This window comes from Haemaphysalis longicornis, unplaced genomic scaffold, assembly GCF_048455015.1.
Source record: "Haemaphysalis longicornis isolate Haplotype H1 unplaced genomic scaffold, Haemaphysalis longicornis Haplotype H1 scaffold_3, whole genome shotgun sequence".
Taxonomy (NCBI): Eukaryota; Metazoa; Arthropoda; class Arachnida; order Ixodida; family Ixodidae; genus Haemaphysalis; species Haemaphysalis longicornis.
In genome coordinates this window covers 155,531,704-155,603,792 of record NW_027526335.1, presented here as the reverse complement: position 1 = coordinate 155,603,792, position 72,089 = coordinate 155,531,704, and the positions used below count along the sequence as shown (strand labels likewise).

At 45.8% G+C, this 72,089-nt stretch overlaps 2 protein-coding genes across 4 annotated transcripts; one reads left to right on the top strand and one right to left on the bottom strand.

Moving 5' to 3' along the window:
• Positions 1–12,832: 12,832 nt before the first annotated feature.
• On the bottom strand, positions 12,833–69,019 carry LOC144175162 (uncharacterized). 3 transcript variants are annotated; one of them, XM_077704260.1, is made up of 10 exons: positions 68,666–69,019; positions 38,198–38,347; positions 37,265–37,466; positions 30,613–30,716; positions 29,131–29,333; positions 26,163–26,331; positions 21,280–21,564; positions 19,488–19,632; positions 16,765–17,034; positions 12,833–12,973 (listed from the first exon to the last, which is right to left on the bottom strand). In XM_077704260.1, the coding sequence occupies exons 2-10, from the start codon at positions 38,318–38,320 to the stop codon at positions 12,852–12,854; spliced, it is 1,623 nt and encodes a 540-aa protein (XP_077560386.1). In that variant the 5' UTR covers positions 38,321–38,347; positions 68,666–69,019; the 3' UTR covers positions 12,833–12,851. The 3 variants fall into 3 exon arrangements, with proteins under 3 accessions (XP_077560386.1, XP_077560387.1, XP_077560385.1); XM_077704261.1 differs by lacking the exon at positions 68,666–69,019 and adding an exon at positions 44,072–44,225; XM_077704259.1 differs by lacking the exon at positions 68,666–69,019 and adding an exon at positions 44,086–44,225.
• On the top strand, positions 51,768–52,703 carry LOC144175489 (uncharacterized). Its single transcript, XM_077704568.1, has 2 exons — positions 51,768–51,944; positions 52,428–52,703. Exons 1-2 carry the CDS (start codon positions 51,768–51,770, stop codon positions 52,701–52,703), a joined length of 453 nt encoding a protein of 150 aa, XP_077560694.1.
• Positions 69,020–72,089: the final 3,070 nt, after the last annotated feature.

Here is a 72,089-nt window from a genome sequence, read left to right as displayed (position 1 = left end):
TTGTGCATTGTTTTTCAAACGAAGCTTGATATAACTGACTTCAACATGCGATTTGTGTATGCTGAACGCTAACAGTAAAGCCCATCTTAAGAAGCTAGTATGATGATGATGATGATCATGGTGGTAATGGTACCTGAATTCCCGTTCGCCGGTCTATAGGTAGGCCACGGCTTATTCGTTCGTCCGTAGGGCTGGCGGTTATGTGGGTACGCGCTAGTGAGCGTAACCGTGAGTGTGCTCGTAAGCGGAGCGCAGTCCCCGAAGTTCGCCAGGCGTAAGCGGAGGCCAACACTGGGTGTTTACTATCAAGCAGAGTGTAGTATTGGGCGAGTTGGTGATTCATCTTAAATTTACAGCGCAACACAAACAAACACTAAAGCTGCGGCACACAGGACGAGCGCTCGTCCTGTCTGCCACAGCTTAAGTCTTTGTTTCTGTTGCGCTGTATTGTTAAGTTTACTATCAAGATTCGCGCGTTTTAGATTTTCCTTTAGGAAAGATACTAAGTTTTCTTATCAGCTATGAAGTACAGTCGAGCCCAATTTGAAGGCTATTGCGCCAGCATCGAGCGGCCAAGCGTGCCAGCGGCATACATTTCGTTTCGGAACCATGAAAATCAAGATTTCGCACTCTTCTCTCCCTTGTTGGCTGTTCGATGCTACAACAATGGCCCGCACGACTGACTTGCACCCGATTGTTTTGAACCTTTACATTCGTTGTTAGGAAGCACAAACTTGGTTTCTTTTTATCTAGGCCGACGATAACGAAACTGGCATGGAAGATTTGCTAAAGCTGGTGTTGTGTCTCCTTCATTTGAAAGAGTAGCTTCCCCGCGACAACCTTCCAATCCCACCGGACTGTACGTGCGGCACATTCGTATATTATGGGGGAGGGAGCTAGCAAACGTGCGTCTTCGACCTGAAGTATTCGGCTTTTTGTTATTTTTTGTGCTAGTAACGTGAACAGTAAACTTAAGCTTAGCGGAACACCTTATTGCGCTGCTGTTGAATGTTGAGCTTCTTGCCCTTTTGTAAATCTCATTCTATTTCGAGCCGTTAAATCAAACAGACATGGTTTCAGTAAAACTCCGGTTAAGAAAATATAGAATGCTGTTTTAAACCAAGAGGGAGGTCGAGGAAACAATGGAATAGTGCAAAAAAGACAAAGCTCCGCAATAAAGAGAATTGTACAGTTTTCTTTTATGTGGAGGAAATACAAGATGGGCAGAGCAGTGCTTTGCATACAGCAGAAATTATGGAACTGCAATAGTCAATGAAATGCGATGTCGGTAGAAAAATAAACATATCAAGGATTGATAGTTGACTGAAGAAATACAGTGACATGCTCTGTCATGTTATTACACTTCGTACCATTGTAAAAACAAAGAATGACATGTGGTCTGGACTTTAGTTCAGACCACATGTATGCCCATTAGAGGTATTTCCCGCTGTTTCGCCATTTCCTGGCCGCGCTGTTCCGCCAGCGAAACAGCGGGACTGCCTCGATCGTCTCGCGGCAGGTTCCCGGCGCAGCTCGGTGTATCCGGCGCGAAATGCAGCAGGAGCTACCTATTTGGAGGCGGGCACGTCCCCCGGTTGTATATGCTGACATGTACCACATCGCGAGCGGGTACAGGGATCAGACGTTGATGGAGCCCTTGTTTTCAGCTTTATATGAACAAGAATGTCCTTAAAACTGCATGTTCCGCGCCTGCAGGCGACTTCAGGCGGCTCTTCAGGCTAGTTGAACCGCACCCCAGTCTAGCACGAAACATTTCGGGAGGGGGGGGGGGGGGCATGGGCCTGATGTGCCCCCCCGCCCCCCTCTGGCTACGCCCCTGGGTACGACGTAGGTACTTGTCCTTGTACCACGCAAAACTTCCAGCCAGTAAAAACGAGTACATTGATCATGCTACTCGCTGATTAACGCGTGTGCGACATTGTAAATACATTAGGGAATGCTCGTGCTGAATTGATGCTTTTAGACATTTATTCTACTCACGTACAATCCACTAATGCAAAAGACTACCTGTCGAAATTGTCGAGCGTTATAATGTGCAACCTTTTATGTTCGCAATCAAGAACCGCATGCAGCCGTACATACCCCGTGTATCTGTTTAGTGTTTTGTTGCGCCTCTTTCAGGGCTTTCTTTCTTTGTCTAGTGGCTTGCAGTTCTTTCTAAATTACCTTTGCGTCTTTCACTTCATGCTTCCAGGAGTACTCTGCGTGTTGGTTTGATGACACATCGATTGAAAAAATGTTAACTTTGAAGCTCCTGTTTTCTGCATTCTTTCTTGGTGTTTTTTTTTTTATTTTGCTGTGAGGACAAGATTCCTTCGTTTGCTTGTTGCTTCTGCGTCACGTTCCATATCGTCTAGAACTACTGCTGTTATCTTTTTTTGTATGGGCCTTCGTACTGCACTGGACAGGAGTAGGCTGAGGCAGGTATTTAGGTATGAATGTACGCTTGTCCGCTCCTGTCTACTCCTTCCTAAGTGAAGCTGATAGTGCTATGTAAATGAATAGCTAACTAAATAAGAATAAATACATAAACCAATAAATAAATGAAAATAAAAATTTGTCTCCTTCCACTCTCTGAAGAAGGATGGCCGGCAAACATGGGAACAGTCCACGGAGTACACGAAACAAAACACGACTATCGTAATTTTTGATGGAGCATTTGACTAGCCAATTACCTGTATGAACCTCTGACAGATCCAAGCTTTGTTCTTCCAGACAAACATGGAACTGCCATTGTCCCTCACGCGTCGTAAGCAACTTACTGTTTTTGTAAGGCCGCGTTCACACTGTTGCCGCAACTGTGGTAAGAACTTTAAAGAATGACGTCATTTCACGTCTCAGCCAACCGAACTGCGTGACATGGCATTTTTTACGTCCATAGATCACGATACGGGTTTTGCGTCAATAACCTGAACATACCCTAACACACAAACCCAATCGGCTCTACCACTAAGAACACCGGACAGGTCCCATTGGGCCGTTTAACGTCCGTGTTTAAACCTCGAACCAACACAATGGACATGCCATGCATCAGTACTGGCATGAAACCTAAAGCAGCGCGTGCACGCCTCCTCTCCCCCGTCCCACTATTCTCCACTACAACCTCGCACGCATGAACCGGCAACCTGTCATGTGCGGGTGCTTAGAAGTTGCAGACGTCGTCGAAAATATCCCCTGAAAGCCCTCTGAATAAGTGATATTGGCTAACGCCGGCGTTCGAAGCGGGTAATTTGCGGTTTATCCGGGAGGAATTCGCCACTACTTGACGAGCTGTACTTGAGGTGGTAGAGGCGGTGCTAGTAGCTTTCTGTTGTTTTTGCACCTATTCGCGCTTGAGTTCGGGCCAACGCTTCAATTCTTGTTCTTCTTCCTCCAAGCGAACGGCATGCATCCGTCCCATAACGATTTAAAACCTGGAAGCCCTTGAGCTCTATTATCGATACTAAACATGTGGCTGTCCTTTTTCCCCCTCGTAAGTATCTTACTGTTCGCGTAAGATGTCTGTGTAACAGATCAACCCACACCCGAACCACTCGATTAAGGGGGACAGCCGACCAAGCACATTGAGCCATGTAATGTCGCCATCTAAATACTCCACCAGCACAACCGGAATTGCATCGGTAGCGGCACAAAGCCTAGCTGTGCGTGCTCGCCCCCACTTTTAAATGCGAATGCATTTCTTAGTCGGGGGTTGTCGTGCGTTGGCCGGCGTGCGCCTAGCAACAGCTGTGGTGCGCCTAGCAACCGAGCTCGTCGTAGCTCGGGCGGGAGTAGCGGAAGGCAAGGGGAGAGGAGGAGCGCGCTCGGCGTGTGAGGGCGCTCGCATCGCGGAGCTCGGGCGGAGTAGCGGAGAGTGAGTGGAGAGGAGGAGCGCGCTCGGGCGTGTGAGGGCGCTCGCATCGCGGTGCTCGGCGGAGAGAGCTCGCGCGCGGGGCGGGCGTGTTGCGCGGGTCTCTCAAATGCGAATGCATTTCTTAGTCGGGGGTTGTCGTGCGTTGGCCGGCGTGCGCCTAGCAACAGCTGTGGCGCGCCTAGCAACTGGAGCAGGTGGTAGCTCGGGCGGGAGTAGCGGAGGGCAAGGGGAGAGGCGGAGCGCGCTCGGCGTGTGAGGGCGATCGCATCGCGGAGCTCGGGCGGAGTAGCGGAGAGTGAGTGGAGAGGAGGAGCGCGCTCGGGCGTGTGAGGGCGCTCGCATCGCGGAGCTCGGCGGAGAGAGTTCGCGCGCGGGGCGGGCGTGTTGCGCGGGTCTCTCTCTCCTCTCCGCGCACCCTCTCTGCGCTCGCTGCGCTCGGAAAAATATATATAAATGCAGTGGAGCGCGCGCCTCTCTCCGTGACTGCTTGCCGCAGCGCACTCATCGGTGCACCCAATGCATTCGCATTTCCGCACGAACCCCTTCGGGGAGGTGGCGGGAGTTTTTTCGACCTGCAAACCGTGCACGCATAAACCGGCAACCGGTGATGGCGCAAAGGTAGCCTTGAAACACACCTGTTAAAATGTCGCTCGGGAGGCCTTTCAAGCTGGAAAAAAAAATATGGGCTCAATCCGGCGTTCCAACTAAGCACGTTTCTCTTCTATCGGCGGGGATTCACAGCTACTTTGCGAAGTGAATTTGAGTGGAAACGGCGGCGGCGGGTTTCGGCCGTTTCAAGGGCAGCCCTTTGGCAGCCATTACCTGGGCTTCGCAGGAGCGGCGTCTGTGTATATCCGCGTCACCTAGTGAGCGAACGCGGCAGCAAATCAAAAAAGAAAACGGAGAGGAGCGTCTGGCGAAGGGTGAAGTAGAGTACAAAACGTGCGGCTACGCCGTCATCCCTCAAGTGTCAACACCAAGGAGATCCCTCCTTTCGACCCCTTTCCCCAGACGCTGCTCCGTTCTCCGCTAATTCAAACCACGTGACGTTTGCGCGGTAGGTTCAAATACAATATGCAACATGCTGGCTGCTCCCTTCTGCGGGGCTAATCTGAACAACGTGACATTTGCGCAGGGGGTTCAAAGACGATTTTCAACTTGCTGGATGGCGGCTGCGCCGCACGGCGAGGTAACAGCAGAGTAGCGCACGCCGCCGTACGTTCTCTGATCAATCCCACACTTCCTGACACGCAGCAGAAATGTGCCGTGACCGAGAAGACTGCAGCTCGCGCTGTGCACAAATATATTGTTACGTGGCGGCAGGACACAGATGAGACGAACAATGGGATGGGGTGAAGCGATCTATTTACAGAATGGGCATAGCGGCGATGACACAGAACTCGCGAAAGATGCGCGCCAGGAACGTCGTCGTCGTCGTAATCGTTCTTCGGTCAAGGGGCTGTGAGGCATTGCCCACCTTAGTCCCGTAACATCACCCCCGGGTTGAGGGCGGCCGTCCCGGTCGATGCCTAGGCCACGTCAGGATTGCGATGAAGTGAGAGATGCGATGAAAACATACAATGGAGATTTGCCTGCCGCCACAGATGAAGATGACGTCCCTGTTCATGCCTGGCCCCAGAGAAGCGGTGTCTTCAAGCAGGAACCAACCATCTGCGGAAGTCGAACCACGTCGGACGAAAGGGCTGGGGACACGGCATCTTCTTTGGTATGTTCTCGGTTTGCATCGGCTGGTCTTCAGTGGCGGCACACGGGCTGGGTATACGGGGCGGGGGACGTGGTCGAATGCAGGTCGCAGTGGGCTGGGGCTGCCCGACATTGCCGACGGTCCCTCGACGATTTCGCCCAAGGCCGAGACGATGCGATGCGGAGGCCAGGATGGGGATGATTCCGCCCACTCCACCAAAATGTTACGTGGCGGCAGGACACAGATGAGACGAACAATGGGATGGGGTGAAGCGATCTATTTACAGAATGGGCATAGCGGCCATGACACAGAACTCGCGCAAGATGCGGGCCAGGAACGTCGTCGTCGTGGTAATCGTTCTTCGGTCAAGGGGCTGTGAGGCATTGCCCACCTTAGTCCCGTAACAATATTAAAGGAGCACTGACACAAAAATTTTATGTTACATTTTTATTGCTTTTATCGATGCTTAATGGTCTGGCGAACCTGAAACAGCACTTCAGATACTTCAGCGCGCGATGGTTAATTACATTGAACGGCCTGAAAATCGTTTGTTTCAAATTCCCGCGGTTTCATCCCGAACGGCGCATATGACAGAATCCCGGCCTGACCTCACCGCTTCGTGCGGATGTCACCGGCGCCCGCTGAGAGGGTGTTGCGCCTGCTCGCCGCTCATGGGGCCGCGCGCGTGAAGTGACGTCACGAAGTTTTGACGAGCGCTTCGCGCCACTTCTTTTTCCTCTCCTGGAGTGATGTCACGCTGATGTCCATTTGCTGAGCGCCGCTCCGCGCGCTGCTCCGTCGGCGCGATAAGTGAGATCCAATTGAACTATGTTCTTCGCGTCGCAGGCCGCTCATATTTTAGCCAGGGTATTCTGTTGAGTGAAGGAAGCGAACTGTGCAATAATATTAACGCCGAAAACTGGTGTCAGTGCTCCTTTAAGGAGTGTAACAATGGTCAGCTCATTTTTTACACCCATCCTCGCTTCTGTTTATTTATTGCAATATTGTGATAACCGCACTACCGCCGTTAGCTGCTGACAGCGAAACTTGCCAAAGGGGCATGGGTGGAGGCGAGGGGGAAGATAGTTGTGAAGGGAGTGTCGGCGAAGGTGCGGAGGAGCCCCGGAGTGGCGCCGAGTAAATCAATGACACCGGAATGAAAACTGGAGGGGTTAGACATATACTGCTTTGCAGTAAAAATCTACACCCTCCATGTTTGGCTTCCAACTTAACATGTCCAAACGAGAAGTTATGATCCAACAGCAACATCATATCACTGACCTTGCGTTTGCTCCCTTGCATACAATCAAGGCCATCCGAGGCTTGGACGTTACTCGAGAATTTGAGACCATCTCCCATTCGGCGATTCTCACGGACATGACAGATTACATTTGGTAGACAGTACTTGCAACTACATCTGTTCGTTTTGGGTGTGTGCGTGCGTGCGTGCGTGTTTGTGTGTGTGTGTGTGTGTGTGCGTGCGTGCGTGCGTGTGCGTGTGTGTGTGTGTGTGTGCTTGTGTGTGCGTGTGTGTGCGTGTGTGTGCGTGTGTGTGTGTGTGTGTGTGTGAGAGAGAGAGAGAGAGAAACACTTACTCTGTACTTGGGCCCTATTAAAACGCCTCCAGTTAGTTTGGCAGCATCCGCACTCACAGGGCTCGGTGATATCGCTCTTCCTTTTCTATATTGCCATAAATGACCTTCCTCTTGTTCTGTCAACTCTACGAAAACGCCACTATAACCTTTATGAAGATGTCGCCATCCTTTGGATCTCGAAAGATGCCGACGGACACGTTCAGGGCCCACTCAAAACAGCTACCCGAATACTTGCAGCACCTTTTCCACCCCAGATCTCCTGCCTCCCCTGACCCAAAGTCCGTATTTTTGCTTTCGGCCTAACACAAACGACTCACAAAACATTTTGATGCCCACCCAATCCGGCAGCATCCTATTGGCATTGACACCATTATAGTATTTGGTATGCGCTTACATATCCAGCCAGGGGCACAAGCAGGGCACTATCAAAGAACTCTAACATTGTTGATGCCAAACAACCAATCTAGTTTCCCGAATAGCTTAAAAGCATGGAGTGTCAAGGAGGCCAACCTCATTCGACTCATACAAGCCTTTGTTTTGTCCCGAATAGCATACTCGACCACCTTCCTGATCATAAAATTAAGCGAATTAATCAAAACTGACTAAATGGTACAGAAAGTTTTCAGAACAGAAATTCGTAATTCCTTGCAAAATATTAGCAACCACCTCTGTGCACTCAAAATGTTTTGCCGAAATAGTGCAGGCCAAACGCCCCATTCAATTAGAAATAATCACTAGGTACCCCATGTTGGCACCTGCTTACATCCATAGGCATTTGACCAACGAACGTGAAAAATCTGCAATTGGAAGATATCCCCCGCCATAGAGCCCCCCCCCCCCCTAATCTATATCTATACACAGATACCGCAACTTTCCCTACCTGAACGACTGTGGTAACCATGGTTGTGGACTCGCATTATCCCTGCTCGCATCCGTCTCCTAATTACTACATCCCCCATGATGGCAGAAAAAATAGCCGTTATCAAAACCTGGCCATCGGATTTGCTGCGACCCACAGTCTCCACCATAAAAGTACTACTATCAGTAACTAAAAATTAGCAATTGTAAACTTTCTCTACGGAAGAGTTTCCTTGGCAACATTATCTGTCACTTCGAAGGCGCAGGACATCAGCTCCCGCTCTTTCACTCTCTTGTGGGCTCCCGCTAATTCCGCACTACTTAGAAGGTCGGTGGGCCATAAACATCCTCCAGCTAACCGTTTGAGCGTACCGTTTGACCACTAACTCACACATCTATAACCCGAACTTTAGGGGTCATTATCACCAGCGTCCTCTTCGTTCGTTCCCCAGACCTGCCATCATGTCTACTATCTTTTCTGAGATCTGCATAGATACATTTACGCATTGTTCTATCCTCACTAGCATCGCTGTCCTATAAGATATAGTCCTGTGATAGAATGTCACTACACAGGCTCCGATCCCGTCCCGTCTTCTTAAAGTCTACCATCGTCATAGAGGAGCGCTAAAATGTCACCTGCGTGACCCGGAGCACAAAATACAATAACACCTAGGCCGTTTCGCCAGCGGCCCGGAACCCCGACAAAAAACAGCCACATGTCGCCCGACGAACGATAGATTTTTGGTTAGAAGTCCTATAAAATATGGCTTTATTTTTTATTAACGTAATTGGTATCTGCTTGTCTTGATAACAGAATACAGGAGAAATGTGTGCCCACAAATTTCCATATTTTAACAAATTTTGGGAGACAAATTAACTCACAGTACGGCGGGAAGGCTTGCAATGTGTTCAGTGTGTTACCTTACTCAATCATTTAAGCATTCTGTCTCAAGCACAACGCAGGGCTATATTCGGGAGCAAGTAGCAGTATGATCACGTTAATGCTTTCGTGCGGTTTTCGACTCGGACATCAGTGGTCGTCCGGTAGATGGACGAGCAACCCCGGTACTGAGAGCGCGATGTATGAAAGTATGCTTATATAGCGTTTAGCTCTGAGTATATAGGTTAATAGATCCTGAGTATATAGGTTAATAGATCCTTCGGAAGGAAGGACACCTAACCTAATAGCTCGTTTCTGTTCTCGTTCAAAAAAGCAGGAATTTCTAAGTAAAGCGTGCAAAGCTCGGCTTAACACAAAGGACCTCAACTTCTCTGGAACCCAATGCCCTGTCTTCGCTAATGACCATTTGACGCCAGAAAACAAGCGGCTGTTTGCCAAAGCCCTTGCCCTCAAAAAAGAAACCGAGTGGAAATTCCTGTGGACGGACAACGGTAGAATTAAGGCCAGGCAGTGTGACGATAGTCGTGTCTTTCGCATCGAGACCGAAGCAGACTTTGCAGTGTTCCGTTAGATCTGCGCAGATTTATGATAGCTTGTCTTCAATATGGCATCATACTTTTCCACCCTTGAAGCTCAAAAATTTCTTGACAATAGTGGTTTATCAGCCATACACTTCAACGCACGTAGCCTCAGAAAAAATTATAACGATATTCTTGCTCAGTTATCCTCTTTGAATCACTATTTTTCGTTTATTTGCGTATCAGAGACCTGGCTATCACCCGATGATGCCAATCTTTTTTGCTTTCCCGATTATACACCAGAATACAACAATCGCTCAACAAGCAATCACGGTGGCGCTGCAATCTTTGTTGCCTCTAACATAAACTATAAACGCAGAACTGATCTTCATCTTTCCGTTGAAAAATGTGAGTCAGTTTGGATAGAATTAGATGAACCATCGCTACCTACTGAGTTTTGTAAAACTGTTATCGGCTCCATATACCGTTCACCCTCATCACCAGTGTCGACATTTTGTTCAGAATTAACCAAACTCCTCAGCTCACTAGCAACAGAAAAGAAAAGTGTAGTCATTTTAGGCGATATCAATATTAATCTGTCAGATGAGCGTAACCCTGCGTGTGTTGATTACACTAGTTGCTTCCTTGGCTTTGGCTATGAATCACTGGTTAGCATTCCAACTAGATGTGTCCTGAGTACAAATGGCACGATTATTGACCATATTTTATCAAATTTCATACCTCAAGAAGACTGTGGAATTCTTGAATTTAGCCCTACGGACCACTATCCCATATTTTTTCGTCTCGACTTCCACGCGAAAAAACAAAATAGGGCATTCTATAAAACTGTGCTTAATAAGGAAGAGTTTACTAACCAGGTGCTTCAGGCGGATTGGTCAGATGTTTATACGTTAACAGACGCTGAATCGGCCTATAATAAGATGGTATGCATTGTTAAAGAGTGTCCGGATAAGGCTTCGGCGGTTGTTAAGTGTAATAGAAAGTTTTCAGCTCCTCACAGCCCTTGGCTAACTAATGGACTACTGAGGTCTATGCGAAAAAGAGAAAACATGTATAAGAAAACAAAAAAGCGGCCTTTTAACACGAAGTTAAAGGATCGGTATAAAAAGTACTGCAATACCCTTAATAGACTGCTGAAGACAGCCAAAAGATTTTACGAAAATAAGATTGATGAGGCAGGAAACGACGTAAAACAGAAATGGAACATAATTAACAATTTCCTCAACAATAACGCGAAGCACTGTCCTGTATCGAAATTAATATCCTCCGACATCACGTACAGTGACCCATTCGACATTGCAAATATATTTAATGAACAATTCTGTGGGAGCCAACTCAACACGCCACGAACTGAACCTCAACCATTACAACGACTTCCCCAGCCCTTTTTCCTTTTCCCGACTACCCCGGATGAAATCACTGCCATAATAAAAGACATCAAAGTAACTAGTGCGGGCCTTGACCATATTTATCCCAGTACTATTAAATTAATACCGTATGACATAGGAACCCCCTTGAGCCATGTAATTAACTTGATGTTTTCAACCGGAGTATTTCCCCAACAGCTTAAAAAGCAAGAGTAATTCCAGTCTTTAAAAAAGGAAACAGAGAATGTGCTGCCAATTACCGTCCGATCGCCATCTTGCCATTCTTCAGCAAAGTTGTTGAAAAGTGTTTTGTAAATCGCTTGATGAAATATCTATCCAAATTTAACATCCTCTCACCTCATCAGTATGGCTTTCGGGCTGGTTTGTCGACTGACTGCGCCGTGCTTTCTTTCACAGATAAAATTAAAACTGCAATAGACTCGGGATGCTATGCTGGTGCGTTATTTGTAGACCTTAGCAAAGCATTTGATTCCATTAATCACAGTATCTTGTTAGCTAAACTCGAAGCCATAGGTGTAGTTGGTCCAGGTCTAACTTTTATTAGTAGTTATTTGTCAAATAGGAAGCAGGTCGTATTTATATCTAACGTAACATCAAGTTTCAAAACCACAAATAAAGGCGTCCCACAAGGATCAATCCTCGGCCCCATCTTATTTTTAATCTACATCAATGATCTTCCCGCCTGTCTTACTAGCTGTGAACCATTTCTTTATGCAGATGACACGACCATATTATCATCTAGTACATCAGTTGCGTCCGTTACGTCTAGCCTCAGCAATGATTTAAAAAATATTTTGCTTTGGTGTCGTAATAATTGTCTACACATTAATGCAACTAAGACAACATTTATGGTTTTCCATTCACACCAAAAGCCACTCACCTGCAATCCAGTTATCTTGTCGAACAATTATTCAATACCTATGGTTAACCAATGTTCATTCCTGGGTGTTGTTCTCGATACTAATTTGAAGTACACTGACCATATTGCCCAGGTAAAACGGAAGGCCGCCTTCGGCATTCGCATCCTGTTGAAGGCCCGCTCATTCTTTAAAACTCCCACACTAATCTCACTTTACTTTGCTTTTGTTCACAGTCATCTCTTGTACTGCGCCACATCTTGGGGCAATACATACCCGACCCACTTACTTCCTTTACAACACCTGCAGAACCAAGCTATTCGGATCATCACTTTCAGTCCATACCGAACCAACGCCTCTTTGTTACTTACAGAATATCGTATACTCACGGTCTCAAATCTCGTGAAATTCAGCCTCCTTGTTTACCTGTTCAAATCTGTGCATGATCTGTGTTCATTTAGCATATTCAACCGCGATTCACTAAAAAATTTGAATTCCACTAGGTTCGCTTCGACTGGCAACCTACTCCTACCTAAAATCCGCACCAATTATGGCAAGCTGAATACTACTTTTGTGGCTGTAAATAACTGGAATTCTCTCCCGACAGAAACAAAACAATCGCTATCTTTAACAAGCTTTAAGAAAAATCTCCGTGCATATTTACTCAACCTCAATGTATAATTTGCTTAACTGGTCGGACCCTATGTTTTTAGCTATATTTTCATTGCACTCCTGACCTGTTTATTACTTTACTATTTTTGCGACATTGTTTTCAACGATCTTTGTTAAATTTCGCACAGTGCACATTTAACATCCATAAAAAGCTCTTTGAGTTGTATTTCGCACTTACGCATTATATCTTCTTTTCACTGCTGACGTTGCTACAGAATTGAAGTTTTTATTTTCTATCTGTAATAGGAGGTCCCCCTCCAGCCTCGTGCTCTGGGACCTCCTTCTGTATATTTTGTTATGTAAATATGTTTACGGCAAATAAATTTCTTCTTCTTCTTCTTCTTCTTCTTCGTATCGTCTTATCGAATGTGGTGCGCATTATCTGCGCCGGCAATGATGTTTCGTTGCACTTTGAAGTAGCATGTTAAAAATATTGAAAAATTAGTTTATTTTGTTGTATTTTTATTGGGCCTTTACTAGTTTCCGAGCCAACGCTGGTCGGTTGACCTTTGAAGTTTCAGTTGTGGGAAAGGACTCCACGAAGAACACACCTCCATAGAGATGCTTGTGCACGGCCAGGTTGCCTAAAAAAAAAAAAAGTGGCAACAATAACATCAGGGAAGATCTTTCTTCTTTGCGACGAACAGAAACGCCTAGACAGTACTGGCACCTATCGCGCAGGGTGTTTTATCCAGAATTTATGTGATAACACTATCCGGGAAAACGTGTCGTCACTGCCAAATGTGGCCGGGTTTACACACGTGCGCTCATATTTGAGTGAGGCTCGGTATTCATTGTTCGACCATCGTAGGATATTCCCACGCTGCACGCCGTGCATTACTACCCACGCGTGTCGGTACCGAATTGCAGTGGACAGTGAAGCTTTTCTGGGCGATGCTCAGTGCTGAATCTGCCTTTTTCATTACACCAATCTTCATCTTTCTGAATGGAAAATAACACAAACCACACAACACATTTTTCATCGCAGTACGGACAGATGTGATGAGAGGTTCATCTCTGGGGCTCTAAAGTAAAAGTTAACAGAAACACGTGGCTACGCTAACGATATAGTTGAACAACAGAAGATACAGACTAAGGTGCGACCAATTACGTAAATTTTTCCAGCTGGGTTCGGTTTTTGGCATGTAAATCTTGTGGCACCCGAAATTTAAAAAACAAAGTCTACATGGCAACAAATATCAAAACGCAAAAATCTGGCGCCGTTTAATGAAGGCCACTACTGAGACAATTTCCAGGTGTGCCTTGGGAAAGATATACGCAAACGGTGCTCTGCCCTCCTGCTCTGCCCAGGGACTTTGAACCCTCGGTTACTGAGAAACCTACCTCCAAGTGCGGGACCTGTTCCAATGCATATTTGCTCATATATGTACATATACAGCTCTGCACTACCTTTACGAGCACTCGGAAGAGGTCCCAAGCATATAAGCTAATGTACCATTAGTCGACGAGACAGAACTTATTCCATGTCAGTGCAGTATTATCCCATTCTTAAACGGTCATAATTTAAAGCGAAGCTTTAGTGTTCTAACTGATGACGTCTGTAACACTAAACGGGTGGAGTGAAAGAAACAAACACTTCCCGCGGTGGGAATCGAACCTCGGTCCATCGCGTTGTGAAGCCGACGTCTATTCGATTGCTCTATTTTGACACAGTATAAGCGGTTTGGATTTGGAGAAGGGGGCATGGGCGTGCAAAATTAGACAGAAAAATCCTCCACCTCATCGTGTATGGACGACGACGATCCATCACGACAAAGCTTCGCGCTCAACCATCGCCGCCGTTGAGCGGAGGGGTGCATGATTTATAGGTACTGTGCCAGAATGCTCACATTTCAGTAAAACTAGTGGATTTACAGTTACACAGACATGCTTTGTCATCATCATCATAATAATGAGGTATTGAGTTTCAGGGTGGTCTTGAGCAATGTTATAAGCCGCGTCATTCCCGCAATGGAAAAAAAATTGTGAGCTGTCCCATTATCGAAAATCAGGCGAATACAAACAAACAATACATCTATGCACTCCGTACAGACAAGTTATCTGGCGAAGCTGTACCGTTGCCCCACTGTTTGCCCGCCTGTGTCGCTGCCTACGATGTGCCCTTTCCTCTTACCAGTGTCTGTAGAATGGAGAGTGTAGCTACGCCATCTATAAACCCAGCTAATATATTTCACCTCACTCGAGGCGGTTTTTTTTCGAATTCGCACGGGGTTGCGCCGGAGTAATTTTGTGCGTACACAAGACTTCCGGATTCTCTTCACCCTAGCCATACAAACATTCGGTCTAAAATCTACAAGGTCACGTGAACACTTTTTGCGATTTCCGAACAATCTCCCACTGTCTTTCACCATCATTTTGCCGTTTTGCCCGCCGCATTTATGCACTCACTTATCCTACACTCACTTTTCTCACTTCTTGCAATCACGTTGATTAGCTGCGTTAATCTTTCCCGAATTCGCACTAAGTGCGGGTCATCTGGTCCGACAGCGCGCGTCGTTACTTTTGTCTGTGTTTTTGCGAAGCGTGGAGCAGCCCGAGCGGACATGTTTTTTGTTTGCTTATATGTTGCCTCTGTTGTAACCATTTTTGAATATTTGTTTTTTTCACTCGCCATAGTAAAAACAGCCAACGTGTTCTTAACAGAAATGAAGTTTGTCTAAATAGGTATGCACAAGTTTTTCCCTCGAAATATGCCGGAAAACTTTTGGCACTGCACCCACAAATGTTGGCATGCGTAAACGAAGCCAGCATTGTTTGTAATTTGGTGTATCCTTTGGGAAATATACTCTTTGCTCAAGCTGTATTTAACCTTTTTTGTTTATTTTTAAGACCCGTGAGCGCTTCTGTGTGCCAGAAATCCCCAATTTTAGCGGCCATTTGCGAGCCAGAGACGCGAAGTTTAAAATCGTAGCTGTTGTACAATCCGTAAGTTCGGTGGTGCAGGAAAAAATACGAAGAAATAGCCATGTGCTCGTGAGCGCGTGCCTCACTGCGACCGTCGTGTCCCCGACTCACGCAGTAGCTTTAGCAAACAAAAAACACTCCAGCGTTGTCGTCAAGCTCTACCACACATGTAATTCTTGTCAGAAGGAACGCGACGATTCGATGAATATGACGATGACTACTACTAGCACACTAAAAAGCAACGACGGATCATGTAAATAAACAATTTCAAACTTTTACAAATACGTGGTGACGTGTCCTTCACAGGTCACTTTTAAAAAAATCGTACAGCTCCGCTATGGTTCAAGCCTTGCGGGACTTAGTGCAAGCTTCTCCAGTTGAGCTGCTGGTAGTGTGCAATACTTAGGATGACTTTGCATCCACCACTCGTCGCGAAGAAGAGGGCGATCTCTTCAATGCATATGACGCCAGTTAGTAGCACCGAAGCTATGGAAATAAACAATGATACTAGAACTTAACTATGTGTCCGGCAATGCTGACCTACAACAGCTTCGTCATTCAAGCCTTGCGCGTGAAGGCAAGCATCCCAAAATTTCTCTCCTACCGATTAAACACTGTTTTCGTACTAAAAGTGGCAAAAGCCAGAACTGAGTAATGTAATACCGGGTGGTCTCCACGTAACTGTTTAATTTATTAAATTCAATGACGACAAAATATTTCCGCATTACCTACAGATTTGGAGAGCTAAGGCGTTGAGCCTCTGAGCTCGAAATGCCTGGTTCAATCTCGACGGCCATCATAGCCAGTTTGCGTCTTGTGCGTGTAACACTACAATTTCATTTTAGAAAATACACCAGCAGCCCCTTCCTCACCTTTAGCGCATGATCCGGCCAATCGAATTTGCACTTCAGTGTCAATCCCACAAGCTAAAATATAAGCGTTGGGCATTAACACACCGGAGGTCTTTATCAAGCATTCTTTTTTTTAATGCCAAATTGGCAACCTTACTTTTTTTTAATCATTTTATCCACACATTTTCTCTGGGTTGAGACGTGTCTGGTTATTTACCTTATTGTTATGAAATAATCAAAGCAGTTGAAAAAAAAATGCTAGGTCCCGGTCCCGCTATTATGGTCACGTTTACGTTCTAGCCAAACATAATTCTTGCGAAAAAAATTTACATTTAACACTGAAATTATAAAGTCTCCTGCACAGTTGGTCTTCTCAGTGGAGAATGAATTGGTTGTTTTTAATTTGGTAGTTTGTGTTTATTGAAAAGGTTGGTTTCAACCGCAAGTTTTAAACTGTTTTACTAACAAATCTGGAAGACAGCTTTGAACCAGGGATTAGACAGATACTGCTCGTATTATTTACAATCTGTTTTAATATTATGTGTGAAAGTGACCAACTGGAAACTCCAGCCACAATATAGAGTGGTGCATTTGTTTACCTGCGACAGTGGCTTTAATCCTCTCAGCGAGGTATGATAGCTCCAGCTGCCTCCCCTTCTCCGTGAGGACGACAGCTGCTGCGGGCGCCTCGCCGTACTCTGCATGGGGCAAGCCAACGACCGACACTTGGGCGATCTCCTCTGCGTGTTTCCGCAGCAGCAGTTCCTCCAACTCAGCTGGCACCACCTGGTTGCCCATGCACTTGATCATCTGTTTCAGCCGCTCAGCAAAGTACAGCCGGCCGTCTTCGTCGTAGTAGCCTGCGTCGCCTGCGAAGATTGTGCGTACAGTGATATATTATAACGAATCTTTCAATCTTACTTGCGTGGAATATGCAATAGTTGCTTAGTTTAACTGTTGTATCAGTCGCTGCAGATTATTGCGGAACCAAATTATCCGCAACGGTGCGTAGTCTTAAAGCTTTCAGACAACCGTAGCTACACCCGTTGCCTTTGGCAGTTCACTAATTATTGACTGCTAACAGTGATTGTGCTTTCATCAGAACGGACGGCGTTATATTAAAGCAATTCCCCTGGCTACATCACATTCCAGAAGATTTACGGGGGCCAAGAGGGAAATGTTGGTCCCTCTGTCGATACGGCGCTGGATTCACACTGAAATGTTACTGGTTAACTTTCTGACAACGGGCGCAGTAATCCCTCGGCAAGTTTATTAGTGCTTGATGAGGGCAGGGAATCAGTCGAGAGGCGCAATGGGGGAGAGGATGTAGTGTAGAGAAAGCCATGTGAATACAGGAAGGAAAATGAGAAAGGATTAAAAAGTGTAGCCGGAATGAACGGATAAGAGAGCAGTGGAACTGGTATATTAAAGTAGAGGAGATTAGTGCCATAACATCGCAAACAATGGCGGGGAACAGGGAGCGGAAGGTGAAGTGCCGCAGGTGGTCGCTAGGGGGGGGGGGGGGGGTAGATTCGGAGGAGAGCGTGCAGACTGGGCGAAAAGAAGGGAAGGTGGGTTGGAGATAATGGCAAGATAAAGAGCGAAAAAATAGAGGAATATGTAACAAAACGACTAGGGTCAATGAAGAGGGACGAACGTTCGTTGGTGGGAAAAGAAGTGTAATAGGAAGGGGAATAGATTCGGAAGGGATAAATGCAAGGAATGCAATTTGTGCAGTAGTGTTGGGGAGGTTACCTAGTCATTGTAACGAGATTTGATGAGCGAGCAGGAGAACATGAATCGGAGTGTAGCGGACACAGGAATTGAAGCAGGAGGAAGCAGATTAAGCAGGAGAAATTGGAGGGAGTGCTGTTTTAAAATTACACCTGATGAGTTGAGATCAGAGAAACGAGAAGAGACTACGTTGAATGGGGCGTAGACGGATGGGAATGGGTACGACAAAAATTTGACGCAGAGGGGGAGGATATAGAGAGACTGTAGAGATGGGAGGGGTGAGAGAGCGTGGCGAGGGGCGTAAGTGAACTGTGAAGCATGTTAAAACAGTGCAGTAGAGATGGGACGACAAAGAAAATAAGGCATGCGACTATCCCTGGATATCAATTGAATTTTTTAGTACTCAAAAAAGATGTACACAAACATAACGTACGCGAACATTGGCTAAGATATCAGGAAAAGTTTTGCGACGATGTTAGTGAAGGTTGGCGAGGGAAACGCGAAGAGAATACAATGATGTGACGGGAATCTAAGGTGAGTGGTTGAAGAATGATGGAGGATCGCGAATGTAAGAAGGTGGAAAAGCGCAGGGAGGAAAGAGGGCGGGAGTGGAAATGGCTAGGACAAATTTGTATCAAGGGCGATAGAAATGGTATCCCCTTTCCAATCTTTCACCTTATTTTCTACACGCGTGCTAACCTCCCGCTGCCTGCCCTTTAATGTCACAACCATAATCAATCATTTCTCTCCTTTTCTTTTCTTCTCCCCTAAATTTGCCCTCAGACTAATCGCAAGTCTCTTCGATTTCCTTTTATTCCTTCGCGGGTTCGATTCCCGGCTGCGGCGGCCGCTTTTCCGATGGAGGCGAAAAGCAAAAACGCTCGTGTGTGCGAGATTTCGGCACACGTTAAAGATCCCCAGGTGGTCAAAATTAATCCGGAGCCCTCCACTACGGCGCGCCTCATCGCCTGCGTTGCGTCGGCGCGTTAAACCCTACAATCAATCATCAATATTCCTTCCCGCACTTTTCGATACACTTATTCCCATCAACCTGCCATGTACTCTTTCCCACATCACCTGCTCTAAAGCTGGGCTACCTTTACTCCTCATTTCCCTCTCTCGTCTTTTCCTTCTCTCCACCCTAGTTTCCCTCTGCGTTCCCCCCCTCACCATATTCATTGATTTAGGTCACTATCGCGATATCTCTTTTGCATACTCCTCTCCTCCCATATATTGCCCTCACCTTAATTGCACATTCTCCTTCACTTCCATATTCCTTTTCTAGGCTGTCTCTCCCACCACTATTTCTCCCCCGTCATATCCACTTTCTCTGCTATTATTTCCTGTATACACCGCTCTTGTGCTCCAGCAAACAATTACTTACAAAGTTTCAGTGGTCAGTAAATCACAACTGAGCAGGCTTACCGGTATCAATTCAGGATATTTCTAGTGACAATCACTTATTCGGATTATTTCGCATTTATTTGCTGCAATAAGAGGTTTCGTTTTAAAACTGTCCAAACGTGTAATATTTACTGTTAAACGTATTGCCGTCTGCCGTCAGTGTTATATTCCGCTGTCTACGTACCTGACTTCATCCATCCGTCTTTGTCGAAGAGATCTGCCGATTCTTTGGGCCTCTTGTAGTACCCTCGTATCATGGAAGCATTCCGGAAGCATATCTCGCCCATTTGATTAGGACCAAGCTTTTCTCGGGTCACAACATCTACCACCTACAAAGGGTACAACAAAGCAACATCGTCTTTTGTTTAGTTCGCACACTTGAGTTCAGCTCCCACTGAGAAACAGCTCATTAGTTGTGTTTTCGGCCCGCTTCAATTCCACTGCATGGTCTTCAGATAGGGTTTTTGAAATACAAATGTTTTTCTCTGTATTGATCAGTTTCCTTCTTATACTTGAGCAGTATACTCCCAGTTACTTTGGCGTTTCGGGCTGCAGCGCAATGCCATTGTTACGCCATAGTGGAGCGTCGCGGAAAATATAGTGACGCAGATATTACAAAGACGTGTGTAGGGATGTTAACGTGTATTTCTCTAAGAAATACGTCACGAATGAGCTGGAAGTATGAAGTGTGCCATGGGCATAATCACGCAATAAAATACCAAAACATCATAATCTGCTTATCAATGTACAACGGCAACAAACTAAATACCGCTTTCACCCGGGCACTTTCAATGCGGATTTAAGTAAAGAGCGATTGACTTTTCGAGCGCGCTCAATGCACCGCCGCTGCTACACGGCACTTTTCAATCCCGATTGAGAAGCGGCCGCGGTTGCAGTCACGTACGCCAGGTAGCGCCAAAAATGTTTTTTGCGGTCGGCGTCTGGTAACTTTGCGCGGTCGAAGGCATACGTTAATATATAAATGTTACCGCACGCTTATTTGGGGCAAGTTATTTGACAGAATTCAGGGAGTTAGTTGAAATTGTCAACAACTGTGCCATTAGTCAGCGGGAACGATATATCACTGCTTTCGTCTAGTAGCGCTTGGAAGCCTAAATCGCGCTTGAGAAACCAGGATTCAGTTCGAGCGCAATCGGGATCGATCGCGATTGAAAGTGCCGAGGAGCAGCGCCAGATCCGGATTTTGCTCGATGCGGATGGACTGAATGGCGATTGACAGTGTCCGTGTTACAGAGGTTTAACACGAATGATGGAACGCCTCACCTAGACGGCCGCAGCGTCACAATGCGGTAGTTATCGTGTGCAGGATAATGCTCTCGCAATGCTTGTTGCGACAAAAGGTAAGTCGTGCGGGATCATCTTGGCTGCTTCTTCCCTGGCAGGCGTTTCTACCACTTTAACTCGCAAATGCGACCTTGCTCGCCCCAGGAAGATATTATAGGCATTTTATTGTCGCAACCTCAAGCGTGGTACGCTCATAACCTGCTCTCCTTGGTTAGAAACGGCTGTTGTTTTAAATTCCACGCTTTCTTTTATTCCAGACGTACGTACCAGTGCACCTAGTGGCCCACTAAAGAACCAACGCACGGCAAAGCAGGCTCAATTCACGAAGCAGACAAACACACCTGAAGCTCCACGCCGTAGAATTTGTACGCCGTAAAATCTTCATTCCGCGTAATTTCTTCCTTATTCGAGCACCCGTGTATAAGCAAGTCTTTGAAGCATATAGTAGCTAATCTTTGAAATGTTAAAACAACATTGCAAGTGTGAATCGCGAAAACGTAACTGCAAGAACGCAAGAAAGGATCTACAGCCCACACGGGGCCAGTTTGCAATCTCTGTCACGTGGTGAAAAATGATAGAAGTGCATAAATCAACTAGTGGTAACATACAGGCGGTTTGACTCAAAACTAAAAACTACGAGCCGTTTGTTACGCTAAGAGAGTGAGTGTTACCTTGTAGGCGGCGGTTACTGAGGGCAGACCAATATCGTTTCCACGTTTCGTGATGTCATCATCTTTAGGCTGGCTGGTAACAAGAACGCACGATTCTGTCATTCCGTAAAGGTTCTGCAGCGTCCGAAGATTTTCGAAGCTGGAGCGGGTGGTGTCCGACAGCCACTCCGTTAACACAGTACCGCCAACCGCAATATGCCGCATCGTAGGCAGGCGCCGGCCCGTTCGGCGCATCTCTCGCACCAGGTTGTGCAGGTAGGTTGGAAACGTCATCATTGCCGTGGCCTGTCAAGGTGAAAAAGAAGGGCACAAGATAAGGGTAAATCACATATTTATTAGTCTGCTCGCAAAATAGAATTAAGACCTGTGGTTAACGAATAAAATGTAAGATGTTACAAGTATTTTGAAATTTGAAAAGAAGATGGTCATATAAGGCGTAAATACTGCGTCCAGCCGCTCTCTTGTACAAAAGCCACCGAATTGTTAGCTTCCTAAGTGTTCACACGTGCCTTGCGGTATGCATCTGTTAAGGGAAAGGATCATCAGCCTGATAAACATGAATGTCGGCTTAAGTTGCATTTTAATGAGACCTCATCGACCAGTATTCACGCGGTATACACCGATGCCCTTTAAATTGGGATACTTTCAGCAAATCGGCTGATGCAGTTTTTCTGGTGGAAGTAGAAGTGGTGTTGGATGAAAATATGAAAGTGGTGCGATTCTTTGTTCATTGCGTCAATAAGACCCGACGCCGCCTTTAGAAGCGATATACACCATTTTTAACTCGGCTTCAGTGCTACACCCCCATGCCTTGCTCTACAGGCATTCTAGAAGCGATGTATAATCCACGGGATGTGAATTATGAAGGCTCTATGCCATTTGAAGGGACCCTGCAACGGTTTCGATAAGCGCTTTCACTCTTTCCTGCGCCTCTGGAACCACTGCAAAAGCTATAGTCATCGCCAGCAGGGAGCAGCACTCCATGATTTGCTCATCGCACCAGATGCGCGTTCTATTTCTGCTTTGTTTTTGTGGCTTTTTAAAAGAAGTAGCTATCAAAAAGCGTTCATTGCTGCAACTAAAGGAAAACCGGCCAACAGCGGCTAAATGGCCTTAGCGAAATAATTCGAGCCGTCGGAGAACGTCGAGACCTGGAAAGAAAAAAATTATTTTGCGCGAGTTTACAAGTTATCTGATGGGCATAGAGTAGTAATTTTTGGCTGAGGTACTTTGTGACCCACTAATCTAAGTACTAAGTGAGTTGGGTGACTACGTTCTGCAAGCATTTATGATTTCAAACAAAGTTGAAGAAAGTGTTGCAGGGCCCCTTGAATAAATACCCTCATAAGACCCCATCCATGTCTCTAAGCGGTATAAAAGCCGTCTTTGAATGGGGACATTTACATTATTCATTTTATTTTCTTTTACGGGCGAGGCCCCTTAGGAGCACGGTATAACGCTCCCTGCCCGCTTCAGAAATCGTCAACCACAATCAGAAGCTTTTTTCTAACGGGTTATAATTTGCTTTACACTATTGTACCCACCAGCTCTCAACGCTAGGCCTGACTGAGTCGGGTGGTAGGTCGCAGCAAGAAAAGGCGTACTTAACTAGTGCCAGGGCCTTGCTAATCACCTAGGACGAGCTCCCAGAGCGAGGCGCAGGCATTGCACTGCGCTCGCGTTGACCCCTACCACTACCCCAAAGTGGGGCAGATGGGGCATGCAAATTGCGGCGGTTTAACGCAAGAGAGGGCGCCACCGCCTCAGCAAGTGCGCGATTGCTCCTCCCGCCGGCGCTTCACCTGTGCCGAATCAGCACACTCCGGGTGGCAAGAGGGGAGACTTACAATCTTTGAATACACTTATACACTACATGCTTCGTCCCTCCCTTGGTTTCATGTTAGTGGAGATGTCGCGGGATATTTTTTTATTAACTTCCAGGCCCCACGGTAGGGCGTAGAGTAAGAAGGGTCAGCAAGGACGTAACGTGTTCAGGTGTTCAGTACGTAACATATGATTCGTGCGCAAAATATTCCGCAAGCATATACGTCAGGAGCGAAACAGTTTAAATACTCATCTCCCACCTTTGAATGAAAAAAAACAACAGCACACAGCAGTTTATAAATCATCTGTTGCACAATCTGATAATAGAGCATGAATAATTGTTGCGTTTGACGCACCGAACCGATACGTGGGCTATACGGCGCGCCGTAGTGCAGGGCTCCGGAATGACTTCCACCTTGTGGGTACCTTGAACGTGGGCCTAAATCTCTATAAACGGGCGTTTTCGCTTTTCTCCTCGCGGCCGCCCGGCTGAGATCGCACCAGCGTCCTTGGGTTCGGCAGCACAACGCGTTAGCTGCTGGGACACCGCAGCGGGTCATGGAACTATCAACCATTTTTCACATTATGGTAGAGTGCGCAGCCGTCGGTGAATATTCGCATGCAGTCCTAATCATAGGCCTTCGGAGAGCGAAATTGGATAGTAAAATTATGAGGACAATAAATCACTCATTACATTGTAATGTTAGCGAAGGCAGGTTTTATGTTTCCAAGCATTCCTTGTCACGATCATAATCTTTCCAATTTGGGTTTATTTTATCTTCTTTCGGTCGTTATGAAGTCGCACATACCCCCGTAGGCGTCGTTTAACAACAAGAGCATTTAGCGCTAACATACTTTGGTAGTCGCCGCAATAACACTTCTGTGATTAGCGTGCCTAAATTGCTCAGTGAGGCCTTGTACATGTCCCCGACGCAGGCTCCTAAGTCTCAATGCGCAGCCCGCATTCTCTAACTCCCCCTTTAATAAACGTGATTCGTATTGCGGGTGCGACGCACTCTCGCATTGCGAAGGTTATTTTTCCAAATCCCCCAGAAGCCGAAATCACTCAACTTTGTTTTTCACTCTATTACCCCCCTTTTTCATTCCTTTGGTCACATCTGCCATTGAATCTGCGAACCGTGGGTCATTTTGGGCGCTGTCTGTGTGCGAGAGGTACGATATTTTTGGCCGACTAAATATACTAACGCTTTCCCAATACAAGTACATTAAACGCCCACTGCATTCAAATTCCACCTCGTCCGAATTTACTTTGAACGTGCAGCACGTACCACTAAACCAACTGGGACATGACTGGTAGCCCCGCGAAATGCGCTGCTAATTAGTTATAAGTGTTTAAAATAGCTAAATCGCAGGAGACGCTGCACCTGACGGGGGATCGCGCAGACGTACAGCCATGAAGCGGAAGGGACACTGAAGCCGGTCCTGCTCTTTTTCCTGCGGCCAGCCAGGAGAACCGGTCGAGCCCCGCTGGGCGTGCTTCTCCTACGGCTGCGAAGACGGGGGAGCGTTCGGTGCAGGTTCGCTCCGGCCGGCCGGCCGGTCGCTTACGGCCGCTTGCTCGCCGGCTGGGCCGAATGGAGCGTCACTTCAACCTGGCCGTTATGGCCACGCTCTGCTGACTTTCGGTTTCAAAATCTCCTATTTTAGTGGTTGTTTGCGCCGCGGATACGCCTATTTCAGCTTTCACACTGTGTATCTTCCTGTATTTTTAGGCAGGTATACGAACATAACGTTTTGAAAAGGTTGAAATTTTAAGTGCAGCTGGCCTTTAAGAGCAGCGGGTCAAGGACGCGGATTTGGTGACCCCAAATGCTACCTATGATAAAGGTGATGAATCGTTATGGATAAGAGTGAATCGATTAAGGAGGAAAGGAAAATGATGAGACCATGATAGAGTTAGCGAGCTTAATTGGAAGAGAAAATATTTTGTCCTTATCCGAAAACTGGTCACGCGGTCAAAGGCTTTCCTCGCCAACCGGTTGTTCTACACAGAACTATTCTCGCAGAATTCCCCTGCATAGCACTTCTCAGTGAGTCATTGGCTCCGCAAAAGGAAGGGATCTTGATGTACCATAGTCAATTGTGCAGTTTGTGTATGTTCGGGCAATGTGCGAGTAATCAATTTCTGCCGTTTCCCGGCGAATTTTAATGCACACGTAGTCCGACTTGAGAAGATGAAGGAGAATTAAAAAGGTTGTCGTTCCCATATAATGCTTACAGTGATCTATGAAATTCTTTAAACAATGGGAGCGATTATTGGGCATCAGCTGTTTTCGATTTTGATTGAATGACCGGTGAAATAACCCGGCGTACAAAAAATACGAGCGTTCCGACAAACCGGGGATAAAGGAATACCGCACGACAACTGAATTGCTGAAATAATGAGCGGTTAAGCCGGGGATGTCGAATAAGGCTGCAACTCATACCAGTCGTCTGGAGAGGCCGTTAAGTGCACATGCCCTGATCTCCAAGCTCGAGCGCACTGGTATTCTCATTGTACTTGTGGAACAGTCACAATCTCAAAATCCGCCTCTACACATTTTCGTATAAAGTAAATGTAAAGCCCGCGCAATAAATTCTACTCTTTTTGTGTCTTGCTCATTTTAGCAACTATACACATTTTTACTTGCATGTACACGCACCTCATGTCTCACACACGTGGAAAAATTGCCAGTGATTCCCTTCAAGTTTCCATGCTGCTTCTGTGTTATTTACGAGCTGTTGTTTACTTAGTTTAACCAATGTACCGATTCCCTCTTTTATTTTAGTGGTGTGGGCGTCCACATTTTTCGGTGCCTGTCCCCTTCAAACTGAGTTATCGCAAAATATACATTTCTTCTTTTATCGGCGCAATTGCTAAAGCTAACCATTTTGCAAACAGTAGCCATCGAAAGCACCCTGAAACACGTAATGTTTGAGAGCCGCCGCGATTCTGATGGAAGTCACCGTTGACGATTGCTGCGACGTATTTCGATGACACCCCTTCCGGAAATATGGGGAAAAGGCGACTAGAGGCGGCGAGTAGTGAAGCGCCATACCTTGTATTTGTCGACTGCGTCCATGATTTCCAGCGGAGACAACGTGGATGGTACAATTGCGCAAGCTGCCCCGTTAAGCGCTGCCTGTATGGAGAACAGCATGCCGGACAGGTGCGTGATGGGGTTCGTACATAACTGAACGTCCTCCTCGCTCCATGCCATGTGCTCACTGTGGAGAAAGGCATGGCACACATTTTTTTATTACAAAGTGCGCACATGTTTAAGGTGTAAGAATCCAATCTGTCAGTCCTACGCAAAAAACGTAAACAAATATGCGCTTTTCGAATAAGAAACCCACTGAAGAAAAAGCGTTGGACTGAAAATATTTTGTTCATGGTTTGGTCGCGGATTTCGTCATCTGTTACTACTATATTTTTATGGAGTTTCAGTGCACATAAACTGCTCAAGCGGAAATTGGAAACTAGAATGGCGAGACAGCAGAATTTGTTTCTAATGTAGGAAGCGCGTTTGGTGCAAGAAGGAAGGTTATATTACAACAAAAGCTCGTTGACTGACAGTTCGTTGATTTGAATTGAGGGGTCATTCGAACGGTAAAATTAGGTCCGGCCAAGCTCCAAGGACGTATTGCTGTAAAAAGTGGTAGATGTATAGTGTAAGTGTACAGTATACTGCAATGAATCGCAGTGAGCTGTAGTTATTTTTCACTTTCTTAGTTCGAATTGTCATTGTATTCGAAATGAGATGGCATCCCCTAGCGATTATAATTGACGAGCTTTCGCTATATAGCATACATTCGGACTGGATTAAGTTTGACCAACGCGACGACCCTTCTGGTAGTCGTTAATTGATGTGTGTGAAAACAGATAGCACTGAGAGGTACAGACGCACCAAAATGTTCCAAGTACTTACCACACGTACAAATGAGCACACATTACCGCCATTCTGCATTCATCGACCCTCAACACGCCAACCATTGTTGCTGTACCTAGAGATCTGCCTTAGGATATCTTTACGTACTTCCGCGTGCTTCTCATCTGGAGTAGTTTTCCGGACTGAGAACTCCGTGCTTCAGCACTAATCCAGATTCAGACTTGTGTCTTAGGCGATGAACTACTTAACAAGCAACGCAGGTAACCCAATCACTACACAATAGTCATGCCCACCGTTCAACCATGAACAGCAATACTTCCCGCTCCACGGAGCTCAAAATAAGCTAACACCTAAGCTCAATCAAATTTCTTTGGGGCTCGACGCAAGCCGCACTTCAGCTATCCAAAACGAATCAGGTTATTTTGTTCCTCACAGAAGGGAACCTGATAGGATTTGCTGAAAGTAACTGCAGTAATACTAGCGACCCGCCAAATGGCATCGTGACGATTTGGAGGGTTGCAAGACATACATTTTTGGAATCACGCAATTGATCCCTAAATACTGTGATAAAAAATATGTAAACATCTTTTGCTACCTGCATTGTTCACTCGGAAAAATTTTATACGCAAGCTCTGGTGTTTGTTGCGTGACCTATTTTAAATATTCACTCAAATATTACTATTGCTGGGTGCTGTTGACCGAATAATCACCGTGCATTCCTGCTGGATCTCCAAAGGAACTATTCACTGTGCTACTGCAACCCCGCATGAGGTAACATGTGCTTTTCCGCCCACGAGTTGAGTATTGAAAGCCACGGTAGTTGGGTCCCAGTTCAAAATTAGGCGTGCTTCGGGCAATCAGCTATCGTTATGAGCATGCCGAAACACAAACTACCGTGGGTTCTTGAATGAGATAGCCACTAGTGAAGCCTCACTGCACCTAGAAATGACACCGTGTGACTACCTAGCTTCCAAATAATGGAAAACAATTTTTTTGTTTTTTCCCACTCCTATTACGGTTAACAGGTGTAGTTGAAGTGTGAGTACACGCGTTGGATATAATTGGAGTCAGAAAATGGTAAAGCTCGCGTCAACCTTGAAGCCTCGCAATCAATTCTGGAAGTGTGGTATAAATATATATATATATATATATATATATATATATATATATATATATATAAAGGGAACGAGAGGGCTTTGAAGATGGTCACCAGATAGAACTAATATAATACTTTGGTGAAGGTAGTGGCCTCAGAGCTCTGCCAACATTTCGACAAGGAGACATGTCTTTTTCAAGGCCTTGAAAAAGACAAGTGTCCTTGTCGAAACGTTGGCAGATGTGTGAGGGCGCTACCTTCTCCAAAGTAATATTTCTCTCTCTCTCTCTCTCTCTCTCTATATATATATATATATATATATATACATATATATATATAGAAATATATATCGAAATCGCCCCGCCGGTAGCGTAGTGGTTATCGTATTAGAGCGGTATTCTGGAGTTCGTGGGTTCGGATCCCACCTGGCGGGTATTTTTTCTCCGCTTTCTTTCTTTCTTTGCCAATTCATTATCTGTTTCAATTACCTACCACATCCTCCCCTTTGCTTTCCGAGGTTTCTATGAGCCCCTCATTTCCCATTCAGATTCGCTATATATATATATATATATATATATATATATATATATATATATATATATGTGTGTGTGTGTGTGTGTGTGTGTGTGTGTGTGTGTGTGTGTGTGTATGCTTGTATGCATCGTTCGGGCATTTAAGACCGTAACACGTAGATTCATGCCATACATTCATGGTTGCCCAGAGGGGGGCGTTGTGTTTCTCAAATCTGACGTCCTGCCGAAAGGCGTCGTGCTCGCGTTTCGATCTCGCCTGGGAGCAGAGGTAACACAATAGCTGATACCGCCAAAAATAAAAACTTTTTGAGTGCTAACCCGACTACCAAATTAAAGGGCCATATTCTCAGCCATATACATGTTTCAGCGGGTGAGGCATGTACGCAGTGAGAGCACGAGGTTTTACTCAAACAAGTAGGGGGACAATAAGCAATTGTTTATTGAGTTCCTCAAGCATTTTTGAATTAAGCAACTGTTTTTCCATTCCCTAGTTAGCCTAACAACTTACCGGCATGTGTAGGAGCATCCAACGAAGTTGTAGTGCGTGATCTCCGCTCCTTTCGGCAGGCCCGTGCTTCCTGACGTGTAGCAGATACCCAATACTACGTTCTTCGGGTCCAGGACGGGACACTCTCGAAACTCGCGCTCATCCAGAGTCGAGAAGTCGGTTGCCGACACAAAGTTTTCCGCTCGCCCCATTGAGAACAGACCCTGAAGAATAGACGTTTTGATAGCGTCGAGGTTGGTGCGGGCATTTGCTTTTAAAGGGTTGACAGTGTACACACTAAATATTTTTGCCCATTGCTTACCAATGCTATTCAACAAGCTATAGACTGTAAAATATAAATGTAGAGCGTAACTTGTCCGTCCCAAAAACAAAATGCCTACTTGTAAGTAAGGTGTTAATCCAAAGCCTTGAAGCTATAGCCGAAAACAAGAACGAAATAATATACCAGTACAAACTAAAGCAAACTACAGCCCCTGATGAATTATAATAACGGTCTTTCGTTTGCCAGGCGACATCACGGTGAACAAATACAGTAGGTGCTTCAAGCGTACTCGGTAGAACCGCTGAGCATTGGAACAAACCAGCTAAGAATTGCGAGGGGACGAGATAACGCCGCTCCCCATTCCAGGATAGACTGTGGAACAGCAGACAAGCTCACGGAAAGGGTCTCCATCATAGCCAAAACAAAAATGTAGCGAATCATGCACTACTTGTGACAGTTTCAACAAACATAACACAGTACAGAAACAGTGTCTTGGCTGACCAAATCTGTTTCAGTTACTGTTTTTTACTAGTTACCAAAATTACAAAAAACTAGCCGCTCCAGAATAATCACTTACATGAATGGTTAAGAACGATGTAAACATTGGCGCTTTTGTATAACACAAACACAAACTTTATTTTTGAAGTGGATGCTCCAAGTAAAAAACTTCGAAAGCATTGGACTTAAGGCGGACTCACGTGATCACATTACTAATTCATAACCCAGGGGCTTAAAAACCATCCTGCACCAGTGCTGTAGTTTTATGAAAACGTTCCCAACGGCGTATTTAGGTTGTTTTCGAAATATATGACTTATGTACTGAAATAAAAACAAAAATATCTCGCTTACCAGATAGCGAACGCCATGTAGAGCAAATTAGCTCCTCTAAAATGTGCTCCTTGTTTAACTTTTATTTCGGTAAAGAAGTGATATATTGCCTAAATAGGCAAACTACGCCATTAGGAAAATTTTCATGGATGCCTAAAACTTTATTGGTGCAAGGTGGTTTTTATGCCCCTGGGTCAGGAATTAGTAAATCACATTGGACTGTGATCACATGAGTACCCCTCAAATCTTACATTACACCCATGACAAAACGTCTATGTGACTGGAACTGCAGAACGGTTTCTGGCTTGGCTTCCACAAAGCACGGTCAAACTGGCACGCCTTTAATTATTCTCTCATACGTGGTGATAGTGTAGCGCTATAGGAAGCAATACCTTTAGTTTCACCGAGGCCGTAGCTTTCATAACCTTTTCCGTGAACTGAACATCAGTGAGAATGTGCGTGCTGTCGCTGTCTTCCACCTGGTAGCGTAGTTCGTCTGCAAAGCAAAAGAGAAGTCCGACGGCTCTAAATTTACCTATTCTCTACACCACTCTACCCTAGACCCTAAATAATTTGCAATCACGCAGACAAATCTACACCGTGTATTATACGACACGGCTTCAGGTAATTTCCAATTCTGTTGCCAAGCAGACAAGCACAGCGCTATCTAAGCACACAAAGTTGGCAAATATTGATCTACAAAAGACACAAATTCGGATATACAATTTTATGAGGCCCAAAACAAACAATAAGGACAAATGGTTCCAACGAGCCATTGTATGTCTGTCTCCATAAACAGTGTTAACGCACAAAAAGTAATGCAATAATTAAATGGGCTTGAAAATCATTGTTGAGATACCTACCTTATAGTACTGCGAAAGTACACTCAGGTGGCGACCTTCCACGCAAAATGAACCATTCAAAAAGGACCTAGCTACTTGCAGCTTTCCATGAATATGAAGCAAAAACACTCTATGAACTTGAACTAAGCCAGGAGATGAACGATCGTGCTACAAAAATGCAGCGTAACTTGACCCTGGACGTTTGCTGACTTCGTGCAATCGACTCAAGTAAGAGTGGTCGCTGATTAGTAAGACTGAGTACGAATCAGATTATCAATTCAGGTTTTTAATTATTTGAAACTAAGGGAAGAACAACACGTGCACATAAAAAGTGAAAAGAACAAAAGTATGAAAGATAATTCCGGAAATTTATGTAAAAAAAAACTAAGAAGCCACAAGAACCTAGTTATCGCGACTTTCAAAATGCTGGAAATATGTTGCGTAGACACTACGTGTAATATCTTGCTCATTTAGTAAAAGTTTTTTTGAGCATGAGGGGGGGCGGGGAGGCAATCGTAAAAAGCAAAACGGTGTGTTTCTTGGTGGGTTGAGCGAGCATGACGCTTCTTGGAAGGACCCTGCTGCAGGTGTATTAGAACATGGGTATGCAACGGTCTTGTGTTCGTCGTCTTCTGGGAAAAGTCGTCAGAAGATCATGGGTTAACATCATAGTATTGCAACTCAACAGCGAGCTGAAATGGTAGATATGCCGCCAAGAGCCGTAAGACTAAACGTGAGTTTGCCGATCCAGCAGTCACATTTAAACATCAATTCTGACCCTTATGTGCCCGCCAATACCTTTATGGTGTCATGTCAAAGTGATCCCCATGGAGCATCCTGTTCGATTAGGAAGCGCCTTGAATAACACTTAAAACGGGGCCTAGTGTGCTCGCCAATACACTTGCCCTTTTGAGTGCGATGGGACGAACAATAGCATTATTTTTTTATAGGCAGTTGTGCTGTTTTGAAGTTGAACAAAAATAACATGCAAATTTTGAAAGATTTATTAGGGAACTCTAAAAATGCGTCAGTATCTCATCACTTTACTCCGAACTCCGGCTTGATGCACCCGCCCTTTTCTGGGTTTAAAAGCCCGCAACACTGCATTTCTCCCAGACACACTTCGCCATCATGCACTGATCATGCTTTGCGCTGTAACCATCTCTGGCCGCATGTTTTTGTTTTTGTTTTTTTATTTAACGGCACCGTTACTTGCTGACACTCCTTTTGCTGCCCACAACCGTAGCTATTTTGTAGCCGTACGTCATAGTTCATCCTCTACTTCCGACTGCTCGGCCGTACACGCCCTACATTGTTCATTTTACAGCCTGTACTGGCGGTGACGGGGCCTGTCAAGACGGTATGCGACGGGTGCATCTTCCAATGCTTCTACTATACTCTAAGCCTATAAACGGTACCAACACCGATGCCAAATGTGTGCGACCACAGCCAATTTTTGGCTGACGTCTTCTCATCCGCGCGTGATTCTTTGTGAGCCCGTCCCTCTGTACCGCGAATCGACAGCCCACCATTGGGCCGATGTGTCATGTTCACGCAAAATATTTATAAACACAACTGAATAAGCAGTCAGCAATGACAGAACAATTAGATATACAAAGACAGCGGAAATAAAAGAAATACTTCCTCGGGATTTACGGGTTCACTTTCTAGAATGGTGAAGTGATTTTTCTATTGTCGTAAAGGACTACGCCCCGTAGGAGTTCGGCACCTCACCGTGAGATTTGCAGATGACCAACACACAAAGTAAACCGACATCGGGCGGTCATAAAGCGCCAATAACAACACTCCTGCTGCTCACAAAATGAGGCATCGCCACCGCGGCCTCTTATCTTCACCTCTCAGTTGGCGCTGCCGACGGAACGACCATGGCTCATGCCACGACGACTCGTTTTATGAACCATTTTTCGCAATAAAAACACCCTCTCAATAGGCCTGTGGCCTATATCAAGCCGAACCAGCACCTCCTGGTGCTCGCATCATGCTGCAAACGATTCCCGACAACATCGAAATAGACCCTGGCCACTCAGGTTTTTCGGGTATGATGCAGCCTATGCTGCCAACCACAACCTTCATATCCGGGCATTCCAAACTTCTGGACAAGACAGCCCCGACTGTCAAAGAAGCCTCAACCAATAGTCCATCCCCTACCGACCCCATAATCCAATACTCAGACTAAACGCACGTGAGCAGAACATATCCCCCTTCAAACCCTTCACTATCAAACTACCAGCAATACATGCTCCGAAGAGTGCGAGGAGAAATGTTTTGTTATCATAGGATTCCCTCGAAGCTATGCCCTATCCCTCTTCGCTCCAGACTGCCGGCACTGAAACTCACCCCTTGCTACTTATCATCTTGCATTCTGCTTCCTACATAATCTAAACCCCATTAACAAACCACCCTTTAAGCAGTGGGAGTCTGCGCCGACCAGCTCGGCCGCGGAGCTTCAAGATGCCCTGGTGCAATGAGCCCTGCATCCGGCGCAGGCTTGTGGCCTCCTGGACATCATTAAAACAGCGCGAGGGACAGCACTTCGCACTCCTGGATATAGGAGGCTGATGACAACCTCGTCTCAATACTGTCTTGCTAAAATAAATGTTTATTCCTCCTCCTCCTACCGTCCGTTTATTCTCGCTGAAAACAGTTCCGAGAGCTCTTTACCACTGGCGACTAGTTGGTGGTTAGAAAAACTGTATAGGTGCTATGCTTATAAATCACCGAAAGTTAGTCGTTTATGGCACCAAAGTAGGGTAATTGTGTTATCCCTCAAATGTGCCGAAGAGTTTTTTCGGTTGACGTGGCTCTTCCAAGCACCTAGACACCACACATATGTAAGAAATCTGGTTTTCTGGCAGTCATTTCAGCGCACGTTGTCAATTTCACGGATTCGGGTAATTAAAACGTAAAGAGTAACTGAGGCAAATACCCCATCCTCACCTTCGATGCGGTTTCTCGGCAGGCGCATCCCATACCTTATATCTCGTAGTAAAGCGGCCTCTTGTAATTGTATTTGCTTTCACATTGGAGCCGTAAAAGAAATCGGTGTATAGACATTCAGCGTTATTCGAAATGAGTGTTTGTGTACGTAGTCTTTTTCTCTTCTCTCTTTAGGTTTTTTGGCAGTCTTGATGTGAGGTTTTTTGGCAGACTATATAGCCCTTTATTGATTCGTCCGATTTTTTTTATACCATACGCAAATTTTTACAGAGGCTAAACTCTCGACACACACCGCGCAGCTGCAAGAGATGGCGCAAGATCATTTTACGTTAACAATGTTTGCGGAGCATGTCAGATGGTGCTATCACCTTTTATAACCCTAACCAGTCCATAGACACAATCGGCCCCTTCAAAAACGCCACAAAGGAAGAAGTCTTTATAGGCACCGCCGTCGAATTTGCGCCAAAGTCGAACCTCTTTGTGTCCTAATTTTCTTGTTTAGTAACTCCCAGGAGGCGCTACGAAATATTTCTCGACACGCCATCCCACCCCCCTCATAACTTTTACACCCCTAACTGCGCCCTTCGCGTCCATCCTCTCCCCAACATAACGCTGATATGGAACCGCGGACCCGCCAACTTGACGGGCAATGATGCTCGAGCACACGTGCTTACCCGACAACTTTCCCCGGGTCCGTCCATGTTGTGGACAAATGTGTACCACCCTGACACTCAAAAGGTGTCAGAACATCATGCAAGCCGACAGCATCTCTTCGCGCCACGTGCAAGTAGGCGGTTTTCCCCAGTCCCCCATCCCACCCTCGCCTGTGAAGACGTATGTGGGGTCTGGAAAGCACAAACCTCCTCTCTTCTCACTCCACCTCGTATCCACTACATACATGGTATCCTGTTGCGCCTCACTTGCCGTACACCCGACCGCCCTTCCCACCCTACAGTACTACACATTTACTGAGTGTCGTCCACCCGACTTTTCTCCACAGCTGCATACCCGCCTCGCCATAGTTTCATACAATAACAACTAGAGAGGAATCTGGCGCTGTGATCGTCCGCCTAAATGGGTGTGATGGGTAGTTCTAGATTCGTATTGGTGTTCGAAGGCTTGTGGAATTTACTATGGATTGCAGGCAGTTTCGTTTTCGTTTTTGATTTACATGAACGCAATTGCCTACGCGTGGAATTGGAAGAAGCTATAAAAAATACGTTTCTCCTTGAATTGCATGCCGCTCGCGCACTGACGCCGCCCTGAGTGGAATGTTTTATATCCAGATTGGCGAATTGGGTGGGTTATCAATTTATTGCCGGCCCCACGAGCACGAAAGCACAAATGACAGCGCTCTGTCTGGGGAAGTGGACTGCGAATTAGGAGTCGCGGCTCTGCCCATTCGGCAGAGCAATGTATTATCGAAGCTGGTGATGGCTCAAATCGCTTGGAACAGCCACACCTTCCATGCGAACGCCGGCTCCTACGGCGTACACCAGCAGTACCAGCGGCTGATAGGAATGCAGCTTGATGAATGGCACCAATTCAGGCAAGAATAACTTCTCCAAAGGTAATCGGTTTTTTTTATGAGCACAAAACTTTTCTCTTCTTATTACAAAACACCAGCGCCGAAACTTTTACAAGTAATTTTTAAAGAAGCCCGTGTCTTGCTGTAGTTGGCGCAAATGGCAAACCTGCTCCACAAACCTCCTCGACTCCGCGTCTGCTTTTTATTTAAACGCGCCGTTTATTTCGTACAAAACCGGTTTTTCGTCACTAAATTTCTTGTTCGCCATGTAATTTGTAAACGGGGAACCGGGCAATAAGAGTTTTTTTTACCAAAAAACACAATTTGCGCAGCCAGAGGCCCGTTTCGATCCTACGGAATCCGGTTCCAGAACTACCCATCATTCCCATTGAAGCGTAAGCGCCACTGCCTTGTTCGCGTTGACACTAGCACCAGCTTCCCCTCTAGTTTTTATTGTATAAACCTCTATGCGCTCACTTCCTGGAAGGGCTGGCTGAACCTGGGTCCTGGCGTGGACGCGAAGTCGACGCAAGAACTCCTTGCGGCTCACTGCTATCGTGTTATTGAGAGCCTCTGGAAGTTCTACGGTCCGACCGTCTCCTTTTGAGCATACTGTGTCCCGACGCCCGAGACTAGGGCTGTTTAGACAATAAAGTTATCCCTCTGTCTCTTTCGCTCTCTCTCTATGAATTTTGACGACAATAAAAAAGGAAGGGCCATTTTTTGCTTTTTTTATTTATTCTGTTTTCACATTTTTAATTCCGCAAACGTGCAAATTCCTTAACTATCGTCAGTTCCTAGCTTTGCAAAGAAAACTTGGCGGATAACTTAACTCTTCGAAGAACTTTCAGAAAGGGTTTAAACGGAACAAAAAAGACGTCGCGGTTCATGTGGCAGAGTAACGACGCAGATTACATCCTTCGAATATCGAGATAATATTCCGCCGCGAGCTGGCAGCTTCTGCCACCCGGCACGCGCAGAGTTGTGTGTCCAACTTGGTTGAAGTTGTCAAATTGTCAAATTCGTCCGCCGTAATAAATCCGTATAGTTCAAAACATTTTCATTGCCCGTAGTAGATAAAACCTAACTTGTTGTAAGTGTGTACGAGAAAGCGCAAGAACAAGACACGAAAGTCAGAAGAGGCATAGCTCTTTATGCGTCGCATGCACTTCCCCCTTTGCGCGGCTTTTTCTTGCATGAAATCTTGCAACAATGGGCACATTTTATTACATCGCTTACCTTTTTGAAACTTGGCCAATAGTGGGCTATCGCTCGCATGGCTACTAAAGGAAAGTCCCTGGAGCCTTACACGACATCGCATAAATCGGAGCAGGAGATGCCGTTCAGACAGAAATAAGATTACGTATTTTCCGTAATCAGTGGTCAAAATATTTCCACAGCCTTGGAAATAAGCCACAACCAATATTAGTTTCATGCATTTCGCTATCATATTCAGATATCGCTAGTCAGGCGCTTTGAAAGAATTGAGTATTTTATCCAAAATATTGTGTAGTTTATACACCGATCCAGTCGCTATGCTAAGGTAAGAGTGATTGAAGCAGCCCTTTCGTGGTACACGTTCTTGGCAGTATTGGCACGCCCCGCCACCATGCGAAAATGTAATTTTGCTGATTGCTTAGGAAAACTCCAACATTTCATTCCTGTGAATTCTTGCCAAAACAGTGCCCAAAAATAAATGTGTTTCGGTGTTCTTACTCTCTGTAAGCGACGTTTTAGCCATCACAATGGTTGCTCCAGCGAGGACGCAGCTGTACATGGCCACAAGGTTTTCAACGGTGTTGGTGAGGTGAACGCAGACACGATCTCCGGGTTGTACACCATGTCTCCGGAAGCCAACGGCATAGCGCTCAAGGAGCGCAAGAAGCTCTCGACGGGTCAGGCTCAGCGCGTCGTCAACCTGCCAAATAGTCACAGAGGGGGATTAGCTTTTGTTTTTCTGGCGCGTACTCTCAGTGAGTTCTCACAAGGGCAACGCTTTTATGGAACAGTTATTTCGCATTTCTTGGGTGTATTTCCCCACCTGCAAAGCAGCTTAGAAAGCAAAGTGAAAACTCACTTTTCGACACCAAATACCAGCAGGGACACACTATATTTTGAGGGGCCCATCAGCTCATATGCCATAAGAAGCGTGTAAGTGTGCGTTTTAATTTCGACAAGAATTAGCAGCTGGGGGACATTGTAATTTTAGGAGCCCATCAGCTCATATGCTATAAGAAGTGAGTAGGTGTGCGTTTTGCATTACTCGCTAACCTCAATGACATTCTATCGCCACAGCTACCTCCAAACTTACGTTCAGTGAACGGAAGCGATTTGGCTTCATTTTTTAGGGCATTTATCCGGGCTGTTGTAAGCATACAAGGAAGAGCTATGGTAAGGAGAAACATGTGAAATGTGCCCAAACCTGAACGTACAGACTGCAGGAATGTGTCTAGCATACATGTAGGCAGCGCCTGAGAGCGGCGCTTCCTTCAACCTTGGTCGAATCATTAGCCTGTGAACTCCGTAACTAACTTAAATTCAAAACAGCGCAAAAAGGCGGGAAAAAAAACGACAACACACCGCGCTGACTGAACTCCGTATCTCAATTACTTCTGCGCCACCGGGAATCATTTCTGCCACTCTACTCACCAGTGCTAAGTTGTCCGGATTCTTCTGAAGCAACTCTTTGGCCAGCGTGTAAAATGAGCATATGGGGATATCGATGTCCGGGTACGGAGAATACACAACCCGGTCTTCAATGCGGGCCTTCATCTTCCACCTCAGGTCGAGCCTAGTGAGCTGCAATAGAAAAGTTGGCTTGCAAATTTCATACGTTGTGCGGGCGTTTCCCTCAAACAGCGGCGACACTAAAGCGCCAAAGTTATAACAAAAGGTGAAGTTGTTTTTGGAATGTAATTAAATTGTTATTCACGCACACACGCGGTATACCCCTCCTGTAATGTATTGAATCATTTCTACGTTTAAAAGTGTATACAAGTGTTAAAAAAGGCATGACTCTTATTGCTACGATGAATTGAAGACCTTTAGGCATGCCTGGTTTAAACCTCCCAAATTATCGCGACGTATTTTCAAAGCCATGTACCGTCCTTAGTCATCAGTCTTCTGGAATAATCCGCACGTGTGAGCTACACTGTTCCAAAATAACTTGAAATGGCAGTTATTATCACAAAAAACGTTTGCCATCAATCCTCCCAAGCGCATTGTACAAGAATAAATGGCGGTTTCGGATGTAGTTACCAAACTTTTGGAAGATATTCTTTCATCTCTGGCAAAATGATGTCCATAATCTATCATGACTACTTGGCTGAAACTACTTTGATGCGGCTTTTTCATTGATTCACTCGAGCCTTTGATAGGAAAAAAAAAGATTTATAACAATGACGAGAGACTCCAAAACATAGGTTAATATTTATTCGGACTGTTTAAGAGCTGGTAACAATGACTTCATTTGAAAACTACGCTTAATTGGTGTCAAATCTGGTCTTACTTGTTGCACTGATGTGTATTCTTGTGTATGGTAACCTAACCATGTATAAAGTTTGGAGACCACACTCTATTTACATTTGACGTATTGCCTGTATAGTTCTCATTGATATACATGTTTTCTCTGTTTCTTTGTATTTGTTTCTTGTACTTATGTTGATTTTTTTCTGTTGTGTTCGAGTGTCTCGTGTGGTTTAAACACATGATTGCATACAAATATTTACCCTGATTTGACGTATGAACAAAAACTACGTCAGAAACTCTGTATCAAAAAGGGTTCGTTTTTTTTTTGTTTTTATACCTCACTGTTATGTATTGCAGAAGCACTGTTTGCTGACGTTGCATGCCAGTACGGGGGGCCCGGGCTTTCTTCAAGTGAAGAAGTTCACTTTTCGCCCGGGCATACCGCATCTAAAAGATGCAAACAAATAAACTGAAACTGAAACTAAAACTAATCAGTCGTTCATTAAATAAGAGTATATTCAAACAAGCAACTGACGTGATTAGCTTCTAACCTGAGGCCATTTTCTGGAGCGTGTTATTCCTTCTCGCTGCGCTGTTTAAGACCGGGTGCAAATAATTACCAAGGGCACTTGGAGTTTACTACTAATGTTCTTGTTACCTTTTTTATAAGGGGTTACAGGCTAACACCTAGGCCGCACCGGTGTTCTTCTCTAAGACGCGCTGCTTGACGCCGCTCACCTCAATAAAATTTTCCATATAAGCAGAGGACCCCCCCCCCCCCTTCCGTGAAAGTAATCACTATAGTACACGACCAAGTACACTTCCGATATGAGCGCTTTTTCTTGCGTTACAAACTTTGCCAGTATTACGCATTCAGCACACAAACACCACCGAATGCTTCATATGATACAGAACGCCCATCTGTACTAGGGGTTATGCTGAATCGCGTACCTCGAACCGTACCCGTAAGACAAATTTGCTTTTCGCTAAAACGTGCGGCTGTATCGTTATCTTGCTTCAGTGCCCTATAGTAAAATTTACCTCTGAAGCAAATATTTAAACTTTAAGTCAAGGAATGTACGTTATCTCTGGTTCTATGACGCCCGTCATTATTTTTATCCAGTGAATGGCAATAGATAGGACTGACCACCCGCAAAATTTAGTGCAGTATATTTTTGCTATCATTATTTAAATTTGATGGGAACATAGTAAAACCATTTACATGTTCGCCAGCACACATAGTCCCTTTCTATTTTTAACGTCATTTTTGTGCCCGGAAAGTTTTAGCGATTTCTGAATATTTTCATTCCAATGTGTATTGCTTCGCAATTGACCTGCCTTTCTGTGCGCACTCCGTTATGTATCTTGCCTGTTAACACAGCACTCACTGGCATGTTTTAGTGTTGAATTCAATTTTCGAGAGCAAGGCTCGGTTTGTTCTGTATGTACGTTTTATATTTGTGTAATTATTTATAATTTTTATAATACTATAATATAATATTAACTATAATATGATAATTTTAGAGTTGTAAAAGTGTAAAAAGTTGTATAATTGTAATTATATATAAATATTTCTTATTTTGCGCCACTGAAGTGCTGCAGTTTTAATGCTGCGTTTTATTTTCAGAATATTCTCTTGCGTTTCTGCGCGGTTTTTTGTGTCTAGTATTTATTCTTCGGTTTCACCGATTCCATCACGTTTTGTCTTTTGCATTCTATTTGTTGCCAACAAGTGCGGTTTACGCGGTTAAGCGATCACGGCCTTCTGTCAGTGTCGGGGTTCTTTGAGGAGAATTGTTTTTCTGCACGTTTGGTAATGTGGATAGCGGGGATTTTTTATTGGGTCATTGTTTTGGCGGCACAACATTTAAAATATGCTGGAGTGCAGTAACCATGCCAGAAAAGAAATACTGGCACATGTGTTAGAAGCTATGCAGTTGATGAACTCATTTGTCCTTATCCTGCTTTAAATCACGGCTCCACCACCAATCACAGCTTAACAAACCGGTGTTTAGCGAAATTCGTGAATTTGATTATACGTAAAAGTACTAAAGAATCAGGAGAGTTGTTTAATAAGTACTTCGTTGGAGCATAAGGTCAATGAGAAGTGAAATTTCTAAAAAGTACAGAAGCTAAGTAGCATATTTGCTTTGGAAATGCACCAAAAACTTTTTTCGTTTGGTGTGAAATACCCTTTGTGTTGTGGGGTTTAGCGACGCCAAAAAGTATTGATTGCGGAGTATTCTTTGAATCCAAATAGATAACGGCCACAGTAAGTAGTTTTAGATTACCTGTGAGCATACTCAGTAGAGCGATTAAAGGAAATATTCGCTAGTCGGTAGCTGGAACAAGGGTCTTTACGGATCTTCAAGTGCGATGTTATCAGAAAGCCGTAAACTCAAACTCGTGTGGCTGTGCTTATGGTAGGCGGGACAATTTTTTTTGTTTGAATGGGGATTGTATTTCTGATGATCTCTGCGATATATCGAGTGAACCACTATCTTTGCCTGGATGGACACGTTTATCTTCTCTCGCCCTTGAGAGGGGCAAGAGGAGATAAATGAGATGAGGAGATATCTCCACCCGCCTTATCTCAGCAGGTAAATGAGCTCTATCGCTAGTTGGCCAATACCACAAAAGGGACGTTGTCTGAGCTGCGTGGTTGTCATTAAAGCTTTACAGCTTTCCCTTCGAGACAAGTGGTTGCGATTGTGGTGTGAAGTACATTGCGGCCTTTTTTCCCCCGTTTCGACAACCCGCCGTTGCTTGCGAGGTTTTCGGATAAATAAAGTTGTTACTCGATCACTCATTCAGTTCCCGAACATAATCCCCTATAACCATATTTAATTACAGGAGCGGAAAATTTCCTCTCGCCACATATAATGTTACGAAAGTAGGTGCTTCCTTACTCTTTTAGATAAGCGACTGTAGTTAATGGAGCTTCTGATAAGCAGTGGGGCAGTTATACTTTCTCGCAATCTCTGACCCGGTAGTTTGGTGCTTGGTGGGATAACATTTATTGCTATGAGAAATCCTATCCGCCTATGACCGCCCGGGATAAAAGCGTCCTATTAACAGCCTTTTCTACATTTTTCAACCCTTGCACACTGCAGGCGGCTTAGGGTCTAGTTGGCGGAGTTGGCACAGTGACGGTTAGATTGTCGATGTGGCCAGGACAAAAAGCGCGAAGGAGTGCCATCATGCTCAACTGTGGTGTTTCCAAGAAAGCTGCCCAGCTAAATTTCGCAACCGCTCCTTGTGTGAGGATCATAAATGTTCTTCGCCTCAAGGTCCTTTTTCCTGCAGGGCACGAAGCGGCCATCATTTACCGACATCCGGCCCTAACTCGCAGGCTTCTTGTAAATGACATTTCTCTACGTACTCCAACCTCGCTACTGCAATCTTTGTTACCGCGAATCTGCTGAAATATACTTTTCATGCTAATGAGCGTTGTAACCCTGAATGAGTTTGTAGTGGAATTCAACCGAGTTGAAATACCAAGGAGAACACTTTTAGTAGGGGCATCTATGCGCATTGTAAAGAACGTGAACCAGAAAAAGCATTCGTTCTCAATTTCAAAGACGAAGGGTGTACAGGTTAGTGAAAAAATAATTGGACAATTTTCTCTGTGCATAGCACGCAGAGCTGCATTGTTCGAAGTACGAAGTGGTAGGACACTGCGACAATGCCCTTTGTATAACAGAAACCTATGCTTTAACTGTGTGCTGTCTGTTATTTGGGAACTGTTTGAAAAACCTGACGCTTCAAACTCATGCTAACGTTCTTTTAAACGGCACGAGCTATTACTACTATTGGGAAATAAAATGTGGGAGCGGTGGGTATTCACAACCAGTTTAGTAGCTCATACAATGAAATGGCTGAACTTTTTGAACCAAGGACGTGAATGAACCAAGGACTTGTTAGGTGTTGTGAGTGCGAAAGCATTAGGGTCCAGTGAACGCCTCAGAAACCCGTATTCACACAGGGCGTGGCTTTGCTGCAATTTTACACGATTGGTCATGCGATCCGCTTCCGGAACCCTTATGGTTTCGAATGGCTTCGCTTTGTATTGTGAGGATTCCGCCACTGCTGGACACTACCACTATATGTTCGGGCAGTTAAGAACGATGGTGGACTTCGCTAACCATCTGTTCACTTGTTTGGCTGCGCTTTTCTTTTTCTTGCCTTATTTGCGGAGTACTGGCGTGGACGTGCTGTGTCGAAGTTCAAGCTACACCTGCTGCAGGAGGCATTCAAATATACTTGCAGAAGGAGCCGTTTCCCTGTTACAGACGCCGACGTCGATTCCTACGTCGGTATTAGCGGCTTCAACTTATGTAGCATTACATCATCTCGAAAATATTTAGTTTTTTTGTTGAGTGGACTCCCATAATTAAAATGTATCTACGTTGTTCAGTAACGAAGGCAGTTTTGTGTCAGTAGTACGCTTAATGTCCGACTAAATCATCAGAGTGGTCATGGGCATCTGCCGTGTTTTTACAATATCGCGGTCCTAGTATATTTGCATTAAAAAGCTGCATTCGTATTTTCGCCTCGTCCCGTTTTTTTTTTTCAAAATTCCTGTCTCCACGTAATAGCAGTGTTTATGATTGAACGCCTTCTTTGTACGATAACATTCGTGACAACTTTTTAGTATGTCAAGAAATTGATCTTTCAGCCATGTTTGTTTATGGGAAAAAGGGGTGGGTAGGAAGGTGAGGTAACTTCGTTCAAAGTAATGTTATGTTGATCAACTATGATTACACTATATATCATAAGAACTGTTCTGAAGTGGCTCACAAATTCAGGTTCTGGCTTCCCACCCTCTACATTCGCCTGACGTAGGGTTTTGGAGGGCTACCAGCTAGAGAGGTGTAAATTTCGCCGATATATCTAAATGCGAGAGCTTGATGTTTTCGTCCACTCCCACAGACAGCGTAGCCTTGTCTCCAGAGTGCATCCAATAGCGGTGCATCTAACTTATGTACTGGTGCTCTGAAGCTTGACTCCGTACAGACAAATGTACTTACCGAGAGCAGACGAAAAGGCTTTTACCTTAGCATACCCACCTGAAGCAGGGGAGGCACTTCGGAGATAGCGGTTGCCGTTAACTGGCTTGTATTGCGCTTGTGTAGTAACAGATGATCCAGCAGTGGACTGCTGCAGAGAACCACTGCTCAGCGCAAACTCGCTGTCTTGCCTCAGGTGCCTATATACAAAATTGTATGGGCGTGGCGTCAGCTGTTCGTAATCTGGATGACGTGGCAATAAAAGAGCCAATAAAAATGCCCGCGCTCTTGACCCCTATCTGATCTCTATCTCTTATCGCGCAAGCTAGCCAACCCCACCGTTGCGCTCATATACTGACCGAGTTGGAGTACCGAAGGAATTCCTGGTGTCTGTTACTTTCTACAAAAAAACGTGTACGTGTGGGTTTTGTAACACACATGTTGCCTACCATCTCATAATTTATAAATTACCGCCAACTTTTGACTGCGGATTAAAGCATTTTAATACCATTGATATCCATTTTGCACATTACGCGTATCAGGTTCTGTGTGGCGAATGGGGCATCAAGCTGGCATGGCTAATAAACTTAACCCTTGAGTGTATGAACCTTTTTTTTATGAACGAGGCAGGTAACACAGTAAAAACTGAAGGTGCTGCTCGTGGCTGTAGCCGAAGAAGTGAGCCATGGGCAGGGGAATCCAGCTTATTGCCGTGATCAGCGCGGCTGTTCGAGTTACCTCTATATTATTGTATCTGCTTCATTATGGCATCCCTTTATGACGATTGTTGCTAAGCTTATGAACTACAGGAAAATAGTACCCTGCGGCCCTCTAAACTCCGGTAACAACTCAAAAAATTGATCATCCAACACGTAGCACTGGCCTGTAGTTTCACTAACACACCGCCGAAACTTCGTCACATTTCGCCTCCCTAGAGCAGTTACGCAAGAGACAGTAGCGAATGTAATAAAAGTGAATGTGTGTTACATATTTTGCTTCTCACGGAGTTTCTCCAGTTACCCAATATTAACGTGACGTTTCCATGGTCACTTAAGGGCTTAGCTGCTATAACTACACAGACACCTGAACGATTGTCCTTGCCGTACTCTGTGCCCGTTCGAAAGGGGCCTTCTAAGGGTCGTCTCGCAACGTCATTATTTTATCGATTACTTGCGAGTATATTGCTCGTCCCTAACGCGGGATTTTCGAGCGTCTCTTGAGAGAGCTGATAGATTAAGGACACCTAAAAATGGAGCTCCAGTTACGAAGCGTGTGAGTGGAACAGGTGTCCACATGCGCAGACCTCCTTTTACAGGAAAGCTGTGGCATGTGGCAGTCTGCTTGGTGACGTAATTGGCACGGCAAGATAAAGAAACAAAATCAAAGAAGAGACGCTCGCACGCTGTAGCAGAACGGAAGAAGGTTGAAGTAATTCGCTCCAAAAGACAAAAATGAAAGCAGTGAAATCGACGCACATGCGAATAGCAGAAAATTTGTTAACGAGAATCGTCGGGCTTTTTTCTTGAACGCACGTAAGCAGAATGAGGTGCGCCGCGGAATTTTTGTATTTAACTACTCTGGTTTCCAGGCAGGAACCATAAGCGGTGTCGTTCAGTCAGAAAAATTGCCTTGGTCATAACTCACACACCGAGTTTGTGGAAGAAATCTTCCTTATGCTCCTATTTTAAAGCCCTTGCCAACAAGCTCGCCCGGGTACATTTTTTTCTATCATGCCATACTGTCCTCGGAGCCATAAATTGCAACCTTATAGGGAGCGACAACTGGCAAGGTAAAAATACACACGTCACAGTGGTCATGTTCACAAATACGCAGCTGCTAGAATGCTGTTGACTCTTGTAGGTGCCGTTGATTCCCACACAACCATTGACTTTGCTAAAAGCGGGCGAAAAATGTATCCACCTGAAGATATATTCACCTAGCCAGCCTGTAACTTTAGTCGGGTGATGTTACGTGAGGCCGAAGCATTTGAAATACAAATGTCGTCCACGAAGAGTGTGATGTTGAAGTCATGAGGCAGTACGCACTTCAAATAGCTGATGGACAAGAGATAGAAGAGCAGCTGACTCAAGACAAAGCTTTTATGTACCTCTTTTTTTAATTAGTAACGTGGCAGTAGGCCTCTTGCTCTTCTCCAAAAAAGCTTCACGTACTCTTTCGTGGTTTCAAATTCACGTACTCTTTCGTGGTTTCATTCATGCCTAAGGCATCAATCAAGTGAGCGCAGTGGCCCAGTACGAATAAAACGTCAATGGACCTCATCATTACATTGCATGCTAGTGTGCACTACTGACCTTGTTAAAGGCCACAATGCATTTTTTGTAAGCATCTCTGCTAGTATTTTTTTCTGAGAAACTTCTCCAACGCTGCTATAGATAACATGGTGTGTGTAAAAAAGGCTGAACTGTAGTGGAGGCTGGGTTGAGCAAGTAATTAACGTTTGCAGCTTTTAGCCATCAATGACGTTTTCTTACTAATTAGGCAGCCACAAAACTGTAGCGCTTAATTTCCATTATATTTTTCCATAGGTGTATAAGCAAGCCGGTCGATTTCGCAGAGGAGTAGTCCCTGCCGCTTATTATTGGACATAAGCCAAGAGAAGACTCTGGAAAGCAGGAAGAAATGTTTCTTACCCGATAGTTTATCGCCGACTCAGTGCTTTTAATGCAGACAAAGGTACATACAAAGGAGAGGCTTTCGACGCAGAACAATGGGGCCGCACGCGAAAGGCCCTCGTTTAATGATATGCCTACAGGCAGCACTCCCACGTGTACGCAAAACTGCTGCGCTTGGTCGGCTTGTGACAACACAATCTTGATGTCGAGTGCTCACACTCCTGATATAGAACCGCAAGCAATGGCGTTGTCGTAGAATATACAAGCCACAATGCATCCACTTCTCGGCTTCTTTACGTGCATGAGTCTCCGACCGATTCTCTTGGTACACGAAATATAGCATCCTCGGTGAAATGCAGTTTTGAACACAGTCCTTGCATATTCAACATTTGTTTATTCTTTGGCTATTTATTTTTGCTTTAGGTGTTGCCACTTATTGCACCCCCTTGCAAGAAGACCTGAATATGCTGTACACAACGTGCAGTATATTGACAGCGAGGAAGTCTTGTGCGTGGGGGCCGCCAGAAAAAAAAAGCCGCAAATTTCGCGCATATGACGACACTCACTTTTAAGGGCTACACCGGAGAAACAGCCTCCTTGCAAACGAGCTGCGAACGCTATCTTAGTTCTTAGTCTTATTTACGTTCATTACGCAAAAGGGCTCCATTACATACTAAAGGCGCATGCTAATGGCGACCATATTGGTTTCCGTTCCAATATTCTCTGGTCTGCTGAGCTTAACAAGACATTTTTTTTGCCTTGTGCTGTTCAGCTTAGCGGATGTTAGGAAATACCCAAAGCAGGTGTGCTTGTTACCACCCAGCAGGGCGACGTCCCATACATCAAGTCGACATTCTTTCGGCCGCATATTGGTTAAGTGGAGTTGAACAAGAACCCTATGTTCAGTCCTGGTAAGGAGAGGAGGGGGGGTTCTACTGATGATAAAGAACACCTTTGAATTTGAGATAATTCAAGAGTTCAGACAGACGCTCAAAATTACGGTGTGCTAACCGTAGTTTGAAAGAAAAACACTCATGCTAAAGCGTGCCGTCACCCCATTTATTCTCGGGCTACATTCCTCTACTTTTTAGACATGTTTCTTAGCTGGGTAAACAACCATGAATGACACCTGGGCATGCTTGCTCCACTCCAATAAGACAAACTTATAGGCAGACTTATTTGGTGTCTTATGTTTCCTAGGCTATAAGGCGCTTTCCGAAAACTTATAAGACAGCGAATGAGACTCTAAATAAGATTGCGATAAGACTTTGAGTAAGCCAGCATATTCACTGATTGCTATACCCACGACTGCAGAGTATGTTTTTGGATGGCGTGAAGTCTACGTACGTATGCTTCCCGGTGGTCGCGGTTAGGCGGAAGCGAAGTGGCATCACAAGCCAAACGTTTCCAAGATGAAAGGGAACGCCTTTTTGGTCCAGACATATTGACATTGACACATCCGACCGCGACCACATGGCTAGCGTGGCTGCAACCAATCAACAGTTCCAGCTCAGTCAGAGGCCACCTAACCGCTTCCTAACGGTTCTACATGCGAAAGCATTATTGCCTAATTGAACACCTCAAACGTTTTGCTTCCGCCTCGCGTTCTCCAACGGTTTCATCCTCTTGCCGCTAAATATCATTCGCTTTCCGATGCGCTTCCGCCTTACGCTTCGTAAGGCTTGTATTTTGGGCATTGGAGGGACACATTGCATGTGTGAGTATTTTGAAGGCGTTAAACGATGTATCATCTACTTGGTGCTGTTTCTCTCCTGTTGCAACCATGAACCAACGACCCAAGCATAAAACCTAAAAGGATTCGATCTCTCTTCTAAGTTTTTGCCGCTGCTAGTTCTTTTTCACAACTGCCGAGATTTTTTAAGTACATGCCTAGGAACATTTCGCGCGTTAAAGACGCGTGGAATCTATGAAATTTTGATGTGACGACGTCAAAAAAATGTGTGGGTCGTAGCCTCGCACAGATCCGCTGTACCAAGACTTTGCTTCTTATTGCGCCTACCCGATGAAAAAAAGCAGGAACACTCAAAAGGACGGTGTCTGTCTTGTATTGATCACCAAATGGACCAGATGATTGAAGCGAGACGCCCTGCGAGAGGCAGACCAGGGTGCACAAACTTGTGATCACGCCGCACGGGGATTTCTGCGTGCTTTCTCATCTTTTCGTCCGCTACTGATAATCCTGTGCCAGCAGCCGTAAAGGAGGCAATATAAACGCGCAACAGGGGCCCTATTCTCGACTGCACAAATTGCCGGCATTTCGCCCATGTTTTTTTGCGTAAGCACGACGTAAGCAATCAGTGACGTGCTGCACCTATAGCTATGACGACATGCAGTGTAATTTGACGAGTCACTCCTAAAGATCGCTACCAAGTTATCAAATATTGTGCAAGAAAGATATAAAAACACTTGGCATGTGCTATAAAAATTAGGACGGTAGCTGAGGCTGACAAGAAAAACACATTTCTGGAGGTCAAATTTGGCGCCAACACCACAAGGCGATCGAGTAACGTTGATCCCAAAGCGAGCTAAAGGTGGATGTCGAGCTAAAGAACATCACACAGTTTTTTTACCGTACCTATTTATTTCTTTCAATCGCTTTTATTAACATAGCTGGGCTCTCTGCTTCAATGCAAGCTTTGTTGCGTTATCACCTTCCCTGCCGCCACCGCCACCACGCCATCGTCTGCTGCTATGTTACAAGTTTATGGCGTGATCACAGAAAAAGACGGCCGCGACCATCGCTTCTATGACACATAAGAGCAGCGAAGCGCTACGCCTGATAACCGCTGCGCACCGATGTCGCCGATTCACTCATTCGTCAAGCTCGACTGCAATCAGCGCTGTAATGAACTAAATAGTCACTTTTCATTATTATTTTTCTCTTGAGTTCGATCATGTGACCCCACAGCTTACTAGGACAAGTATGGACAAATGCCATGCATTGGGTTCTCTTTGTCATGGAGAGGCTTGTACTGCCCTCTTATGTTGCGGTTACGCCAAACAAGTATTTTTATTTGATTGCCAAACATAAAAGCAAAATACTGCATGTTATTTGTATGTTCCATGATCGCTGACTTGGAAGCAGTTGAAACTATAATTTGTTTCGGTAGGAAACATGCTTTAAACAGCGCGCATGCGAAACTGCGCCTGCTGCAAATTGCCGCACATTTCGTGGCGCCGTAAGCCGGGGCAATATTGTGCCCTATTTTGCTTGTACTTTGCGACAAAAACAGCCGCCATTTTCAAGCTGTTACGTAGCATTACGTCACTCTTGCGCAGGCTGAAGTTGCCAATGAATGACGTAATCGTTCCCGCCAACTGTTTAAATTACGTCACGCCTTCTCAGCCAATCACAGAGGGGGTGTGTATTACAAGCAGTATTGTTGTTGAATAGCAAAGCCAGGCTTATGTTGTCAGGTCCGCTGCATTTAGTCTGGTTTTTCATTGCCGGCCAAGAATTATGCGCCTTTAGTAACGAGAAATAAGGCAAACTTTAGAACTGGTGTCCGTAGACGACATGAAACGTCAAAATGACGACAGCGCACACAACTGCTTTGTCGACCGGAAGCACGTGACCAAAATTGAAAGCCAATCAGAAAAGACTTCCGGAAAATTACCTGAATTGCCGGCAATTTATGCAGTCGAGAATAGGGCCCCAGGAATAGCCCCTCTTGGCTAGACGCTTCTTATGGCGGAGTCGAGCCCTATCCAATGCCCGGGCCGTGAACTGACGAAGCTAGTAGCCAGTTGTGATTCTTAATTTTTTTTACACCATGCGAACGTGTGCGTGGGCGCTTTGCAAACAAATGAGCTGCATGCCTGCACTGTGCTCTATCAATTATCTGAACATTTTCATTCACCAAGAGCTCCATTCAACAAGGGCCGGCGCCATGAGCCAGCAAGAGCCCTACATCCTAGCTTCACCTGGTTAACCGGGTTTTCGCAGCCGGAAACCGCCAGGGGATCTGGGACTGAGGATACGTTCCACCGGGAAAGCGCCCTAACTACAGCACCTGCTGTTTATAAGAATTTTGATTCATTCGCTCCCTCTGAATTCTGTCCCCCTAATGCCATTTATATTCATATTATGTTGCACAGCCGTTATATCACGGGGTGTCTGGGGGCAAGAGCACCTCGCTCACATCATTCATAGACGTACACCGCCGATGTAGTAGGCCACAATAAATAAAACAGGTTAGTACAGAAAAACAAAATTTCAGGCGTCTGCGGCTGCAGAAATGAGTACAGTCGAACTTCGGTACAGCGAAATAGCATCAGGTCAGTAAATTAGTTTGTTATAGTGTATATTTGCAGTAACAGTAGAGGATAAAATCGGCATCAACAAATCGGCAGTCTGGTCCCACGAAAAAAAAATCGCGCCAATCCACCCCGTGAATGTGGTTGGAAAGCGAAGCTGTACACGGCACACATAACCACTACCCGTGAAGGAACGTTTGACATCCACCTAAATGCAGCCATGCGGCTACAAAGGAAAGCTATACAGCTTTCTCAGAAACTTCGCAGATGAAGAAAAATTCGTCCTGGTCCAGGATACGAACCCGGGACCACTGGTTAACCGGAGCAGTCGCTCTACCAACTTAGCTAACCAGGAGGCTAGTCGTTAGTAGCGCGAAAGCGATTTGATCAACAACTGATCAACAACGGGTGCCGATGTATGCGCTCCGTCGTCAGTATCTCGGCGCCATCCCACTAACCAAAAAGCTAAACCAAAAGCCCCTAGAAACAGAATTGTTCTTTGCATAACGGAACCTGGAATTCATCGCCCCGGATGTTTTCGCAAGCCTTCAATTGGCTGCGAACCACGAAATGCGTTTGAGAGAAGACGATCACGCAAACTCCCAAGAAAGCAAGCTGCAGGCTTTGCTAGCCTCGAAGGAAAATGAACGAACAACTCCCTAGTTTGAGACCCTAAACCTCTCTCCGTACGTCCTGTCCTGAGCTGAAGAAAATCTTCTCAGCCGGGGCCTGAATTTCAAACAAGGGAAGCCGCCTGACCCCCGCAAGGTAGCGCGCGCTGTTGAAGGAGCTATACGTTTGCTAGATCAAGATATCCAAGATGATGTGAGGATGAGAGCCATCGGTCTGCTGTCACACATGAAAAGTAGCCCCGTTCGCAACCCGCTCTCCGAAGATGAGCGCAAAGCTATCCGTAGTCTACGTGCCAACGACGACATCGCTGCATTGCCCGCCGACAAAGGCAACGTCACCGTGACCCTTGAACTCTCAACGTACCATGAGAAAATGGTGAGCTTCTTGCACGCCGAGGGAACGTATAAGCGACTTGCAAAAGACCCGACGTCCAGAGTGCAAACGCATTTGCAGAAATTGCTCTCCAAAATATGCAAGGGATTACCGCCATCGTACAAGCACCTGTACTACAAGCTACTTTGCACCAACGGTTCATCCCCTGACATATACGGGGTGCCAAAAGTGCATAAACCCGACGTACCACTCCGCCAACTGCCGACTTTACGAGGTCCCCTCTTCGTCCTCTGTCGCAGTACCTGCACAAAATCGTAGCACCACCGGTAGAAAAGACGGGGACGAATGCCAGGAGCACCTCGGATTTTATTGCGAAAGCGAAGGCTGTCGCTCTGGATGACAGGGATATCCTGTTGTCTTTTGACGTGCTCCTTCTTCACAAGCGTCCCGGTTGAACTGGCAATTGAAACCTGCAGGCAACATCTCAGAGGGGATTCATCACTCGAGAAACGGACCCCTTTTCAGGTACCGGAACTATGCCAGCTGCCTCAGTTCTGCCTGAGCAACGGTTATTGCAGCTACGAAGGTGACTTCTTCCAACAGATTTTTGGGAGTGCGGTGGGTGCATCAATATCGGGGGCGACCGCAAACCTGACTATAGAAGCCATTGAAGCCAAAGCCCTGGAAAACGTCCAGCCGCGGCCGAAAAGTTTGGTAAGGTATGAGGACGACTGCTTCTGCGGACTGGACCGAATGCACGTCAAGCGATTTCTACAGCTCCTCAATGACGTGGGACCTTAGATTAATTTTACTGTGGAAGAAGAGGCCAATGGTTTCATTCCTTTTTCGGGCGTCATCGTTTCTCGTGTACCACAAGGTCTAAGTTTTCGTGTTTACCGCAAACCAACGCATCCTTAGATATACCTGGAATATCAATCGGTACACCTCATCAGCCACAAATGTTCCGTGGTTCCGGCATTGACAAATCCTTCCTTATGAACATGCTCCAATGATGTTGAGCTCCAGGAAGAATTGCTGACAATTGAAAAATACCTCAAGAAGAACGGCTACCCATGCTCCTTTGTGAGGAGCACGCAGAAAAGGATACCTCCCGAGCGGCCTCCTTTCAATGAAGGCGTATCCAGTGCGGCCAGAGAGAAGCCCAAACGCGCCGTTGTACCGAGCGTACTATTACGAGCAATATAGAAGGGAACACAGGAACTCGCAGAAAATACCCTCGGACCCAACTGCGAGTGATACGCAGAGTCCGCCATCGGAAACAAAGTGGATAGGGGGATGCTGTTCTAACAACTGTTCCCATTCCCGGCGTTCATCTTATCGGCTGTCCGACAATACCATTTATCGGCGAACTGACGTAAGCTGCTGCTTTGTAGAAATGCCAGTGGGGCGGGAGCGCCAACAGTTAGTTTAAGAGCGCCGTCCTTTCCTCCTTTGGTTTTCACAGCGCCATCCGCGTATCGCTCCGAGTCGGTTTCGAGGCTGTTTGCCACACACAAGTTCCTGTGTTCCCTTTCATATTGCTCATAATAGTACCTGGGACCAGTGAAGCGCTGGCAAGTGTTTTCCGCAAACGCAACGTGCAACTTGCGCACGCACCTACAAGCAAGTTGCGCGGTGAGCTGATTAATGTTAAAGACAAGCTTCCACGTTGCAAATTTCCCTGCGTCGTTTATCTAAACGCTTGCGCGGGCTGCCCAGCAGTAGAGCTAGGTTGATCCGTTTTTTTCTGCAAACGCCTGAAGTAACACCGGTACGATGTACAAAATAAAAAAATTCCCCAGCCTTCCCGCGAGGGGAACACGAGTAAATGCAGAGCATTGGGGCCTCAGTACTGGTTTAAGGCAGTGTTGCTTCCATCGCTTCTTCCGTGATGCTGGAGTAGCAGACACGAGTAAACGTCAACCAAGGAAGGAAGGAGCAACGCAGTGACTGAAGCACGAGCGACCGCTAGCCGCTTTATATTTGCAGCGCGCGCAGTAGAGGGAGAGCAGTACGGGGGGGGGAGAGCGCGCATGCGCAAGCAGCGCGCGCCCTTCCCCGCCCCACCGCGCTGCTATCACGCACCTGTTACGCCGAGACCGCGACGGAGCGAACGGGCTGACTACGACGCATGCGCGCGCCAGCTGCTGTTGAGAGAGAGGAGGGAAGGAAGAGAGGCGCACCTGCTGCGGACGCGGAGCTGTGGACGCCGTCCGACGCAGGAAGAGGCGAGGCTAAGAAATGCTCTGCATTTAAAACGCGGTGTCCAACTCTATCGCGGAGCACGTGCAAAAGGCTGCGCATGAGATCAAGTGGGACGGCGCCGAGAGGCTGTCGACGGAGCACAACAGGTCGGCACGCCTTAATCTGGAAAGTTAAATCATCGGACAACGCCGCACACGATGAACAGAACGGGAGGGTGCATGCATCCAAGGTGTGCCATATCTTCAAAAGATTACTTGGTTCTACTTAAGTCAGCGGCTACAATTGACTGCTCTTATTTTGAACAAGGGAACCGGGGCACTCGCGAAACGTCATTTCTTGTTTTTTTATTCACTTGGCCAGTGACCTCTGTTTCATTTTTTGTGAACTATTGTAATTCAGCGTTCGGGAACATTATGATGTGCTCGCGAATGACCTATTTATGTAGTCTTGCCAACCACCCGAAAATAGAACTGTGGCGGATATGCACACGTAGTTTCAAACTTAAAAAATTAACCACGCTTCAAATTGTATGTTTTTGTCATTCCGTTAACAACGGGCACTCAGTCACCTGTGGTTTTCCATATGGAAAGATAGAAACCGGTAGCGAGTGTGGCAAAAGTAAGTGTGAATTGCGGGTACTTGAATGGCGCTTTTTTTTTTAATTTCGCCAGATACGCCTGATGCTTGGCTTTATGTTTTCTTATGTTTACCTGCTCTCCTCGCATACACACCAGAACAATTGGCTTTGCCGTCATTTGCACCTATTCGAGAAGTGCATTGTAGTGCTTCCGAGAAATGTCACTGTTTTGCTGATAATGCACGGATGTAGATAGCGCTTGCATAAAAAAGGCCTTTCGAGTACTTCTCAGCAAAGCTGTTGAACATTAAGGTCATCTCAGAGTGCGGATGTCAACTGCAAGGTACTACGCCAACTAAACGGCACACTGTTGCCTTCAGGGGTGCATCTGCAGACTGAATTTGTATGAACAGGCAGAGAGAGTGAAATTGTTTTGTACTGCGGTATCCAAACCAGCGTTTTGTCTCTCGTTCAGATACCGGCGAGCAAGCAATATTTTCTGTTTTACACTAAAATATCTTTCCCACATAAAACTTGTGTTCAAATTTTTGTGCACCAATGCGCGTGGACTTGCATTACCCGCAACTGCATGCGTAACGGCTTTCAGAGTTCAAATTTGGGTTTTGCGGGCCGAATTTACACTTGGCTTGTAATATCAGCCAACGGCAAGGGCTGTGATTTTCTTGTGACCAAATTAGGGTATTAAGTACGCTCGTACATTACTGGCGTATTTGTTTCATGCTTCCTTCAGCAAAGCGACAAACGGTGGCTAAGGCGTTGCGCTGCTGAGCACGAGGTCGCAGGTTCGATTCCCGGCCGCGGCGGCCGCTTTTCTGATGGAGGCGAAAAGCAAATATGCCCGTGTGTGCGAGATTTCGGCGCACGATAAAGATCCCCAGGTGGTCAAAATTAATCCAGAGCCCTCCACTACGGCGCGCCTCATCGCCTCCGTTGCGTCGGTGCTTTAAACCCCACAATCAATCAATCAAAAGCGACAACCACGTCCTGGGAATGAAATATCCACCCGCGTATAGCAGTGCGTGAGCCACTGAGCCAGCTCCCCCGGCAAAACAAACTGCTTTAGATAGTTCCGGACATTTGATTTATATTATTATATTTATAATAGTTTTATAATTATTATCATAATTATTATTATTATATTATAGTAATATAATTATTATAATTAAAATTATATCATTATAATTTATATTACAATGTTCACAGCGGAACTCCAAACCACAGGCAACAATTATTTCACAGATAAAACGGTCAAACGACGATGTTGCCGACAACAGATTTACAGCTGATCCTAATTCACCGGTACCATAGGAAAACATCTTCACTTCTGCGTTTATGCGCCACAGCAACATGCCCCACCAAGAAACGTCGCTACTGCCGCAGTCAAAATTCTCTACACTCACACATCACTCATACATCTACGAGAACCAGCATGAATAGCATGCGCATTGACATTCTGGTGTAAGTAGGGCACAATCATGATATTGGTGTAGACCTTCAACGCCAATCCAGGGTAAAATGGAGTGGAAATGGCGCCCACTGCCTCGCTTCCCCGTCCACGGCCTTCGGTAGGCCACCCACCGCGCTGATTGACCCGTTTGAAACGCGCATGTGAGGAAATAATCTTGGCCGCTGTGGGACATCAACTCCAGCAGCAGCAGCCCGCACCTCCCACCACCACCCGGAGTGAAAAGGAGTCTGAACAAGTCAATTTGAAGTCTCAGATTGCCAGCTGCGTACACATCTGCACGTCAAGGCTACAGCTTGTAGCTTTTATATTTTGTTCAGCAGCTTCCCCTGTTCGCCCCGCCGTGACGCCGCAGTACCTGGTATTTGAGCAGAGCTAAATTGTTGTGATGAAACATTGAAATTCTTGAACTTTCCGTTCTCAAAATGTCCACTCCCCAAAAATACCTGGGGAGTACCCTGGCCAACCTAGTACCGACCTAACCAATTCATGTGCATGCACGTGCGGCATTGTCCAAAATTGGATTGAACCACGTGTTGTGGGCTAAACGCTAGAGGGAAGATATTACACCCGTTTGAATCGCAGTCACTTAAGGCGAATGCCGCATTTTTTACAACTCTGACATTTTTCGTAAACAGGTCTTCGCATGCCGATTTTTCGCGTTCTTTTGTGCTTTCTGGCACTTTCGGTGAAAACCTTAATTTTCTATTATGGGTGCTCGACGCCTTTCTGAGGAAATAGTGTAGTTACACTCCTCCCTTACCAATTCGCAAGCGAATTCCCAAAATCTCGCAATAAGCGAATGTTTATGTTTTGCTGCTATCATATTATAACAGCACCTTCGCTTCTGACACTGTAGGCAAGTTGTGGCCACGCTTCTTAGCAGCACAATTTCTTCAACACCGTAGCCGACAATCAGTTTATCATGCGTCGTACTCGAAACTGCTTGTCTTGAAACAGCGTGCTGGCTTTGACGTTCTTAACTTGTTCGCATACTTTAGGTGAACTTGCACTACATGTTAACAGTGGTTAGCAATGCATGTTAACACAATGCGAAAAGAGCCTCACCCTATACACAGCTCTCTCTTTTCAATCCCGATTACAGCCTTGGGAGCTTACCAAAAACTCGTATAAAAAGATAACAATCTTTTGATGTTTTGACATATTCGTATCAGTTTTTTTCCCTTGCGCGATTACATCATTCTAAATTACGAGGTCGGTATCAGCCTATTTTAGGAAAGGGGCTCTTTATTCAAGACGAAACCGCACAGACGTTTGCCGGGATGCGTTCGCCAACATTTAATTCTGCGAGAAAAAGGCGAGGCAAGAAGACAGTAAATGTAGTATTAGAAGTGAAATGAAACCAAGAAATGGTTTCGTCGACTGTGTTTTGGGGACGGAATAGACAAAAAAGCCCACCGCTGGTGCAACTGGGGCAGCTGTAACATTGCAGCGACGCGTATGTTCTTAAGGTTGTCGAATGTTACCGCTGCCGGTTTGGGCTGAGAGTGAAACATTGGCATGGTAAGTATCAGGAATGCTGTAAGTGGTCGCAGCTCGAGTCAATCATCCACAACTTTCTGCTGCATATAGCACATTGCTTAATCGCAGGCTGATCGTTCGCGTAGTGCATGTTCATTCGTTTCTGCTGATCCGCAATTATCACAAATAGGATTGAAGTCGGTTCATCTGATACGTGTAGGGTTTGTATGCGCTGCGTGAAGGCATGGTTAATACTTTAACGTCTCTATTCGGCGGTTCACGCAATCTGGTGATTTTACGCTTCGTGTCTACGCCTGATACGAATGATCGACGACGTTGTGTCAGTGAACACAATCGGTTCTTTTTAAAAAAAAAAACTAGTTTATCTTGTTGATCTTTGGCAAGCCCCTGCAGCAACCTAATCCAAACTCGTGTTTCCAAAGATACGAGGGTGTCTGCGTAACTATAGTTACGCGATGACCACCGACGTAAGAAATATTAAAGATACTTAACGTCGCGTGGTATGTAGCTAATGTAGCGCGCGCCTTGCGCATATTAAGTTACCTTAAATCTATTCTACTGAAACGCAGATGGAATCCGCTTAAGGTATAATCTTGACGGCATTCGGGAGATCATGCCTCATGTTGCAGGGATGCACCACGACATTGGCTGTCCCCCGCGCGTTGTGTTGACATTGCAGTGAGTGCGCGTCGAACACAGATGGGGATGTCAGCCCCCGACGTGTTTTGCGACCCGTGCGTGAGTGAGCGAGGAACAGTCAGCGCACAACGGCCACGTATGTAGTGCGCATCAAGCACGCACTACACAAGTGGGCTTTGTGCACTTACTGTGCGCGTCAAGCCCGGAACGGCACATCCTCTTTCACCTCTACATCAACCCACCAACACACCCCTAACTCCCCCTGCCTATCCTTCCACCCATCTGACACCTCATCCAAATTTGGCCTTCACCTCGTTACACCACCACCACCGCTTGGCCTGCCCTTAGTATCATGCGACATACTACACTTCTTCCAACCGCACGCGCTACGTAGGCGCAGCCGCCTACCCTGCGGGCGAAGCGATTGCTCTCGCTGTTGTTGACGACATCAGCGACTCCCCCTTAAGCTCTGTCACGATACGCACCGTATATCCCCCTTCGGCGGGGGAAGCAGCCATAGCCTTTGCTCTCACCCAGACCCCTACCCTCTTCATATCATCTCTGACTTTCAGCAGGCAATTCAGAATCCATTAGTGGTGCATTCACTCCCGCCACCGCTCTCAAAATTCTACTTACCGATCCCCCCTCTGACCCGGCGCGCTGGTAGGAACTCCGGCCGACACTACCATAGGAGCTATTTAGGCGGTACGTGAACATGCTCGAGCTTTGACTCTCCGGGCTCCCGCTTCTTTTACGGCTACCCACGGGGTCCAAAAACCGGTGGCTTCTGAAGCACTTTGAACTTGCAAGGCCATCACTCTGCACCACCGCCTCCTCCGCCAAACTCTGGCTCGTCCCCATCGCTCGACCACCCCCGCTGCAGCTCAGATTTGGTGGTGGATTCGGCAAACACACACGTTCCCCATCGCACCCAGATGGTCCACACACCCCCACATTTTCGCATCCCCTAATTGCTCAGCATATGAGGCTCTGCACAACCACTACCACTCCCTCTGTGAGTGTCCAGTTTCCCCATGCCCCCCTCTCCCGTTCTCTACCCTCTGCGAACAGGCCCTGGGGAGCCCAGACATCTCTGGACAACTATTGGTGACGTCGTGGGCACTGGACGTCGCAGGGACCTCATGGACCTCCGTTACCCCCTTCGCAATCCCAGATACAAATGAAGATTGTTCTCTCTCTCTCTCTCTGTCTGTCTGTCTGTCTCTCTCTCTCTCTGTCTGTCTGTCTCTCTCTCTCTCTATCTCTGTCTCTCTCAAGCCTGAAACATGCGCACAAACACCAAGTCGGCCATTAAACTAGTGCAGCCTGGGAGGCTAGACGGAACAGACGGAGCACCCCGGTAGCAGCGGATGGCCAGGATGGGGGCAGCAAGGGGAAGACAACCGCAACCACGACTCTCGCCCAGTTTGCACTAACCAGCACATGTGGGAATTGGGAAGCCTAGTGTGGCTCGGTACAAGGTCTTGGGCATCGTTGTGAGTGTCGAGGGAAGCGCCGTATCATTTTCTGCATAATCGGTGCAGTGCGATATTCAGTGTCGCATTACTCCTATGACCGTTAAGTGTTTCAGGCTATTTCTGCACATGCAGTTTTTTTTCTGTTGTCCCGGAATAAATCGGTCATTTCTGTTGCTTGCGTGTCGGCGTCACTTCGTCGGTCAGGGTGAGACTTTAAAACCCTTCACCCAGAAGGAAGTTCCCTCAAAGTGAATCGGCTATAGAATTAACAACGGAGGTACCAAGACATCTCCTGGAGGTACCCGCTGTTGCAACTTCATAACTTGCCGTTGGCCCTCCTGCCCTGCACATAAGTAGTTCCCGTACATCAACGTACTCAAATTCGTGTATATAACCTTCAACCTGTGTCAGTTACTATAAGGAATTCTGGGTACTATCATGAAAAGCACAGTAAAACGCTCACCAACTTTACTTCTAAAGACGATACAAGGGCAATGATGACTTCGAGTGTTTGGCTCTGTGGAACCGTCTTTTAGTTATAGATGTTGAAGGTGTTTGCTGTCGAGATATCACGGACATCTTCTGATGACAATTTTTCTGTGGTATCTTCATCTCAACCAACTGAGACTATCAGTGAAAAGGAGTCACAACTTGACGATTTTTCAACATTTAAAATGGAGGGTATAATGGCTAGCCCTAAATGAGTAAGAATGCAGCTAAGAAGAAAAGGGACGTGTTATTACTTCCGAAGACGAACGGCACAGTTCAGGGACACATGTGTAATGGCTTCATACGTGATGGCAAGGAGTATAGATGCTTCAACCAGCGCGATCACAGGCAGACAGCGCGGCCGTGTTGTTTCAATCGGTTTATTTTGGCGATAGGTGTTGTCAAACTCTGCTGCTAACGAAGAGACAGTTCTCGCCGTTGCAAACAATTGCAATGTTCATCTGTTTCGCTTGCTTGCGCATATATAGACTATTTAAATTCTCGTGCCAGCGCGCCAACGCACCCGACTGCAGCGACTCAACTTGCCCTGGCGGCACGACTTACTGCCCGGATGTAAACAACCTCCGTCTCCGTGCCATCAACGCAGCGCGGCCGGTGACTTGGTGCGGCCGGAGCTTCAAGCGCCTCGCCTTGGGCCATCATTTTTTTCTTATTTGAGAAGGACTAGTAGTGCCATTTGGTGGAAAAATTTTTATGTGCCCCTGTCACACGACGAACGGCCGCTAACAGCATTTGGATACGGCGACAGCTGTGGACAGCTCGCTGGTAAGTGGTCTGTCATCAGTCAATGCGTTTGTCAAACGTTTGGATAGGGTTAACTGCGAAATACCCGTGCCGCACACAGCACGTACACGCACGGACAAAGAAAAAAGCGCTCACTCGTTTTATTTTACTTGTTTGTGGGCTTTGGGGTATGCATTCGCATTCTTTTGTAAGCCGGTTTGTAACAGGGCATTCGAGATAAAATCGCTTGTCGCGCGCGGCGTCGTTTCAAAGCAACGTGACGGTTACTTCATGATGGCGAAAATCAGCGCAGTCAGACGGAAGCGGGAAGGAACGTAGAAAGGTCAAGAAAGAGGGCACTCAGATTTAAAAGAAAGCGTAATGCAAGACGAGAAAAGGAACGCAACCCGCCTGCATTTCTCCGAACTTCAGGACAGAGCCGCACAGGGGTACGTTGCCACAAACTCGAGCGTACGACGTCTAAAAGTACCGTATATTTTTTCATTTTTTATTGTACATGGCCTAATTCTTGTTAAGTCGTCCGATTCATTCAGTTAAGTTCTATTTGCCCCTAGAAAACGCTGGAATTTGTCGAACGAAGTGGCGGTAACGCGACCACTCGCCGGCAAGAAAATACCAAAATAAAAACTCCGCTGCTGAGCTTTCACCGAAGCTCAGTTCTGTCGAGGGGGCGATCGTAGCTTTGCCAGTGCTAAGGCGTGTCGATGATTCTAGAAGGGAGAAAGGCAAGTGGTGCGCTCGTCGGCGGCGGGCGCGTTGCGGGTTGTGCCCTTTATCTCCGCGAAGTGCGCAGTTATAAAAAAGAGACTCGCGCCGAAGCAAGTTAGCTACGTTTGGGCGTCGTTCACAGGTAGCCGAATCGCCTCCGACAGCGGTGCATCGTCTGGCCTGGTAGGTGAATATTGTGGGACTCTGTCTCTCATATGCATCGAACTGTTCGTGTTCTTTTTAGTTAACTGCTCTACTTTGTAATATCTATTTGTCAACGCTCCTGATTGTACGTTTTGTATTTGAACTGTTGCTGGCATTTGTATTCATTCTAAGTTACCTCTTACGTTCCTGTCCTCGTGCTTGTACCGTGTTTTGCCTGTCCAAATATAAGTCTTTGTGTTGTTTTCGTTCAAGGCTTTGACTCATTCTTACCGCTCTGGTCGGTAAGAATGAGTATTGAAATGAGTAAGAATTTTACGTGTGGGACATTTTTTTTTCTTTTTTGCTTTTTCAGGCAGATGTTCCTTTGACTCCCTGCCTGCATTCCGTAAACGCGGAAGTTGGCCTCCACATCGATGGCCAGCGTGTCTTGACTGCATCATCTTTACTGGGAGGACTGTGTAGTCTGTTTGCATCGTTCTGGGTTTTGAACATTCAATATCCCAAGAAGGCACACAGAGCTCTAACGTTTGTGGAACATGCCATTTTGGACCTTGCCAGCACCAAACCACGTGTGAAGGATTTAGAACTAATTAACTTTTATCGCATCAAAATCGCTCACTAATATTTTATTTGTTTTCAATCCTGTAATCATTGGATAGTAGTCAAAAAGAATTCCGTATTATGTTTCTGACTTTTTTTTTTTTTTTTCTGAAAATAGGATATTAGATGGGCCGTTCTGTATGCTGATAATACAGCTATCTTTTAGTGAAGCAATAATTTTAACAAATTATTTAAGTGGAAACAATTATCTAAATAATGTTGGCAACAGGTGCGAAATGAATCAACTAAAAATTATCCGAAAAACATGAATTTCATGGCTTTTTGTTCTCACTCTAAAGGAGCTGTCGCGATAGCACCCATTCTGTTCTATATCATTGCAATTAACCCGTCAGACTCGGTCACTTTTCTTGGCGCATTTGTGTCTTTATCAAAACGCACTGGTATTTCGTGCAGCATATTTTTTGTTCTTTATATTACTCGTTTATCCATAGCCATCTCCCTGCTGTCTGTCTCCTGCATCATTTATCTCTTGTGCCTTTACCACCTACAAAGTGCTCGTTACCTTTCAGTATCAAATCTCTGCACAGCTCTCGCTCATTTCACCACCAATTGAAAAATTGTTTTGTTGTTGTAAACCACTGCAACCATTTTTTTCTTCACTTTGTGTACTGAGTACTGATGCGTACTGATAAGTTCTGATAAGTACTGACGCGTTCTAGATCCTCTAGTATTATATAATGATTTCACTTACCATGCGGTTGTGTTTATGCTGATCTGTTTTTCGTGTATTTCCAGTTCTTGCATTAACATTGTTTCTACAATTTGTTCAACTAGCACACTGCTCTCGCTCATTTCACCACCAACTGAAAACTTTTTTTTGTTGTTGTAAACCACTGGAATCATTTTTTTCACTTTGTGTACTGAGTACTGATGCGTACTGATAAGTTCTAATAAGTACCGACGCGTTCTCGATCCGCTAGTATTATATAATGATTTCACTTACCATGCGGTTGTGTTTGTGCCTAACTTTATTTTTCGCGTATTTCCAGTTCTTCTAGAAATATTGTTTCTACGGTTTATTCAACTAGCATCGTATTGCTCTCTTCCATTCCTAACTGGCGTGTTATTTAGCAATGTACCATTTGTGCTTTCTTATAGGAGGTCGCCCTAAGTTTTTATTTCGGAACCTCCTTGTGTACACCATGTACCATGTAAACTTGTCTGCGAAAGTTCGTTTGAAATAAACCTGAAATCGAGAAAAACCGTGTGAAATCAGTACTCCCGCAGGGAACTAGAAATTCTCCCTTGTGGCCTCGAAAAACTCCTTTCGGAAGGCCTACAAAACTCCCCAAGCTTTGGTAAAACTCCATGCAAAAGAAGTAAATGCTTCCCTTGAACCTCCTAAAAACGCCCCTAAAATAACATAAGTACTCCCAAGGGAGCCATAATAGGCTCCTATTCAACCGCCTAAAAATTCCATAAACATCACTTAAAAACGCCCTTTAAAAGTTAAGAATACTCCATTTTGAACTCCTTAAATTCTCCCGGACATTTCTTAACACTCCCTAAATACCTCCTTTCTATCACCTAAAAACGCCCTGTTTTGAGGAGGTAAACAAAACCTCCCTGTTCCATGTAGTAAAAAAACTCCTACAAGGAGGATCACTAGAGGACAGGCGAAAAAGAACCTCTAGGGAGTATATGGTAGGCAAAAAAGTTTAGAGTGCAGTTAGTGGCCGTTGTTCCTCATGCCTTTTGCAACCCTCCAAATATAAGACAGGGCCTTGGAAACTTCTAATTTCGTTCATAGATCTTGCTGTCGATTACTTAACTTTTGACTGGCATCTTACATGGCTAGGATCCAGCAGATCATCTCCGGTCACAGAGCGATGTAGACAAGAATCGCTAAAGAGCGTACCACCACCTTGTTGTTCCCACTGAAACCCCCGGAATCGCAAAACTGCGCTGAGTAATACGGTTTTCCAAGGGGGGGGGGGGGAGGGAGGGAGTGTGGAGAGGGAGATAGGGTGAAAGAGTAAGGGCGCGTGCACGGGCGTTCGCGTCTGCTGTCAATACATAATCTTTGTCGGTCACCCTTACGGCGCACTAGAGCATCCGCCGTGATTACCATACCTGCGCTATAATAAAACGTAATTGTGTCTACCCACGATTCCTGTGTTTTTTTTTGTCTGTGACGTGAAGATCACGCCACTGTCCATGTCAGTTGGACTCCCGACTTCACATGGGTCGTACCCATGTAGTACGTTCCGAACAGGAGCAGCGGGAGTATCAGGAGCGTCGACGCGCCCAGAAGCGAGAATGAGTACGCCGCCAACGTGAAAGCGTCGTTGCTGCTGCTCCCAGTCCAACAAGAACATCAAGTACCGACCAAGCTCCCCCCGACGAAGATATCGCCCACGTCGGGCACCGACGCGAGCGACATTGTCAAAACCAACGGAGATGTCGAGCCAATGTCACCGATGATTATCGGGCACGGGAAGCCAAAGGCAAGCGTGACGCATATCACCGCGCCACCAAACCATCGGAACGCTTCCCCAACTGGTGCGACCTCGAGGTTGCGGAGAGAATTAATCGAGAATCCTTTCGCCACCGCATGTGCTGTTTGCGACCGTTCGTGGTTCGCCGGAGACGTGTCAGTGATCGCCGGCGTGCGTGATGCGGAACAGCGTGAAGTAAGTGGCCGCGGGTGTGTTGCGGCAGTGCATCTCCTCCGAAGACGTCGAGCAAGGGCCGGTGTGCGGAACTTGTCCCTCTTTAAAGGTACGGTGCCTCGGTTTGCCACCATCAACGGGTTCGTCGGTGGCGTGGAAGTTTACCCGTTACCTGCCATAGGTGGAGCAGTCGTGTACGTGTGTGCCGATGCCTGTGCCGTGAGGTTGAACAACGGCACGGTAATCGCGAATGTGTACATCTCTCCCTCTACGGTGAAGAAAGTGATATGGTGGATGTCTTCGGGGATATTAAGCCTACCGACAATACCTCCATCGTCATAGTGGGAGATTTCAATGTCGATGTCAGCAGACCCGTGGGGGCGTGGATAGTTACCTTCATGTTGGAGCGCTTTGGGCTCAAGTGTTTCACCGATGCCACTGTACCCACCACTCGCCATCTGTCGTGCATTGACCTAACCTTCGGGAAGAACGTTGACGCAGTGAAAGTGCAACCACTTGCCGTCTACCACAGTGATCATAAGGCAAGCACTACAATGGTCACGAAATAAATTATGACAACGGGACCTTTGAGCAGGTGTCTCTTTATACGTACAATAATAAACTTATAATAGCCAAATTCAACATGGCCAATTCCTACTATAGCGAAATCCCAACATAGTAAATCCCACCAGAGGTGGAAGGGCTCAGACTTTTTTGTCCTGCGAGCTAGCAGCCAGTCAAGAGCTTTGGTGTGTCGCGTCTTCAGTGCCGCGCACTTGCGACTGAAAGAAAAGCTTTCGTAATCTTAGTCGCCTTCATCAGTCTTCAAATATATATGCTTTTTGCGGCGCACGATGACTCTCGAAGGCAGCGAGCCTGACTCGTATGACATCTTCGCCTATCTCTGCTGGAGGAATCCTCTGGTGCCGGCAGTACTCTTAGGCGGTGGCGGTAATGCACTTGACCTACATTCTAGCTCGCGTTGCATCCATATTTAAGATAATCTATGGTTTGGGGCAGCTCTTCCTTTATTCTTGTCCTTTGCACTGAAAAGATTTTGCAGTCCAGTGCGTCGAAAAAACAAAACGACCGAGCAGAAGCTCGCCGCAACTTTTCTCGTGTAATACCAAGCATCGTTAATAAGCTATATGTAGTATTTTATAAGCAGAATAGGTAGAACACTTTCGCGGAAACTTGTGGTGCACCCATGTGAATCTTCCAGGAGGCGTGTAGGCACACGGCAGTTTTCCCGCTAGTTTCAACGCGATAGCGTCATCAGGATCGTTCTTCGATTTTTCTGTGCCTCCGAGATATCCGCTAACAGCCGTGCTCATCAAGCGTCGGTTGAAATACATCATCACTGGCAACCGGATCATCATCACTGCCGGCTGAGGCAGGCAGATGTGAAGACTCATCTTTATCAAGAATGCGCTCAACACCAACTGATATGTAGAAAGAAGGGCAATAACAGTACGGCCGAGACGAAAGAAAGATACGTCAATACACCAGGCTTCCCACCTCCGCAGTGAAGTTCGTTTTCCGCTCGCTCGGTAGAAGAATGCTCGGCAGGCCGTCGCCAGCCGTACCTGCAACTGAAGCCATCACACTAAAGCGGCTCTCTCTGTGCAGCTAATGCCGGTACTAACATTGTGTCACCTCACTAAAGAGCAAAGGCAAAAGATTATCGCCACTGTACTAAAAACCAATGCAGTTCTAGATTATGAGCAGAAACAAACTAAAATGTATCCAAGTAAAAAATGAAACCCAGTTTATAGCGCTTCAATAAACTAACTTTTAATTTACTTTTCGAATTTTCCTCAGTTCAGTCACAACCACAGTGTATGTGGGGTCTAACGAGGGATTACATGAAACGGCCAAGATAAAAAAACACCCAAAATATTTAAGGGTGTGATCCCCGATAGCGCTCATACAAGGCTCCTCGGCGTGGCCCTGCTGAGAAGGGGCTGAACCATTGTGCAATCGCCAATACACATAACTTCTTTAATGAATTGGGCTCTTTTGTAAAATGCCTAACCAGAGGAAGAGCGCGAGTAAAAGAGGAAGCGATAAGACTCATGCAGGGACTGAACATGAGCCGGATATCGTACAGCCTACAGTACACCAAGCATGCCCTCATTTTCATGGTCGCCGAAAAAGTCCTCAACTTGGGTCTTTATAACACCTTTGAAGACATCAGAGACGCCACAATCCTAGGGCAAAAGAAGCGGCTGTTAAAATAGTCTGAACGGTCAACTGCATTCATGATAGGCACCGCCTCTCTTTCGCGGAGAATAAGCTTGACGCCAATGTAGACATGTCGCCGATCCAACGACTCCCCATTTAAACCTTTCCCAACCTGAATATTGAGACCCACACCTACACAAGGACCGGTAAGAAGCCAGGATCAAATTCCTTCAATTTATATACCAAAACCATGCAAACAAAGTATACACCAACGCCAGAAACTGAGAAAGTAGTGAGTCAGAAATCGCCGCAGTAGACTATCGTGGCAATCTTGACTGCAAGACTTGCCCCACACATAAAAACGGAAGAAGGGGAAATTGTACCCATCATCTCTGAATCCATCTCGCGAAATTATCAAATAGAAGCCCAAACATTATTAGACTCTTATTACATAATCTCAAACATTATTATAGGCGGAATACCTCGATGCTCCGGAAAGATTCTCCCGTACATGACAACTAGGATGCATGGCCACCAGTATTTCAGCAACGTGCCGACGTCGCGCACGAGGGATTCGCCGATGGGAGTGGCTTTTGAGTCTTCAGCGTACTCTCTGCGCTTTGGGTAATGCTGCCATTCCTCCGTTTGGATTACTTTTATATTGTTTATTTTTCTCTTGTGGGGGAAGTTATTTGAGCGCACTAAACTGACGTGTGAGTGTCCGCGCAAGTGAGTGTACGAGTTCCAAAATCTATGAAATCCTACCGACGTAGGTTTTGATCGTGAGGTTATGTCAGTAGAAGGCGCTGCTCAAGCTCTACCAAAACGACAACCCCATGTCCGAGGGTTCGATTCTTGCTTTTGTCAGGTGCTATGCGACTTTCGCTATGCCCTATAAAGTTTGTATGATCCACCACATGAACAAAAAGGGGCCTTGAACCTTCAGTATGCTGAGCAGCTCGCAGGAAGTCTTCCCATCTTCTGCCCATTTTAGAAGCGATGCCCCATCCGGGCTTGGGCTTTCCGCGTCTCATGCCGTCGTATTCTCACGTGGTAACGGTACTAAAGCACCGGGACACTTGTTTTCCAGCGTCTCGCGCTACACCATGGAATTTTCTAAAAGCGTATAATGAATAAAACCGGTTCAAAATAAACGAACATGATTTATTAAAGATTTGTGGAACGCTCCCTGTCCGCTTCAGCTATTCTGAAGTGCGAGCAGAAGATGTTTGAAGACGGGCTATAATTTGTGTTTCACTCAAGTACCTACCGGCTGATTACGGTAGGCCTGATGGGGGGCGGTCAGTCGAAGCAAGAAAAGGCATACTTACTTGGTGCCGGGGCCTCGTAGATCACAGAGGGTGACCCGTGTAGTAGCCAACTACAGCGGATCCTACAACTACAACGGTCAACTGTCCGGGAATCTGAGAAGGGCTCTGTGGGGCGCTTACTTTTATACGAAATTCTTCCGCAACAGCTACTTCACTGACTCCACGCTTGAGGGCTACTGTAGAAAATGGGTGGATCGGAATGGGTGGGGCTCTCAGGCAGCGGACACGTGCCATATGCATGAAACGCAAATATGCATTAAAGTCACCGCAGATTAAGGGACGCGTTTTTCTGATAGTGATACCACTTTCTAAATTTGTACCCACTGAACTATTGCCTTTCTGGGGAGCAGGCAACGATAAATGTAAAGGTCTGGTTTCGTGCGGTTCCAGAACGCGGATGTTCCTCAGTTTTCTGAGCGGGCCATCTATTGACTTATCTTTGCTGTCCCTTATCACTGGACATATGCCGTAGGATTGCCCGAAAGCAGGAAGAAATGTCTACACGCGGGCGTTAATAGACAACTCAGCGTTTACTTATCATCGGACAGTTACGAAGGAGGGGCACGATTGTGAGCACAATAAAGATCCGCATACTTACCATCGGACACTTACGAAGGAGGGGCACGATTGTGAGCACAATAAAGATCCGCATACGGATGAACTTAAACAGCTTCTTCAGCGGGTACTTATTATGAGCTGCCGCCTCCTTCTATTCCTGGAAACTGCGCCTTAACATGCCAAAATGCGCCAGGGTTACTGCCATACAAACACTTAGAATTCGTGTACAAAAATATGCAATAATGCAATAACCAGGGCCCACGATTAAAATATTTTCAGCAAGAGTAACTTCTAGCTTGAGTTGGAAAAACAGCCATAAAAGGTTTACATCAGAGACAAAACAAAGACTGTGATTGTTGATGCTATGGATAAAATATTCAACCAGAAGCATTAAACAGGAACCTTACATGTCACTAATGTGCTGGTCGTTGGAATCTATTGACGTTTCAGAACATCAATGAATCCAAAACAAATCGCTTGCGGTGTATCAAAAATCGTGTGTTATCCAAATTTCAGTAACCGCACTTCGTAACGGCTCTTGACTTCCGGCATTAAAGCCCCGTGTAAAGGCATACAACCTATAATTATTTTTGATATACGCCACTCTAATGACCATCCTTTCACCCTTACAAATAGTTGCATACATTGCGACTAAGGCCGGGTTCAAACTGCTGCCACAACGGTCGTAATAATTTTAAAGAATGACGTCATTTCACGCCTCAGCCATCCGAGCCCCGTGACACGCGGCTTTTTATGTCCGGAGATTACGATATGCCGTCTCTGTCGGTAGTCTGAACATAGCCCAAGTCGTAATAAACACAATTACCATGTTCTAAGCCTTCTTAGCAAAAGAATCTCTTCGCGATTTCTTTTTTTGCGAACGATTTCTAATGGTAAGGAGCTCCTGCACTGCGTGACGAGAATGTATAGTGCCATATTCGTTCTTATCAGCCCTTCCTGCAAGTGCCAAATATCGTTTTCGTTGGTGTAGAGTATACTCTACCCGGTATTTAAAAGAGCGAAAGCCTTAATTTCCCCATTTCACAGAAAAACGCAGTTGTAGTTGTTCCGTAAAGGAAATGGCCACCGCTATAGAGAGTAAATACAAAACACACGCGTGGTCCGATGTGATTTGAAGCCGAGTCTGGACAGTAGCAGTCCGATGGCCTACTATATTGCAGCAAACGACATTCAGAAGATCCCAGCACGACGCAGGCGAACTACAGTCGCTTATTAAACGCGAGAGGCAGCAAAGAAAAAACAAATGACCACAAAACCGAATCTACAACAAACATTATAACGTCACACTACATAATTACAAACGTCCAGCATCGACAAGCAGCAATAGGAACACTGAACCAAGTCACAGGTATCATTTAAATGTTCATACATAGTGTGCACTTCGGCAGTCTAGTTTTGAAATAGTCGTTTTATTGATAGCCCATGCTCAGCATGACGGCGTATCATTGTAGCTCGCAACAGCAATTTAAGGCCAAGTAAAGAAAAGAGACCGTAAGGATCGCTGAAGTCACCTGCTGCCGTCAGAAATCGAACAGTAGCGAGGTTTAAGTGGAAATATTTTTAAAATGTAGCTTTTACGCTTTCACTGATGATGCCTGTACGCGAAAACATACTGCAGCAAAGCCAACTTTCTCTGGCGATAATGATGATCGTGGGTGAACTGAAAAAAATGAGAACGCTTCCTTGCGAAGCTTCGCGACAGCTCCATTACGCCTCCTGCGCTAAAACTTGATGTACAGCAGTAGAAGGAGGCGACGCTGGCATTAGACGCCGCGACGTGTATTTCCCTAAAGTCATGTTCTGATGTGAACGTCGACAACCCTTCCCCACCACTCCAAGTACGAGGAGAGGGACGTTGTTCTGCAGACCGTAAGGCTGTTAGCAGCAGGACGTTAAGTATAACGTCGCATTTTGATGTTTAACACCATGAGCTGTCACGCGCTCCAAAAATACTCACTGTAAGGTAAGCAGCAGGTACCGATTCACGTCGTAGACCCCAAAATCAAACATTAGTCCTACGGAGGGCATACACGAAAGTTGATGCAGTTATTCTAGAAAATTAGTGCATACCTCCAAAGTAACACATGCTAGCAGTATGAGATTGGCCAAACAAGAAATAAATCGCACAAAAGATTTGAACGCAACTTTCTTCGCCGTTATACCAGAAGTGCATGGTTTTTAAAGTACGCTGCAGCACTTTTTCCCGAAACAACATCCAAGCAATCAATAAAACAATGCTGGGTTATTTCAAGTCCCTGGCATGTCCCATTTCAGCTGTCCGAAGGTACATAGAAAACATTTCCTTTTTGCCATAGCTGCACGGGAAGCGTTGAAAAACGCATTTTAAATGAAAACGTTTTTGTGGCCGTGGCTACACACATGCGTTTGACATGCTGAAGTCTAAAACATCAAACGGCTCTCCTTTGTTAAACACTGATTGATATACCGTGGACCGTGGTAGGGAAGAAGATATTTATTATATTTACTATTAGGCTTTTCAGGGTGACGTACACTCAATAAAAAACCGCATTCGCAGGACTACTGTCGCATACACTACTTCTTTTTATATCCGTACAAACGTCAGTCATGAAATTCACAAGAAAGGATCGCCACGTGACCTGATAAGCGACGCTGCACCACTTTGTGACGGAAGGAGTGAGTAATATCCCTTCAGTAAAAATTCCGAGAGGCAAAGTCAGAAATAAACAAATTTATGAGCATAACACCGCCCGTACCAGCGACAAAAAGAGTTTGTCCCGCCGTGTATTCCCCCATATTCAACGTTAAAAGTTACCGATCAGCAACGCGGTAAGGCAGGGAGACACTACCTCGCCAAAATTTGTTA

Bases quoted from the DNA above. Each gene is read 5' to 3' on its own strand.
- LOC144175489 (XM_077704568.1), top strand. From the start codon at position 51,768: ATGAGAGCCATCGGTCTGCTGTCACACATGAAAAGTAGCCCCGTTCGC. The intron at 51,945-52,427 runs GTGAGCTTCTTG...ACCCCTTTTCAG, and splicing joins CAACGTACCATGAGAAAATG to GTACCGGAACTATGCCAGCT.
- LOC144175162 (XM_077704260.1), bottom strand. From the start codon at position 38,320: ATGAAGGCCCGCATTGAAGACCGGGTTGTGTATTCTCCGTACCCGGAC. The intron at 21,565-26,162 runs GTATGGCGCTTC...TCACCTTGACAG, and splicing joins ACGCAGTCGACAAATACAAG to GCCACGGCAATGATGACGTT. The intron at 19,633-21,279 runs GTAACACTCACT...TACCCTTTGTAG, and splicing joins CAGTAACCGCCGCCTACAAG to GTGGTAGATGTTGTGACCCG.